The sequence below is a fragment of the Sminthopsis crassicaudata genome, chromosome 1, assembly GCF_048593235.1.
Source record: "Sminthopsis crassicaudata isolate SCR6 chromosome 1, ASM4859323v1, whole genome shotgun sequence".
NCBI lineage: Eukaryota > Metazoa > Chordata > Mammalia > Dasyuromorphia > Dasyuridae > Sminthopsis > Sminthopsis crassicaudata.
Genome location: NC_133617.1, coordinates 509,631,573 through 509,684,072, shown reverse-complemented (window position 1 = coordinate 509,684,072; position 52,500 = coordinate 509,631,573). Strand labels below are relative to the sequence as shown.

The 52,500-nt window shown below is 38.6% G+C and overlaps 1 protein-coding gene across 1 annotated transcript; it reads left to right on the top strand.

Annotated features, from left to right (window-relative positions):
• Positions 1–7,074: 7,074 nt before the first annotated feature.
• ALKBH5 (alkB homolog 5, RNA demethylase) lies at positions 7,075–37,007 on the top strand. Its single transcript, XM_074281554.1, has 5 exons — positions 7,075–7,279; positions 7,613–9,134; positions 17,282–17,362; positions 33,749–33,904; positions 35,019–37,007. Exons 2-5 carry the CDS (start codon positions 8,410–8,412, stop codon positions 35,194–35,196), a joined length of 1,140 nt encoding a protein of 379 aa, XP_074137655.1. The 5' UTR covers positions 7,075–7,279; positions 7,613–8,409; the 3' UTR covers positions 35,197–37,007.
• Positions 37,008–52,500: the final 15,493 nt, after the last annotated feature.

Below are 52,500 nucleotides of genomic sequence, written 5' to 3'. Positions count from 1 at the left end.
ATTGCCTCCTTCATGGACTGAGGGTTTCTTAAGCACCTAATGCTATTCTGAGGCAGGGAGAAGATTCCTTTGACTCTGTATTAACACAAATGTATGTGTCTATCCCTGTCCTGGTACCATCAGGCATTATAGACCCTTTTTTTTATACTGATATGTAATAATCAATATGAAATTATTACTATTTATTATGTGGCAGGCACTGGGCTAAATGCTGATATATTTTAAATCCTAAGGGAAAAACAGCATGTACATATATGAGTGTAACAACAAAGAGAACCATTCCTGGGCCTAAAGGCTCTAGGGCACTTGTATTTTCTCTCTCCCACCGATGCCCCTAGCTCTGGATTCATGGATGCAGACTAGGTTCAGAATTAGTAGAGCTGGACTCAAAAAAAATAAAAAGGGGGTTCAGTGCTTTCTCCCTACCCTCTGGCTCTTTATGTCCCCACCTCTATTCTGTCCATAAAGTTTAAGTCTGGTTCATGTCTGTGATCTCCCCCAAGGAGTATAAAACAATATTCAATATACTATGTCAATCAGGTATAGAGAGCTGTTATTTCCTCCTCTTAAAAACAATACTTTACACACAAAAGACTGGCAAGTGAACGTGGGCAAAGATTTAAACAAACATGGACATATAGGCACAAGGAGTTTCTGATCTCTTAAACTCACAAGGTTGTCTCCAAGGATAGTCCATCTCAGGATGGCCACTGGATCATCTACGCTCAAGGAGGGGAGTGTACGTCGCAAAATGAGCAGCAAGGTTGGGATAACTATAGTTCAGAAGTCCTGGGCTCCAGCCTCAGCCTCCCCACTCACAGGGATTACAGGTGTGCCTCACCTCGCTTCCCTAGGGACTTCCTGGAAACATCGATTCCTCATCATTCTCTCCACCCTTGCTGCCTCCCCAGGGGTTCTGCACCAGGCCAAAGGACCAAGTGCTTCAGCAGGCGAGATACCTCTGTGAGATCCAATCAATAGTCGGTGACTCAGAACAGGGAGACTGAGGCTGAATAGGTAGATCTTCAGATCTCTATGAGAGGGTCATCTACACAGAGATGATAGCTGATACTACGAGGCCTGATGAAAAAGGAGACAGAGGGCTCAGAACTTTGGAGGAGCCCCCCTAAGTTAGAAATGTCATGGGAGTGATGCATCAGCAAAATAAGCCTGGGGGACGTGGGGGGGTGAACAGAAAGAAAGAGAATCAGAGGAGAATAATGTCACAAAACCTCAAAAAGGAGAAGATATCCAGGAAGAAAAGGTCATTAACAGCGTCACATGCTGCAGAGAGGTCAAGGAGGAGGAGGATTTATTACGTGCCTGTATGTTCCAGACACTGTGCTAAGTACTTTACAAATATTATCTCATTTGATCTTCACAACCACCCTAAAAAGTAGTTGCTACTATCCTCCTTTTACAGAGAGGGAAACTGAGGCAGATAGCAGCTAAATGACTTCAGAAGCTGAGGTAGGACTTGAACTTGGGTTCTGTTAGATAAGGAAAGATTGGGAATTAGGGAGGGAGAGGATCAGGGGGACACCTAAATGGGTTTGTCTTTGTTAAGGATAGAAGTTATAAGACTTTTTTTTTTAAAAGGAAGAAAGTGGTAAGGGGTGGTATTAAGGAATTTTGACATGAGGAGGGGAAAGAAGGAAAAAGTAACAGGGTAGCCCATTGAGCACTTAACTGGAAGGGAGCTTCAATAACACTTTGTTCATCCTCTTCATCTTATAGATAAGGAGAGGTCCAGAAAAGGACTGTGTCCAAGGTCACGCAGTCAGCAGAGCCGATTCCCGGGTCATGGCTCTTTTCACCACACCAGGCTGACTCATTTTCTGCCATCTCCAGTTTTAAGGCTAATGGCTTAGCTCCCCAAAGGCTACCCTAGGAATAGGGCAGCAGCTAAATTTAATGCAGGGCCCTGGTGCCTGCTCCATTTTTCCACCCGCACCTGCTCCTGACACTTCCTTACAAATATGCCATCAGTGGGGGAGGGGATGGACTGTGGATCTCTCTCCCTGAGATATATTGGCTCTCTCCACTGTTTTGCTAACCTTATAGTAGGTCCTGGAATAAGAATGTGACCTCTGTCCAAAGCTAGCTCTTCTCAGGGTCTCTTTTTGCTGTCACCACTAAGTGCAAAGGGGGACACTATTTCGCCATCAAAAATAATTATAATAAAAAAAATTATAATATTCATGAGGCATGATGATTTGCATAGTGCTTTAAGGTTTGTAAAACACTTCACTAATATCCCGATCTTTCCTCTACTTTTTGACCTTTCTAAGCAGTACCAGAATAGAACTTGGCACACATTAATTACTAAATAATGTAATAATACCTCTTCAAAAAGAGAAACTTCCTCAGGGTTTAGAAAAATGGGGCACTCATTCCAGGTATTGGCATTCTGGGGGAGCCCCCCATGTTGTTGCAGAGAGAGCCAATCTAAAGGGGTTCAGGGAGGTGTCCATGTAATAACTTGGACAGTGCCTCAGGGAGATAACCACTGGGAAGAAGGAGTTCCTTTAGCTCATGTTTAAAAAAAAAAAAAACAAGAAAACTCTAAATAGATGCAGAACAATACAATCAAATAAGATAAAATAAAATGGTCTTGAGCAATTATACTTAAGCTCAAATCCTGGCCACCAGCACCTTCTTATTTCCTTCCACCCTCCTTCTTCCATCTACCTTCCCCCAATCTGTTTCCATCACCATAGAAGTAGTGGAAGGAGCCCTAGCTCTGTAGGCCACAATTCAAATCCCACCTTTGCCACTTTCTACTTTTATGATCTTAGGTAGTTAGTCAATAATCATCTATTAAGCTCCAGAGACTGGAGATAAATTTTTGTAGAATGAAACCATTCCTATTCTCAAGGAGTTTACATTCTTCTTTTTTTTCCCTGAGGCTGGGGTTAAGTGACTTGCCCAGGGTCACACAGCTAGGAAGTGTTAAGTGTCTGAGATCATATTTGAACTCGGGTCCTCGACTTCAGGGCTGGTGCTTTATCCACTGAGCCATCTAGCTGCTCCAGGAGTTTACATTCTAAAAGGATAGACCACAAATACATATATAAAAATACATAAAATAAAGTTAACAAATACTGAGGAAGGCAAGACTATTTGAGGAAGGGGCATTAGCAGCCAGGGAAAGCTCATGGAGAAAATGGTGCTTGAACTGGGCCTTGAGAGAAAAAAAAAAAGATTCTTGAGAGAAAAAAAAGAGGGGATTCATTCCAGGCTTGCCAGTGCAAAAGCATTGGGATGGGAAGTGGAATGTCTTGAGTAACACCTAGAGGTAGATAGGGCACCTAACCTGGAGTCAGTCATTCTGACCTCGGATACCTACTTTTCTAGTGACCTACCAGTGGCCCTGAAAAAGTCACTTAACCTTTTTTGCCTCAATTTCCTCATTTGAAAAAATGGGGATAATAATTGCACCTATCTCCCAGGGTTTTTGTAACAATCCAATGAGATAATAATAGCTAATATTTATATGGTAATTACCATATGCCAGACACTGGGCTGAGTCCTTTATAGAAATCTCATTTTTATAGCATTAATGCCTACTGCTGCTAGTCTAGACCAGAGGTTCTGAACTAAGGTGATAATTATATTAGTTGTTCTTTGTCCTTCATTCTCGAAGAGGACCAATGACATCATGAAGGTGATGTCTTGAGTTGCAAATGAACTGGATTTAAGTGAGGGAGGGCTGGGCAGAGTCATCAGCCTTATTCTCTCATCCAGTCTAGAGGCAAGACATAGATTAAGATGTTGGCAGAAAGAAGTGATTGCATGTGATAGATGTGGAGGTAGAAAAGGCAAATCATTTAATTTCTCTGAGCCTGTTTTTTCATTTGTAAAAATAGAAAGATTGGCTTCCAATTTCCCTTGTAATCCCAGATCTGTGATCTGAAAGGGATCGCAGAATGTGATACTTTGAACCCTAGATATACCAGCATATACCTCAATAAATGTCTTTCTCTTACATACACATATACATACCAAATAAACAGTAATTTGCATCAATACTTCAAAGCTTACAAAGTTCTTTATAGCATTTCTCTACACTCCCTCCTCAACGTGACATCTGCATTTGGGTCCTTTGAAGAGTGACTACCTCTATTTAAAGATTTAACAAGGTACATTTGCTTTGTGAGACTGTTTTTTAAATAGCTTTTTATTTTCAAAATACATGCAAAGGTAGTTTTCAACATTCATCTTTGCAAAACTTTCCAAATTTTTCTTTCTCCCTCACCTCCCCCTTCCCCTAGACAGCAAGTAATCCAATATATATTAAACATGTACAATTCTTTTTCTTTTTTAAATTTTTTTTTATCCAGGATGTATTTTTTTAAATTAATAGTTTTTACCAGATATACGCATGGGTAATTTTACAACATTGACAATTGTCAAACCTTTTGTTCTAATTTTTCCCCTCCTTCCTGCCCCCCCCATGGCAGGTTGACCATTACATGTTAAATATGTTAAAGTATAAATTAAATACAATATACGTATACACGTCCAAACAGTTGTTTTGCTATGTACAATTCTTCTAAACATATTTACACATTTATCATGTATATAAGAAAAATCAGATCAAAAAGGAAAAAATGAGAAAGAAAAAAAGAAAACAATAACAACAAGAAAGGTGAAAATACTAATTGTGATACACATTCTTCCTTCTGGCTGCAGATGTTTCTCTCCATCACAAGTCTATTGGAACTGGTATGCTTATCTTCTTAAAGGCCCCCAGGAATATGGACAGTTTTTGTTCAGCCAATGGCCAAACACCCTTCCAATTCACATTTTAATAGAAGGATAATAAAACACAAACATTTCTTTATATTTAATAGCATAGGAATATTTATCTCTGTTATTTTTTTAGTGAGTATATGTAGGGGAAAGGGAGAAGGGAGAGAAGGGAACCAAAACCTCCTTTCTCCCTTGGACATATATTAATTCATTTGATCTTAATAGCAGCCCTGTTTAGTAATATTATCATCTATTTTTACAGTTGAGAAAATTGATGCTCAGAAAAGTTAAATGACTTGTGAATTTGTAGTTGGATTTGAACCTAGATTGACCTGATTCCAAAGGGTCAGGATGCAGTGTTGTGCTAATATGAGAGATACAAGAATTGGCAATACACAATCCCTAACTCTAAAGAGTTCACAATCTATTTGGAAAGCTAAGATAAATAAATGAAAAAATAAATAAAGAATATACGAGGTTATCATAGTGTGAATAGAAAGTCTCTTAAGCAGATTGTGCTGTGATCACATTTCCTATTGTATCATCCCTCCCTTTACAATGACTATCCTAGGACTTAGTTTCCCAACTCCCTGATGCACTTTAACTTTTTTCTTTTTCTTTATTCTATTTAATCAATGGATTTTTCTTTGTGTTTTTTTTTTTAATTTTTAAGGTACATCTTTTAAAATTTTTAATTTCAAATTCTCTCCCTCATTTCCCACTTTTCTCTCAAACATTTCAAAGGCAAGCAATATAATCAATTTTATATGTGAAATCGTGTAAAACGTTTCCATATTGGCCATGTTTGGGAAAGAAAAGCAAGAAAAATATAGTGGAAAAACGTCTTCCACCTGCGCTCAGAGTTCTTCAGCTCTCTCTGGAGGCGGGTTGCATTTGTCTTAATGGCTCTTTCGGAATTATCTTGATTCGCTGTCTTGATCAGTGTAGTAGCTTAAGTTGGTTATGGATGCAGCGCTGCTCTCCCGTGTGCAGAGTTCTGGTTCTGTCTGCTTTGTCTGATGCATTTCTCACGGACAATTACAATGACCTATATTGGTATTGTACCTCCCTATTAGACTAACAGCTCTTCATGGAAAGGACAGCGCCTTAAACAAGCTGTAGTACCCATAGTGCTCTGTACAGCGGGCAGTGCCATTAAGTCCAGGAAGCTGGGTTGACAAAGTTAAGTAGAGGAAGATCTGAAAGACAGGTAGGATACAGACAGGTGACACCGCAGCATCCTGTCTCATCTCCAAGGCTGGCGGAATCTTAAACTGCTACAAACGTGTTCTTTTTTTTTTTTTTTTTTTTTCTGTGTTACAATCAGGCAGGCCTAGCCCAGAGATAGTCCAACGGGCTCCACACTATCAATTATCAATTAGGAGTGTTTGAAATAAGGAGACCGGAAACAACTCTAGAGTTCAGGGGTCAGTTATGGCCAAAAGACAACTAGTCACCCCCAAACCCTTTCCTTTGCAGAGATCCAGGAGTGAGACACGCGCTTATTATTTTCTGACTTTTCCATTGTATTGATCACTTTTGCTGGGCTTTTCTATTTTTTCTTTCAAAATTATCATTAGAATGTTATTTATATATTTTAATATACTTATGAAATCTTATATTTAAAAATGGTTTTGATTTGGATGGCTCTGGGAGAAACTAGGGACAGCAGCAAAAAATGTGAATATAAATTCAATTCTAAAAAACACAAAAATAAAAACCTGTGACTTTGGGGGGGAGGGGCGGGAAGGCAAAACCATGAACTACTTTTCAAAAGAAAAAAATGTTTCCGGTTATCCATTGTTTTGCATTATCCGTAACAAAAGCTCTCGTCCCCAAGGATTTAAGGCAGAGGGCGCCCTCATCTACTTAGAGGCGCATTAGGTTTAGGATTCCCGAGGCTAATTCTCTGAGGTACTTTCTCTCTGCCAGGCGCGCGCCAACGACACCTCCAGCTGCAGACGTTCCCTAAGTCACGTCCCGGAGGCTACGGCGCTAGCGAGAGGGGTGCCCTCGCTGGTGCCTACTCCCCGCTTCTGGAGCGAGTCATCGCTCGAACTCACGAGCCGAGGCCGTGGTGCACATACAGCCGTGGCTGAGCCTGAGTTTGGAACTTTCCGTCCCCGAGGCTTCCTCCGTAGCCATACAGTAACAGGCAATAATTTAACTACCCACTAACCCCTGAGGGGTCCTCGACGGGGACGCAATAACTAGGGCGACCCTTCTGATTGACTGGCTTCTCCATCAATCAGCCACCGGAAACCAAGTCTGGAACCGCCCCCTGAGTGGCTGACAGACCAATAAAAGAAGAGCAAGCGCGAAGGGGGCGGCAATACCACAGGGTAGGTTGTGGCGGTTCCCCTGGTTGTACGTGGAGGGGGTTGAGGAGTCTACGGGTGTCTCGACGATGTCCTGACAAGGCACGGGAACAGTAGTGACAACGTGCAGAACCCTCCCCACACCGGGAAGGAGGTGAAAGGAGCCGCTCAGCTCCCGAGGAAAGTCATCCCAGCGCTGTGTTGAGGCAGGTTGCTAGGGGGTTCGTAGCCCTGAGGGGTTGGGGGAGGGGAGCAAACGACGAGCGGTTTTCCATGCGCATGCGTTGAAGTTGCCGCTGCCCGGGACCATCTTGACGCGCATGACTGAAGCCGGAGGACCCGCTGTTGCCGGTGGAGTGGCGCCTGCGTGGTGAGGATCCCGCTTAGGACAGGACTAGCCCCAGGTCTATAGTATGCTGGGCTGGCGCCCTGTGACGTAGTGAGGAGTCCTTTAAAGTGCTCCTGAAAACCCTGCTCTGCAGAGCGGAACCTGATCCCACTTAATTGGAACCTGATTTTTTTCGATTTCTGCTCCCCAGACGGCTGCTGCCATTGGGACTGTGGGATGAGGCGGCGGGAGAGATCTGGGCGACCTGGTGATGTGTTCTTCCCGTCAGCTGGAGACCTTTGAAGAGATCCCGGGAGGAGGCCCTGCTGCTTCTGTATGACATAGTCAGGCTGCTGCGGCTGAGGCCTCCAGGTGGCCACGGAGCCCCTCGAAGAGCCAGGAATCCGCCTGCTCGCTTGCTAATTCCTACCTGTCCTTCAACCGAAGAAGGGAAAAAAGGGGAGCGCGCCCGGACGATTCGGGTTTACTTCTGGCAAACTGGGCTTCGATCCTCGGATCTTGTCCTACCCCCATTGCACAAGGAGAGCTTCCAGACCTCCCAGGAGGAAGGGGATCAGAGCTGGACTGCGCTGACCTTCCCCACAAAGGTTTGCGGGCTTTATCGCATCCAAGACTAGAACCTGAGAGAAGATATCTGCCCTGACCCATCGCCCTCCCCAAAGGGGAGGAAAAAAACCCCCGTGAAGCATTGAAGCCGCACCGTTCTCAAATGCTTTGAGAAGGGACCGACCTATGGAGGATTGAAGGACCATCTTTCCTCCCCTTTCAGCCTTCCCGGCTTCCATCTCCTAGAGGAAAGGGGGATCCTTGGGACCTTAAAATCTACCTTTGGAGGGCTGTAGGCAAACCGTCTTTTTCAGAAGGAACATTCGCATACAGCTGGTGCAGGCCATGAATAGCAGCAGCACTTCCCACTCTCCAGTTCCCAGAGTCGGGTATCTAGGAGATCAATAGAGGAAAGGTGGGGGTGGGGTAGGAAGCAGCACTATGGCTGCTGCCAGCGGCTACACCGACTTAAGGGAGAAACTCAAGTCCATGACATCGCGGGATAACTACAAGCCCGCCGTGGTGGCCGTTGCTGCTGCTGCTGCAGCTGCTGAGCCCTACACCATCCCGGCCAAACGTAAATACCATGAAGACTCAGATTCTGAGCGCAGTGACTACGAGGAGCAGAAGGAGGAGGAGGCCCGCAAAGTGAAGAGCGGCATCCGGCAAATCCGCCTCTTCAGCCAGGATGAGTGTGCCAAAATTGAGGCCCGCATCGACGAGGTGGTGTCCCGAGCAGAGAAAGGGTTGTATAACGAGCACACTGTGGATCGGGCTCCCCTCCGCAACAAGTACTTTTTTGGAGAGGGCTATACCTATGGATCCCAGTTGCAGAAGCGAGGTCCGGGTCAGGAGCGGCTCTACCCACCTGGAGACGTGGATGAAATTCCGGAGTGGGTGCACCAGCTGGTGATACAGAAGCTGGTGGAGCACCGAGTCATCCCTGAAGGCTTTGTCAACAGCGCAGTCATCAATGACTACCAGCCCGGAGGCTGCATTGTCTCACATGTGGATCCCATCCACATCTTTGAGAGACCCATAGTGTCAGTCTCTTTCTTCAGTGACTCCGCCCTCTGCTTTGGCTGCAAGTTTCAATTCAAGCCCATCAGGGTCTCTGAACCTGTGCTGTTCCTGCCTGTGAGGAGAGGAAGTGTGACTGTGCTCAGGTAATGAGGGAAGGGACGGTAGGGAATCTGCCATCATTCTTTAATCCATAACTCTCAGCTGACTTCCATTATTTAAGATAATAATTACTCGTTGTAAATTTTTTTCCTTTATGATGGTTGACTTATCCTATGGGTTGAACTAGTATTCAGACTTGATCTTAAAGTGGGAAATGTTACCAGGAAAGTTTGCTCCTCTTCCTCCAGAAATGATGAAGAAGAACATTGCTAAAACTTAGCCTTAAGGCATTCAACACAAATGATAGGTAAGATTTTTCCAAGCTGGTAAAGCCTTAAATCCTTATAAAATGCAGGTTTTGTTTTCTTGAGTGTGTAGTTATTTCTCATAGGATCATAGTTCTGGAGATGGAAAAAGAAGAGGCACCTTGAGACCCAAAGAGGTTAATGATCGCATAGCACACAGTAACTATCTAAGGAGATATTTGAACCCAGATCCCCTGATTCCAAGTATAGCACTTGATCTCAGTCTTTTGTAAGGAGGTATGTTAGAGTGTCCTTTCTGAATTTTAAGTTTAGTATTACATTCTTCTGACCTGTTCTTTACCCTTCAATTAGAATAGTAACATATTTGCCTTATCATCGGATTTTAATGAGAAAGTAAAATTTTACTTTAAACTGCTTCATTCTAGCTCAGAAATTTCAAGAATCAGAAAAGTAATCCCTTATTTCTTAAGTCATAAGATAACTTGAAATCCTCTTATTTCAAAAAGCACCATCACAAAAAAGTAATGTTGATCTTAATTTTCTATCCTGAAAATCTTAAGTTTTAGTAGTTTAATCTTTAAAGTGCAGCAATGTATAGAGAAATGTAGTTCCATGGATTCTTTTTAGAACAGCATTGGGGAAACACTGTTTCTATCATTTGGGTGTGGAAATGGTTGTTGCTTCACTGTTTGTAGATGAGGGAAGAATCCTATCAGGTTCCAAGAGCCAAAATAATGCTGCAATAGTAGGGAATTCCAAACAGAGTAGTTAACTGAAGGTTGTTTGTGTCTGGGAAATAAATAAACAGCAGCAGCAGCAGTAATACTTTGCTTCTTTGTTCATCTAAAACACCATAGAAACCAGGATTTTGGATTCCACACCACTGAAAATCCAAATATCTGAGACTTGTTTTGTTTTACAGAATCTGTTTGTTTATTCCAATATAGACTTATTATTTATAGTACCTTTTAGGCTAGAAATTTCCAGCAAGAACCTCTCTGAAATTATTGACCCCAAATAGTTCCACGTAGCATGAAATTACTGTAGTCCATCCCCAGGGAGACTTACCAAAGGGCTCTTTAAAGCCAGATCTGTACAGATTTGTGGCAAGAACATATACTGGAGTACCTGTAAATTATTAACTTTGATACTTCACTTAGGACTTAAAATGCTTTCTGCTGAAAGTAGAATTTGTCATGTTATCCTTTTAGTTAATATGGTTAAAATATATGTGTATATGTATAAAATCATATAGCCTTCCCCCCAGACACAACCTTGCTTGGGAAAAGTTTTTAAATCATCCTAGTTGACGAAAGAGTTCACTAACAGAATTATACTATCAGAAAAATTTTTTATTTCTTTGAAAACTTTAGCTCAAAACACCCAAGTTTCTAATTATTTATTTTTAGGATTTCTAAAGTAAGACTTTTTTATTAGGATAGATAGTCTATGTGATGATGGCATTTAAGAAGAAACACTTGGAAATCTTCATCAAAAATTTGGAACTTGAAAGGACTTTAGAGAAGGGCTTTTTAATCTTTGATCTGTGGATAGATTTCAGGGGGCTTAGTGAATTTGAACAAAAAAAAATCACATCTTTATTTTCACTAATCTCTAAATTTAACATTTCTTTCAATTATTAAATAATAATTATAATGATTCTGAGAAGAGATTCCTAAACTCTACTAAACTACCCGAGGGATCCTTGACCCAAAAAAAAAAAAAAGGTTAAGAACCCCTTCTTTAGAGGTTATCTAATATGTGCTAGGTAGCCCTTACTTTATGATGAAGATATTGAGGCCCAGAGAAATTTTAAGTTATTTGCCCAATATCACACAGTAGATTATTAAGTGTTTAATATGCCAAGCACTGTATGTAAATAGCAGAGCTAGGATTCAAACCCAGACTTTCTGCCTCCAAATCTAGTGCTCTTATCCACTGTACCCTGGTGCATACTGGAAGCAAAGGTCAGCTTGATTCGTCTCCCCCTTTTCCTTCTTTCCCCCAAACATCACCAAGCTTGAAAAAGCAATAATTAGGAAATTTTATTTTTCAGAATTCTTACCTGAATTTCCAAAATGGGTTCAGATGCTATTTCTGAACTTTATCAATTCCCTCTATAGACAGGCAGAATGCTCCTCTAAAGTCTCTGACCTCTTAACATCTTAGTTTTTCTCTAAATTCTTTTCAATTGTCATTTAACTTATGGAGGAATCCTTATTTTCTTATTCTTACTAAGAATAAGCCCAAATATTCTACTTTCAGCTGATAGGATTTAAAGCTTCAGGTTGGACAGAAAAGTGTGTAATGAGTAGAGAATTGTTATTAAAATTTGGAAGATCTGGGTTCTAGGCCTACCTCTGACTCATACTGACTCTGTAACCTCAGGCAAGTCACCTAATATCTATTCTAGGAACTCTTTAAAATTATAAATTTCAAAGCATACAGTTAATTTCCTCACTTGGGAAATATTCCCCATATGAATGAAACCAAGACCAATTCAAATCCTCCAGCCTGTCCATTTAAGAAAAAGTGTAATAGGGGTGGGTAGAAAGGCAGATTCTCAGAGTAAGAGTTACAAGGACCTTAGATTATCTAATCAGTCAATCTCTTCATTATCCAGAGAAGAAATCTGGGACCCAGAGTAGAAGTGACTTGCCCAAGGTGACATGCAGCAGGCCAGCAAACCCTTTTGACTTTAGTCCAATACTCTTTCTACTGCATCATGATTTCATTTAGTAATTTCATTTAGCTTCATCCACATTACTCTCTTTTTGAGAATTATAGTAGGGGGTTCAAAAAAATTTTTAATAGTTGTCAGTATGTAAAACAACTTTTGAAGATCATATAAAAATATTTGAAGTGACAATGGAAATCTGTTCTAAACAAAAGTTTTGTCCTGCCTTTTGCTAAATTCACTTGGAAACTGCTGCCTCAATGGTATTGCGGCTCACTCATTTAGTTCCATCAGTAATAGGCTCTATCCTCACTTATTCTTTAATACATATTTAAGTACTTGGGCAAAAGAACAAGATAGGCCCCTCAACTCTATTCCTCCAAGATATTTATTATCTTCTTACCTACTTAGCAAATTTCTCTTTCATGCTTTGAGATGGAATTTATCAGACCAAAATATAGAAATTACATTTTTAATTGAAATAATTTCCTGGAGAGTTCATATTTACTGTTATTCTAGAGAATAGTATAAATTATGTAATATGAGAATATATAACATATTAGATTATATAATAATGTATAGTATTTTATAATATAAAATGAATTATATAAATAAGGAATCCTTATTTACTGTTATCATTATTAATTGTGGGATAAGAGAAGATATCTACTTACTGAAAGCAAAATTCAGCATTTGACTTAAAATAGTTCAAAAAGTGGGACAGACAGCTCTTAAGGTACCTCACTAATCCAGTTCAAGAGAAAATCAAAACAAAAAATAGCAAAAAATATTCAAACCCTAACGATGTTTTATACAAATGGAGCAAACTCACAGATGGTCTTGGGCCAGAGTTCCATTCTGGATTGTTTTAGGAAGGAATACATAGAAGACAAAAGAAAAGAAGTCAAATGTACTGCTGCTATCTTTCAGAAACTTCTGTGCATTCTTTTAAGTGCCATGGAAAAATTTTAGGGCTGCACATTGCACAGTTGTGGTCACAGCTTAACTCTAGTTCTTCAGAGGGTCTAATTTTGTTTTCAGAACTTTTCTAACTTAGAACATGACTGAAAAGAACAGAATGTGTTACCCTAGCACATAGAAGGTATTTAGTGTTTATTGATTGATTGATTATCCCATTTAATTAAGATTTTATGTATGCTAAAGTATCCTATCAATCATTTAAGTGTATGCTATGTTATAGATACTGCTGGGCACTAGTGCTACAAATATAAAGAATGGAACAATCTCTATGCTTCAGGAAGGAGATAGAGAAGGGAGGAAAGAGAAGGAACATATATTCCAATCATAATGGGACAGACACAGAGACAAGATGATGAGGAACAGGAGCAAGGCCAGTTTGCTTAGTTTCAGAGTGAAGGAGGGGGAGTGATGCCCAGTGAGATTGGAAAAATTGTTTTGTATCATATTGTGTAGAACTTTAAAAGCTAAACACACAAACATGTTTCAACCTAGAGGCAATAGGAAGCTATTGAAGTTTATGAATAGTAAGTAGGTTTACATGGTCAGATCTGCTCTAGATATCTACACACCATCTCTCTAAATATAACTGTACTACAAGCTTCAAAAAATTCTTTAACAAGCCTTGTAGTTGCTAAGCATAAGGGTTGGTGGAAAGGGTGGGAATGTTACGGAAGAGAATATAAAAACAAAGGCAAATGATAGTCTGGATATGTGATTGAACAGTTTGAGAAAAGGTTGATCACAGGCTTCAGAATTTAATGTTTTATGTAGTCAGAATCAGGATTAGGGTAAGCCCGACACCTTTTTAGTTTGAAGCATCCTCCTCTTTCCCCAGTCTTCTAAACTTTTGGAGTCAAACAAGCATTAATTCCTTTTTTTGGATTTTCTTTGTATTTTATATTTATATATATTGGTTTGTATGTATTTTTATGGCGTTTGAGGAATGTATGAACAATTTCCACCTGAGATCACTACTATGCCTTGGTAGAAAATAACTTACTTTCAAAAAGAAAAGCAAATATATTACACACACGGTTTATATTACTGGGAGTTCTTACGTTATTTTCCAGTAGATTGTAGCACGGGGTTGTAGCATACTGAGGTACAAGATTTGGGTTTGAATCCTGAATCAGACAGTTACTAGCTCAGTGACAGTGAGCAAGAAGGTCATTTAACTTCCTTAAACCTCAGTTTCCTCACCTGTCAGAGTGGAAAAAATATATGCATTGCCTACCTTTTAGGTAAAGAAAAGCATATCAGTCCTAGTATTACATAAATGTGAATAGTTACTTCTATCATCCACTGCCCCTAAGAGAACTGAGGACCCTAGATAGATAGCCCAAACCTATATTTTCAAGATGTCCCTCTGATCCTCTTTGGACAAACTTGACAAATGATGTTTTTGTTGTTGTTTTTGTTTTTTGCTGAGGTAGTTGGGGTTAAGTGACTTGCCTAAGGTCACACAGCCAGGAAGTGTTAAGTGTCTGGGGCCAGATTTGAACCCAGGTGGTCTTGACTTCAGGGCTGGTGCTTTATTCACTATGCCACCTAGCTGCCCCCAATTAGTGTTTTTAAGGAGAAAGCAAATCTGTCTTGATCATGCATTTTTCAAATCTTTTTCCCTAGAGAAGAGACTTAGGATGTGATACAAGGAAACACTGAAAGTGGTCACTGCTTTCCTATTTGATCAGCATAATAATTATGTAGGCTGACAGATATATGTAAAAACTTTCTTTCCTTTGGAGATAAAATAATAAGCACTGACTCCTTTCCACAGGCCAAGAGTGCATTGGACTTTGGATGTATTGAATTTCAAACTGGCCTGCAGCTTCTCTTAAACAGGCTCTCTTGCAATAAATAGGCTCCTTAGTGGTAAATAACCCTAATGTACTCTCAGCTCAACACTTTCTGATGGAACAAAGCTTAACAACTTGTTTCTTCTATGATTCTCTTTTTCTTTGTATATTGAAACAAATTATGTTCATTAATGATTATGATCATGCTAAAAACAATTTATAAAAGAATAGTATAGGCTCCTTTTTTTTTCTTTTTTTACAGACAAGATATTCTTGGAGATTGCCAAAGACTTACATAATCATACTGTGATAGGAAAGCCAAAGGTATAGTGAAAGCCTAATGATGAGTTTTAATACATTTTAGTAGCAGATGCTTCAACCATATGCCAGAATTAAAGCAACCACAAGAGGGAGTAGGAGTAGCATCTGAGAGGATTAAGATTAAGCTGAGCTAAAGGGTCCTAGAAGTAGCTAAACTTTTATAATCTATGATACTGCACACTTACATATTGTAAAATGATTGGAACAGTTAATATTATCCTTTTTCAGTTCTTTTGACTCATTTTAGTAGGAGGATGACATGTAGTAGTTTGAATCCTGGGGTTTTTTCTTTCTTTCTTTTAAAAAAAGACTAAAGAAAAATTGTTAAGTGTCTGGATTTTTTCCAGAATTTGCATTTTGACAAGCTTTCCCATGATAGCAAATTTGAAGATAATGTATTTCAGCTCTGTTACTGGCTAACAGGTTAATAACACTTTCATATCTAAGTATCTGGGAGGGGTGTTTGTCTAAAGCTGGTATCAGAATTCGTAGTCATTTGGAGATTGACCTTGTCCACTTTTCATGACATTTTTTGCTCTGGTAGATAAATTGACAAAGAAGAAAATGCTATAAGATTTGTAATTGTTCTGCCTGTCTAAGCTAGCCCAAAGGATTTGACTGAGACCTTTTTTTAAAAAAATTCAAGAGATAGGAGCCCTAAGTTATTTGATCCAAAGGCACCTGGATATTTCCAGAGTTAAATCAAGAATTGTGGTTTGCTCTGTAGTTTTCAATGGCCTCTGGTTTAGTTCAAGACACTCTGAGAAAATCTTTTATTGTGGATGTGATCTCCTGAGGCTAGACAAGAACCATCCTGGTAACCTTGAAGGGACACAGGGCTTGGAACCAGGTCAGACTTTCTGAGACCTAAGCCAAAAGTAGCCTGGCTCTTAGACAGAACATGGGGTGAATAGCTGTTTGCCTCCTTCCAGTAGGGTATCAGGTACCTTTTCTCTTTTTCCTGTTCTTTTTCCCTACCCCCATCCAAATAGTACCAGCCATTTTATAATATCTTGTCAAGTATGTCCAGGTTGAGTTTAGAGTAGTAGAGGCCAAGTGGACTTGATGCTAATACTACTTTTGAAAAGGACTTTCATCAAAACCTGAACATAAAACAAAGAGACTTAAGCATAGAATGATCCTTTATCACATGTCTCAATTAGAGGTTATTTTGGTTAAGCAAGATATTTAAGAGACTTTTTCTTATGATCAGAATGATTTTTTCAGGGTTTTTTAATTGATTACTTTGGACATGACAACTGGGAAAGAATTCTGAAGAACAGTTTGCTATGAAAGTTCTTAGCTATCAAATAGTCCTGGTCTATAAGCAATTTTGAATTATTTATTATGTTACAATAAATATAAAAAATGATAGTAAATCCTAAAATATATCAAACAGCTGATTTGGAGACTTTGGAGATGCAAGTGGTAGCTTTAGGGAAAAATGCTGTTGAGTTTCTCTTGCATACCTTCTGCCCTGCTGACTCATCAGTTTGTCTACCTTAGCTTCTATATAAAGCCAAAGAGTTGAGAGATAGAGTAGATGGTCTGAATATCTTTCTCTCTTTTCCTGTCCCTTACAGTAGCCTTAATTAAGCTAATCTGACTATTCCCATCAGTTTCTGCATTTCTGATTCCCTCAACACTGAGGATTAACAAATATTGAGTCTGTTCAGGGGGAAAAAAAAATTCACTAATTGAGAATTTTTTTAAGTCTTGATAGTTTTTTAATAGCTGAAAGGATTTTGAAAATAATATGGTATCTTGTAAATTGCTCAGCTTTTCCTTCTTACCTTTCCATTAAAAGTATTTGTCATATGTCCATGTGTTCTAAAAGTAGTATCTATATTTAATCAAGCTTGTTTTTGATAAAAGGTAGAATCTCCACTGAGAAGAAACAATTTTAAGTAATAAACATAATTGCTATATCCAACTTTGGGGACAGGAGAGAAGTTCCTTTATTTTGAATCATAAATGGATTTGGAGAGGAAGAATATCTGTTCAGGTTGTTAGCTTCCTGGCAGTCAGAATGAGCGACAGTATCCCAAAGGAAATGAGAAGAATCCTGATCAAAGGAAGTGATAATCATTTACCTCCAATCTTTTTCTTAACCTCAGCCTACTCTTAGTACATGCTATATTCTTTTTCAGTGGATATGCTGCTGATGAAATCACCCACTGCATACGACCACAGGATATCAAGGAGCGTCGAGCTGTGATCATCCTTAGGAAGTAAGTGCCAGATCTCAGTTTTGGGGTTGTTTTTTTCCCATTAAATTGATTGTAATATAACTTTACATCTTTCTGGATCCTCTTTGTAAATAACAACTATGGTACAGTTTAAGTCTGGGGAATATCTATGCACCAAGGGGTGGGTATTTGGCAAGAGGGGCAGCTTTAGCTTTATTTTACCCTTTTTTTATTTTAATTCTGTGGATGTAAAGGTTTTTCATTTGGAAGTTAAATACTTCAATGCAGGGGTTCTCAAACTATGGCCCGTGGGCCAGATGCAGCCCTCTAAGGACTTTTATGTGGCCCACCGGTTATGGCAAATAGCTTGAGGGGCAGAGCTAGAGTGTGAGTTTTTGTTTTTACTATAGTCCAACAGTCTGAGGGACAGTGAACTGGCCCCATATATAAAGTTTGAGGACCACTGCTTCAATGAATAGATAGAAGTGTGTTATCAGTATTTAAAAATATACTAAGAACAAAAGATTTCAGAAAATAAGTTCATTTTCCTATTCCTAAAAAGTATCTCAAAGTTCTTATTGCAACTTGTAATATAATTTTTTTCTTCTTTAAAAGTTTAATTGATATATTTTAAAAGTATTTTAGATACTACTTTCTCAGCCTTTCAGTTATCACAGTTTTTACATATGGTAGGGCAAACAGTAAAGGAAACTAATCAGATGGCTAAGGATTTAATTCTGTCCCACATCATCACCATTTTTCATGTAGGGAATTCATGGCCAACTTGTGGTAAATTTAGGCTATAGAGGAAAAACCAGTAAGTGCTGGCATGTCGCCTGTGGCCGTGTAATTATCAAATAAGTAAACATAGAATCATAGAGCTGTAAATCAGAAGAAACTTTTAAAAAGCATCAAGTCCAGTCCCATCATTTTATAGATGAGGGAAACAGTCTCAGAGGTGAAAGAAAGTACTTGCCCAAGGTCACATCACTTGTTTAGTGGCAGAACCTGGACTGGAGCATAAGTCTTCTTATCCTCTATGCTGTGGTGTTCAGAAACCATAATTAGAATGCTCTTTTGTAACTTAGCCTATTTCTTTTCTTCTTACTAGGGCCTCCTGGGCTTCAATTCAGTTTGTAATAGTCAGTAAACATTTATTAAAAGCCTCTTTATATAGTAGGTACTGGAAATATGGTGATAAATGACAAGCCTAGCTTTTAGGAAATTTATATTCAATTATAGTAGTTCAGACCTTTTTGCTCACAACCATATTCTTTGCCATAAGTAATTGCAGTACATTGGAACATTCTAAGTTGGTAGTGCCAAAGTAGAATAGTTGTGTGACTTGAGAATGCACAGTTATCTTCAATAAGAATGCCCTTTTTTTGTTGACTTTGCTGCAAGTTCAAGGTCTGACAGTTTTAAAGTTAGAGTGCACATATAGACAAGTTTTGTTTTTGCACATGTTGTGTTTACCACATTAATATGCTTGGTAAGATGTATGTTAAAAAATTTTTTTGGGGGGAAATCTCTTATTTGCAGTAACATGACACCCAAAATGTCATGGCATAACTAATAACACTTGAGACACATACCCTTTTAGAATCACTTTTCCACTAAGGAATATAGATCTATGCAGATTAAAGGGTAATATAAGAAAGAGTGTTATGGAAGCAATAGAAAAATTCAGAGTATCTTAAAACTTTATAAGAGGCTACGGTTTTCCTAACTGCAGGAAATACTTTTATTCTCAGCATGTAGCACAGTTCCTGGTACATAGTAGGCATCTGATAAATGTTTGTTGATTGATTGATATGCCTTTTTACCTTCCTGTTCTACTTACTACTTTCCCTACACACTTCATTAAAGAAAAGGCTGATCACATGAAGGTTATCTGTCATGTTAACAGAGTGCTGCCTGATTGTGTCAGGCTTTTTTTTTTGACAGGTGGGGAGGTGAGGTGTCTCACTTGTACATTTCAAAATTCTCGGAGTATAATCTTCATTTCTGAAAGGTATTAAAAGATTTCCTCCAGTAAAATCTTTCTCTTTGCTTTCTCTGGGGTGCTGGACTCTTGACTACTAGGAAGCCTTGGAAAGTTGTACCAGAGGATTTCAGGTATAAACCTGGTGACAGATTATGAGTCTATCTGCCAAAGATCAACCTACCTAAATTTAGAGAAGCTTATAGCTTAAAAGGTTGATTATAAGGTAGTGAATCTTTTTGGCTATAGCAATTCATAATCATTGTGTACTAATGTGTCTCTTAATTACTCTCTGCAGTAATTGTAGTATATGATCAAATGAAAATGCAGATCCTTATTAACAGCAGCCTTTTTTTAGTACTTAAAAATTTATAAAACATGTCATATTATTTCATTTGTCTTAAAATACTAGGAGTTATTTAAAGTATAAGAAACAGGCTGTGGCTAGGGAGGTCAGTTGCTCAGAGTTTTACAGGAAATATGTAAACTTAAGAGGATCTGCCAGCACAGAATGGAGGTTCACTGCCAGTGAAGGCAAGCCAGGTGGCAAAGAAGAACCCTGGGCATTTGGCAAGGTATTGGCCCCTGACACAAAAGCCAAGGAAGTAGCAGGCCAGTGACAATAGCATCTCAATGAGATCCAAGAATTACTTATGATAACAGGAATTTGAAAGGGTAGGGCTACACCACTTCATATGTGCCAGTCAGGGAGAATCTCTGACGTCAGGTCTGTGTGCTGGTCTTAGAACCAGTAGTTAATTATGTTTTCTGTTGTACTAAAATAAGTATGTGGTTTTAGTGGTGGGAGCATTGTCCACAGAATTAGGAGACCAGAACACCAAAATCAGCCAACATATCAGCAGTGTCTGACCAGGGTATAATGTTCCACACTAGTGTCCCCTAATTCTTCAGAAAGAGAGGAAAGCTGGCCATGTAATCAGCTTGATTCAGGGTCAAATTCAATGATTCAATTTAATTTTTGTTCCTTCGTTTAGATTGTTTTTATTATTTCCCAGGTTCTGTTTGCTTTACTCTTCGTCAGTTCATATTCCTCCTTAGTTTTCTGAATTGAAAAAAACCCTTTCTAATGAATAATGCTGCACTTAATTAAATATACTACTATATCAAGAGATAACTTCATCCAATAAAAGTAAATCTTTTTAATTATTCAACAATTTAATTTATTTTATTTAAATTAATTTAATTTTCAAAAAAAATTATTTTAATCACCTACCTCTTGTGCAGAACACAGTGTGCTGGAGATATAGAAAATTTAGATAAGACATAATCCTTGCTGTCAGAGATTTAAGAAACTTAATCTAGGGGGCAGCTAGGTGGCTCAATGGATAGAGCATCAGCCTTGAATTCAGGAGAACCCGAGCTCAAATATGGTCTCAGACACTTAACACTTCCTAGCTGTGTGACCCTGAGCAAGTCACTTAACCCCAGCCTCAGAAAAAAAAAAAAAAAGAAAGAAAGAAAGAAAAGAAACTTAATCTAGTACCCCTGGATGACAATGTGTTAGGCCTTCTCTGTGTAGCATCTCTTTTTTGGATAAGTAGCTGAACTAGATAGTCTTTAAGATGATAATGTCAAACTCAAATAGAAGTAAAAGCTATAATCTATACATACACTGTGGCCTTCATATTGACTTAGCTTTAAAATGTAATATTATCCATGTTTTATTGTATTTTTATTTTGTTAACATATTTCCTAATTATACTTTCATTTGATTTGGGCTACACTTGGGAGTGTTGTGGACCATCCTTCTCTGCCTATTCCAGGTGTTGCAAGGTTAAAATAATAACATAGCAATATTTTTAGATACATAGAATAAATTGAAAATTCCTGCAAAAATCAAAAAAATAGAGTAGGTGGAAGATGGTCCAGGGTGACACATCAACTAGTGTCTTCACACATTCTTATTAACCTAATCCAGGTTTCTTAGACTATGCTAATTATTTTTATGAGCAATAAAATATGTTTAGAACATTAATATATTGGCATAGAGCATATCTTAATACGTTGAGCTTTCAAGAGGGATTCTGAAGACCCCTTAAAATTCTGTCTGGTTTTGCCTGTGGTAGTGATTGCATAATCTACTGTGTTGTGAGAGACTGTGACATGAGACCCAGCCACATCACTTGAAATAAGAGTCAGCAAATGCTTGCTGATCTTTTACATAATCCATGTCATGTAACCTCATTGAAAACATCTATTTCTTTCACATGCTATTGTATTGGTGAAGCTAGAATTTCTTTTGTATCCCATCATACATAGTAATGTCTTAAGATAAGGCAATAATAGCTAAAAAAGTTTTTCCTTCTGCTATATAATTGAAAAGTAGTTTTTTCCTTTGGAGTTGACATACTGACATATTTCTATGATTATTCCATGGAGACATGTGCAATGAAGCAAAAGGTGTTTCATTTGTTTATAATATTCATGGTACCTATTCATATTAAATATATTCAGGGGCTTAAGACAGTATGTGCCTATGTACATTATCTTCATCCTTTCCCATTTGATTTTCCCAACCCTCTACCCAGGATGTAGGAAATGGGATTTTATTTTAGGGTACAAAGTAGAGAGAATAACTGACATTTACACATACTTTTAAATTTATAAAACATTTCACATGTGTTCTCATTTCAGCAACCCTGTGCGGTATATAATCAGGTTTTTATACCCATTTTACAGATGAAGAAATTGAAGCTCAGGTGACTAATCCATAGTTACAACTATTCTGAGAGATGTGAAGTTTGAACTTTTCTATCTCTGGATTTCAAGTCCATTGTTGTGTGTCTTCCTGTAATCCAGGAGACTCCTTCAGGCATAGCTTGCCTCAGGGAACTACTTGAAAGGGGTGTTCATGCTGACCAATTTGGTCACTTGACTCTGTCAGTAAATTTTAGTGTCATGAAGTCTATTTGCATAATTGCAAATATGATGGATCATAAAGTTTTTAGTGCAAATATTAGGGATATACTAAAACAGAATACAAAATTTGACTTTTGTGCCCCTCAAACAGCTAGACTTTAAGAGGAATTTAAGTAGCTTGTCCTCTGGGGTTTAGTTTTATAGTATAAAAAATACTCTACACATAAAAGTATCAATACATAAATATCTTTCACTAGCTTCTGGTGGTATTTTTCTATTACTCCAGTTTTTCCAAAGCTCTTACAGCCAATATAGGGTTTCTGATTTGAGTTGAAAATTAACCTTCTTTTAAAGTGCTTCCGTATTCTAATTCACCAAAAATCCAACCAACTTGGTTTCTATTTTTATGGCACTCATTTTAAGTTCCTCAGTAAAATCTTCATGTTTTAGAGAAACAGTGTTGTTGCATAACATCAAAGACTTAAAAGAACTTAGATTCTGCTAGGGCCTAAGCTACCAATTATTATTTGGCATCTTCAGCAGCATACTGAGATTTGGCTTAGTTTGTTGGCAATTTTTCTACCACCCGAAGGTATTAATGGTTCCGGAAAAATGTGCTCATAACTGTATAAGTATAAGCAACCTGCCCCCAAACAGTCAGAAGCAGTGGCATAGTCACAATATTAGGAAGGATATCCCTGTGGCTTATATTGTGTGAGAAAACTAAGTAGAACAACTTTATAGGAATGAGTAGTTTTTTCTAAGTGGAACAGAACCTCTCTAGAGATTGGGAAATAAAGAATGCAAAGGACATGGCCAAGTTGAGAGACAGAAAAATCAGACTTTTATAAAAAGTAGATCACCAATATTCCTGGGCCCATGAAGGGATCACCATGAAGTGGTGAGCCAGCCTGCGTCCATCAATTCCCTAGAATCTGTTAAATGATTTGGAAAAGTATTAATAATCAAACTGATAGGGACCTGAGGTATTCAACTATTCGGATCATTTAAAAAATGAGAAAAAAGTGCTTAAGATTGATCTCTCTCCTAATTATCAATTGTTGCTGCTACTTTTTTTAAAGAAAGAAGGGGGCATTAAGTCCCAAGCTGATAACTCACTTGATGGGTTTAGTTAGAGCAGTAGCTACCACTCCCAAGAAAATCAGCTCACTTATCTAAGATTGCTGAATCCTTCCTTGCAAAGGATGACCCCTAGAGACAGAAAACTTAAATGTCTCCATCTCCTAGAGGTCCTCAGGAAGACCCATTTTATTCTGCTCTCCCTTCCCAAAATAATTGGGGGATATTATGTGGACAGATGTCTTCAATCTGTTTTGCTACAACTGAACTATCTGACCCAGCTTTTAACAACTATTTGCCGGGCAATATACTAGCATATTCATGAAATACATCACACTTATAATCTTTTCCTTTTTTCTTATTTCATGGTCTTTTTTAGCCCATACCTGGAATTTGTCTAGTTTTAAATGATGTCCATAGGTTCTAGAGACGTTTTAGTTTCAGTTTTAGAAAATTTCACATTGGGAGAAAGCATTAAAAGAACAAAATTTTGGATTCTCCAAATGATCTAAGTTTGAAACAAGTGAAGTAATTTAATTTCTATTCCTGTGCCTGCTGCCTCATCTGTATAAACTCTGTTCTTTTGTCTAAGATTCTCTGAACTTAATAGGATGCTGTTGTGTTCTCTCTGATATATTTTGACCTTAAAAACATGCCTATCGGTAGCAACTTGTCATGGAGAAAGTCTGGAAAGATGCTCTACTAGAAGAATGCTATACATTCTTTAGGCACCTAGCAAAATGAACAGATTGAAGGAATTGGTAACCTCACCTCATCTGAGCATTAGCACTCTGTACCAGCTTACTCCCAAATGAAGTAAAGGTACTGACCCATACTTTCCATCCCTAGAGCTTACAGAAAATACCTGTCAGCATAGTACAGGCATTTGGAGGGAGTAGGGCTATAAGAGCAAAAAGATCTTAATTAAAAGTGGCAACTCTAGTTTTGTCCTCTGTAGTCTCCAGAAGAGTAGAGAAGACAAATAGCTGGTCCTACTAATATGGAACAGGATGGGGCACCATCCCCTATTTGTACTATTATGAAACTGTTTATCAGTTGATATGCCATAATATAGAATCCCAGACTCAAAAGAATCTTGGAAGGAACCAATCTCCAATCCAAGATATAGATAGTTCCCTTTATCCTAGAGAAAAATTGTCTTTGCATGCTTTCAGTAATAGGAAGCTTATTATATAACAAACTTTTTTATTACCTGCTCTAGGTGGTCTTGTCAAACTGAGAATACTCTAGATCCAAGTTTCTTGTGTTACTAAGGGATGGTGAATTATTACCTGAAGAAAAAAAGAGTTTCAGAGAATTGAAGTGTACAAATATCTGTGTGCCATACCCACAGCAGGTCAATTATGAATGATTTGGGATATTCATGAAGCATTTACAACTAGAGAGGATGAGGAGCAGAGTGAGAGGCTTCTTGTAATGAGGATGTTGTTATCCTCTTGAATATCTGCAACTTTAGGATTAGCTTTGGCTCTCTTCACCTTGTTAGCTTGTTGTTTAGAGTTTTGGGAGTTGTCCAAAGTTTGATTCTTTGCCTCCTATCTATCCAGATTAACCCAATTTATGGTGCTTTTTAATTATTTTGAGATTCCACTGCTAGCATTATATCTTTGCTAATAGTGGGGACTACCTCCATCTTTAACATACTGTTGGGCCTTTCAGGAATTTTGGTTCCCCTACAAAGACCAGGGACTGGCTGCTGCTTTTTCTTCCTTTCCTCCAAATTGTTGAAAGCTAGAATAAAATCACCTTCTCATGAATTTCTCATTCTAATCTTAATTCAAATTTGCTGTATAGTCCAATGATAGGCTTAAGGAATTAAAGGATATTTTTTCACCATAAAATTGCCCCAGATATGATAAGGGGGCAGTCTATATTCTCATGGTTAGTATTTGAGTAGAGACAGTGATTTAGGGGAGAACTGAATTTACTTCTTGAGTGAACATGGAATTGCTCTAAATGGGATATTTAATGAAAAGACTTGTAATTTTAATTAGGGTCATAAAAATCAAAATAAATAAAGTTATAGCAATTCTTTGGATTTGCAAAAAGCTGTAATTCTTTTTTTCTTTTTTTTTTTTTTTAAATTTTTTTTTATTCATTTTTCCAAATTATCCCCTCCCTCCCTCCACTCCCTCCCCCCGATGACAGGCAATCCCATACATTTTACATGTGTTACAATATAACCTAGATACAATATATGTGTGTAAATACCATTTTCTTGTTGCACATTAATTATTAGCTTCCGAAGGTATAAGTAACCTGGGTAGATAGACAGTAGTGCTAACAATTTACATTCACTTCCCAGTGTTCCTTCTCTGGGTGTAGTTATTTCTGTCCATCATTGATCAACTGGAAGTGAGTTGGATCTTCTTTATGTTGAAGATTTCCACTTCCATCAGAATACATCCTCATACAGTATTGTTGTTGAAGTGTATAGTGATCTTCTGGTTCTTCTCATTTCACTCAGCAACAGTTGATTTAAGTCTCTCCAAGCCTCTCTGTATTCCTCCTGCTGGTCATTTCTTACAGAGCAATAATATTCCATAACCTTCATATACCACAATTTACCCAAAAAGCTGTAATTCTTTCAATACTACTTACCAAATGTGATTTAAGAAGGAAGACTTCTTATATTTTATACATTAGTTTTACTTGGATCTCAGCTTTTTAAGTGATCACTTGAAGGCTTTTCTGGAACATATAAATTAAAAAAAAAAACTTTGAGAAAACTGACTTTTAACACCACTTCATTTTCTTTCACATCAAGGATTCTGTCTAGTTCATTATACCAGGCTCAGTGGTTATAACTTTTATCTTTAGAATAATCCTATAACGTTCAATTTGCCATCTGGAAACCTAGCTTAAAGTCATCTTGACTCATCTAATAATACTGTGAACATGAGCAAGTCATTCCAACTTTTTGACTCTGAGTTGATTTATTTAAAATTCTTTCCAGTGTCCTAGCTCTGAAGTTCTATGAGAACATTTTTGAAATACTAGTTTTTCTGAAGTATTCTTCTTGTCTTAGAACAAACTAGAATTTAACTCTCTACCCATTCTCTACTGCAATTTCTGTAGTGGAGAATGGGTAGTTGTAATGACATTTAGCATAACAAATTTATCTGGGTTTGCTAGTGATTCCAAGAGCTCCAAGACCAAAACCAGGGTTGGGTTGTTGTTTTTGGTTTTTTTGTTTGTTTGTTTGCTTGCTTGTTTGTTGTTTAAGCTTTTTATTTACAAAGCATATGCATGGGTAATTTCCCCACATTAACCCTTGCAAAACCTTTTGTTCCAAATTTTCCCCTCTTTTCCCCTCTTTCTTCCCCCCTCCTCCCCTGGCTGGCTGGTAATCCAATACATGTTAAATATGTTAAAATACATGTTAAATCCAATATATTTATACAGTTATCTTGCTGCCCAAGAAAAATCAGATCAAGAAGGAAGAAAAAGAAAAACTGAGAAAGAAAATAAAATGCAAGCAAATAACAGAGAGAATAAGAATGCTATGCTGTGTTCCACACTCTGTTCCCATGATTCTCTCTCTGGGTGTAGATGGCTCTCTTCATTACTGCATAAGTGGAACTGGTTTGAATCATCTCAATATTGAAGAGAGCCACGTCCATTAGAATTGATCATTGTATAGTCTTCTTGTTGCCATGTATAATGATCTCCTGGTTCTGCTCATTTCACTTTGTATCAATCAGTTCATGTAGGTCTCTCCAGGCCTCTTTGAAATCATCCTGCTAATCGTTTCTTACAGAATAATAATAATCCAGAACATTCATATGCCATAATTTATTCAGCCATTCTCAATATGATGAGCATCCATTCAGTTTCCAATATCTTGCTACTACAAAAAGTGCTGCCACAAACATTTTTGCACATGTGGTCCCTTTCCCTCCTTTTAAGATCTCTTTAGGATATAATCCTAGTACAAACACTGCTGGATCAAAGGGTATGCACAGTTTGATTACATTTTGAACATAGTTCCAAACTGCTCTCCAGAATAGTTGCATCTGTTCATAGTTCCACTACCAATGTATCAGTATCCCAGTTTTCCCACATCCCCTCTAGCATTGTAAAACTAGGGTTTCGTGTATATCTTTCTTATTTCAATAGTAATCTTACTGACAGCACTGATTTCTTAAAGGAAAGGATATGTCGTCTTTTCTAGAACTTAAAAGAGAAGATCCATTTTTTGTCTTCACGTTTACCTAGCCTTAAATTATTGAATGGCTGTGACTGCAGACACACTGAGACCTGGGGAAGACCTTAATTTAGAAAGACCAAGGTCATCCTGGACTGTTGTCAATCGTCTTGACCTTTTTCTTGCCACTTGGTTTTGATGACTCCAGGGAAGAGACAATGACAACTTTGCACAGCTCTGCCTTACTTTCATCCAATTCATGAGCACGATGAGACATCGTCCGTCTGGTGTCTAGGTCCTCTTTGACAATGAAAGACGAACAACATAACAATGTAAAATCTAAAAATGTAATGGCTAGGAATCACGATTGTTAGAATGTTTGCCAAAGCTGTGTTACGTGATTATCTACCTTTGACTAGATTTAGTATATGGTTCATTATTAAATAGAATTATCAATTTGTATTGAAAGCCAAATGCTCTTGTGTCAGATAGCAGAATTGTGGTGCAGAATTATGGCTCTGCTTGGGAACATATCTGGAATACAAATTATAATGCTGGCTAAAGGTCTGCAGGTGATATCTTTCAGAATTAGCACAAAGCACATCACCACCATCAGACTTGCTTGCTTTTGCCAAAAGACTGCACTTTGATATTCTTTCAGGATATATTACCACTGCTTCTCTAGGGAAACAAGGACTGATTGAGACCTTCAACCTTCTAATTACCTGCCTTCCTCAGTGGAATGCTTCCCATTCTCTTGTACTCTTCCACATTGCTAATTCCATTGGTTAGCAGACTCTTAACTTTTCAATCTCCGTACATCTGTGATCCCAGATTCTGAGCTATCAAAGAGACTATCCTTGCCCCTTTCATTGTACACTATAGAATCCTAGCTGTGTGATTAACAAACTTCCATTTATCTCAGATGTATTCCTCTCATGCTTCTCCCATTTTCTGGCACTCACTGGCTCCCCATAAAGACACTTGTCTTTCTAGCTGTCTTTTCCAGGACTGATTGCATTCTTTCTCTCTCTAACTCATTGTGGGGAAGGGGAGGTGGAATCAGAATACTTTCTTCCCTGTTATCACTTCACTTAGCAGTTTCTCTTCCCTAAGGTTCATGTTTTCTACATTTATCATCCAATCCCAATCATGATGGTTATCTCCTGACCTTCACCTGGCAACCCTCTAGAATAATCACCTTTCTTTCTCAATTCAGTGCCAAGACTTCTGCTTTTATATTAGAAGATGTTCCCATACCCCATCCCATAACCCATTCCTCTGGTCTACTTTAGCTCTGCACAGGCACGGTGACAATCATTATCTATAAGTATTCTGTGCCCATGTTCAAGAACTCCAAAATTCCTATATCAGAACAGATTCTTTTATCTGATCCTAACTCATTCCATCTCTTCCTCTGCCTTCCTGCTCTTGAATCAATTTTTGGTCCTCACCATTGCCTCCAGCCCTCCTACCCTGATGCTTTTCTGAACTATCATAGCTACTTTGGTTTCACTCTTCCCTCCTGACCCCTAAATGAACCAGTTTAGCCCCATCCTTCCCTCTGCTCTTGAATCCTTGGCTTTCTTGTTCTGTTGCCACTCATGATTTGTCCAACTCCAGCCCTGGCTTACTCCCATCATCTGCTTCTATTTATGTGCTGCTAAATGGAACCACAGAAAAATCACACCAGTATTGACTGTCCTCCACTATAAATTTATGTTATCTAATCTCAAGTGGGCTGCAGTCTTCATCCCTAATTGACTCTTTTTTTTTTTTTTTTTTTTTTTTTTTTTTGAGGGTGGGGTTAAGTGACTTGCCCAGGATCACACAGCTAGGAAGTGTTAAGTGTCTGAGACCAAATTTGAACTCCTGAATTCAAGGCTGGTGCTCTATCCACTGCGCCACGTAGCTGGCCCTTCTAATTGACTCTTTAACTCACTTACCATAATGACTTACCTTCTCAGCTGAGGACCTCATTTAATACTCTACTAAAATAATCAAGGCCACTGACCACTAGCTCCTTCTCCTTTCCCACCTTACATCCTGACAAAATACCCTACTGTCTCATCCTTGTAGTCTTTCCTCTTCTTTGAAAATAAGAGATGACTTTACAAAAGCTAACATGTATATCCATTTCTGGCTTTTCCATCAGATTGCCTCTACTATCACCTCCGTTCAAACCTCTGCAAGATGACTTCCAACCCCATTTTCCAAATGGAACTGCTTTTTCCAAAGATACCAGTATCAATTCTGATGGCTTTTCATTTCCTATCTTACTGATCTTTCTGCAGCACTTGACACTGTTGATCATTTTCTCCTCCTGGTTAATCCTTCTATTTTTATTTTTTTTTAATACTGCTCTTTAGAATTCATTATACATTGTTCTTTAGTTTTCTTTACTGAATATTAGCCGGTGTCATGCCCAATAATTCTGAGTACACCCAAAGCCACTGTCCTGGGCACTCTTTCTCTTTTCTTACACTTTTTCACTTGGTGATCTCTTTGGTTTCTATGCATTTTCAGGTATCTTCTTTTCCTGATGTGTGTACATATACATATATACATATGTGTACATTGCATGTGTCTGTGTCCAGCTCTGGTCTCTCTAATTTTTCATGGGAATTCTAGAACTATAATCCTGGCATCTCTTCCCTACCTCTCCACCTTCCAAACAGCTCCCTTCTACAAGATCTTTCCTATAGGCCCCCTTTTGTCCATTCACACAACCTTTGCTCCAGTTCAGGTCCTTACTTGCTCGTCTAGACTATTGGAATAGCCTTTCTGGCTCAAAGTTTACCATATTATTTTTCCACAAACTTTGTAGACTAGCCTCAACATTAATCCTCACATTCAATATTCCATCTCCCATTTTTGCCTTTGCATTAACTATTCCTTATGCCTGCAAAGCTTACCTCTGCCTCTTGGAATCAGCCTCTGATTTCCTTCAAGACTTAGCTGAAGAATAATGTTCAAAAGGTCTTTGCTGGCATCTCCCAGAACTGAGTGCCTTTCCCACTTTCCCACAAAAGTTACCCTAGTGTCTGGTGTGTGTGTGTGTGTGTGTGTGTGTGTGTGTGTGTGTGTGTGTGTGTGTGTGTGTGTTTGCGCTCACATGTATGCTTGTATATTATTTTAAAATAGTATTTGTACTGTCTGATTGCAGTTATGAGTTCCATTGTATTATATTGGGAGTATAAATGTCTGGATTCTTCTCAGATTAATTTCAGACTTCAAGGATGTTGACAGTGAATACTAAATTTACCTTAAGATTTGCAGTTGTGTGAACCTAGATTCATTCAGAATTGAGTACTGTAATTCTGCATATAGATATCAAAATGAAAACTAAATGGAATTGTATCAGATATAGATCTTAGTGCATTTAGGTGCATTAATAACAATTTTTTATACCTAGATGACTGATCATTTAAATTTATCTTTCAATAAGTAAGGTTTAAAAAATTATAAAATATATATGTAGTGTTATATGATATTGCCTATATTCCATATTACTGGGTTATTTTATATAAAATATATATTACATAATTATAAAAGAATATTATATAATAGTAGATATATTTTTAATTTTTTTTTGCTTTAACTTTATATTTGTGTCTATATATCTAGTGTTAGAATGTAAGTTCCTTAAGGGCAGAAATTATTTCCTCTTACCTTTTTTATCTAGCACCTGGTACAAAGTTAGCATGTACTAGCTTCTTAATAAAAGCTTATGATTTGACTGCAGTTGCTGTGTTAAATTATTGGAATAAAGATAAATATCCTTCTTTCAGGAGACTTTTAATTTGACCTTATTTGGACACTTCAAGAAGTCCTCCTGAAGTTGTTAAATTTTCTTATGTCTTTTCATCTATTATTGCATAGATTTGGTTCATTGTCTTCTGTTAGCAATAACTTAACTAACAGTGGGTTATTTGGGGCTGTGTCCAACATATCTAGGCTTCTAAAAGCAAATACTTGAATGTTTATTGTGGATGTAGGATCATTGTGAGGAGTAACCAAAGTTTTCAATGTTAGAGAAGGAAGGGATGAAGGATTCAATTCAGCAAACGTTAAGTTCCTACTTCAATGAGCAAGGCACTGGCTGTGGATGCTAGGGGATGCAAGGACAGGCATGGAACAGACATTCTGTTGAAAGAGACATGGCATACGGTACTTACCTTTCTACAAGGTAATTGAAGAAGGAGGAAAGCACTGATCAAAGCTGGCAAAGCAAATTGTCTGGTTTTTTAGATGAGCCTTAAAGGGAAGAAAGGGTCACAGGAGAAGATTTGCATCCTTGGGTACCCTAGGTCTGAGAGTGGGAAACATGTCAAGTAAAATCCTAAAGCAGGAGACAATTTCAGGTTCAGCAGTGGCTAGTAGACAGGTTTGGCTGGCTGGAACTTGGAAGAATATGAATATGAAGAAAAACGATGATGAAATAAACCCACAAAGGCAAGTTCTGGAGGTCTTTCAGTGCTAAGTTGAGGATTTTGTATTTTATCCTTGAGGTAGTTGTACAGTATCCACTGTAAAACTAGTTGTATTTCCTCTTTTTACAAAGAAACAGAAGAAACTTGCCAAGTCATCCAGCTAGTTAAAGGCCAAGTAACAAAGCTCTTTAACAAACATAGCAAAACTTATCAATTCAAACTTATATTCTTTCAAAACAACTCAGAATTTTGGTTTACTTTTTCTAGAACAGCTATTTCTGGGAGTAGTTTTCAGAATCTATAGTAAAAGCTTAGAAATAGTATCTCTGGAGAATTAAAAAAAAAATTAGTATGGATTTGATTTTTGCAACAACCAGGTATTAGAATAAAATATTTTAGTGGTACTATAAAGTGATGGGATAGATACAAGTCATCCACATCCACCAGAGGAGACACTTTCTGAAATGTCCCAAAGGAAATTTGCACCATCATTGGAAGAAGTATATAGGAATTACTGTGAAAAGGACACCTCTGATCTTGATCAATTGGCTTCATAGCCATGATTTTACAATGTGAGGGAATAGGAAATGGACCTTTGATCTTGTTGATGTAGGGAACTTTTCCTGGTGATGAACTTCTACCAACATAGGCTGACATTTTCTCTGCAACATGCCTCGAGTCCTGACAGACAAAATGGCAAATCTCAGATGATAAGTCAGTGTTGAAAGTCAACTTTATCCATACACTAATAACAAATGTAACTAGTAAATAAAATGTTTCTCATTTGAAATACTGCAGGCATTTTCTAAATTTCTAAGTGACTTTGCTTATCCCTGAACTGTGAAAACTGTAATTAGCAGATCAGTATCTGAGCTGTTCTTCTAGGTCATTCCACAGCATTTTCTCCATCCTGATCTTCCTGAACTTATTTGAAACATTTTCATACCATATTCTCAGTTTTTGCTTTGGAGGATATTCCATTTTTCCCATTTCTCAGATTGCTTCTTTGGGAGCTCCTGCTGATTTTGCTCCCTTTCACGTGTTGTTCTTGCATTTGCCTTGAAGCAGCAAGAAAAATAAAGTTGAAAAAGTATGCTTCGATCTGCATTTAGATTCCATTAGTTCTCTCTGGGGTGGATAACATTTTTCATCATAAGTCTTTTGGAACCATCTCAAATCATTGTATTGATCAGAATAGAAAAATTCACAGTTGATCAGCATACTATATTGCAGATATTGCATACAACATTTTCCTGGTTCTGCTTGTTTCATTTTGCATCAGTTCATGTAAGTCTTGAATATTTTTTTTTTGGGCAGTTCCACTTTGGGTTTTTTCCCCCCCATGTGTATTTTATTTTATTTTTTCTACATGTATATTAACTTCTTTAATACACATTTCTTTATGAATCATATTAGGAGAGAAAAATCAGAACAAAAGAGGGAAAACCATGACAGAAGGAAAAAAAAAAACTGAAAAAAAGAAATGAACAAAACATGTGTTGATTTACATTCAGTCTCCATCGTTCTCTCTCTGGATGCAGATGGTTTTTTCTATCCAGAGTTTATTGGGATTGCCTTGGATCACTGAACCTCTGGGAAGAAGAACCGGGTCTTTCATGGTTGATCATGGCACAATTTTGCTGTTACCATGAACAGTGTATTCCTGGTTCTGCTTGTTTCATTCAGTATCAGTTCATGTAAATTTTTCCAGGACTTTTCTAAAATTAATACTATTCCATAAGTTTTCATATATCATAACTTATTTAGCCATTCCCCTATTGATGAGCATCTACTCATTTTCCAATTCTTTGTCACCACAACAAGAGCCTGGCAACTCTTCTTTCAAAGAATCCTGCTGGTAACTCTTTGTATTGCATTTATAGGACAAGACTTGATGCTCCACGATTGGAAACGAAGTCCCTAGGTAACTCTGTGTTACCTCCTGGTTATACTTCTGATCGTCTATCAGGAAGCAACAGGGACCAGATCCTAAAACCAAAGCGGTCCCACCGAAAAGCAGATCCAGATGCTGCTCATAGGTATGGATTACATTGGGCTTTACCACGGCTTACCTTAATAGCATGAGTTTTGAAATAAAGGGAACTAAAGAAATCACAAATTTTAGAATGCTTTGGTAATTTAGTTCATATTTTCTTTCCAGGAGATTTTATAATAATAGTAAGAATGATGGCTAGCATTTACATATGTTATCTCTTTCAGTCCTTATAGCAATACTGGGAGGTAGGTAAATGAGGAAACTGAGACTGAGAGACTGTTAACTATCTCAGGGACACATAGCTAGTAGAGAGTCAAGTTTTGAACTTAGGCATCTTGACTCCAGAGAAGCACTTAAGTGGCTTACTGGATAGTGTTTATAAATCCAGCCTCAGACACTCATTACCTATATGCCTCTGGCCAGATCACTTAACCTCTTTTTCTCTTAATCCACAAAGAAAAAAAAGGTAAGCCACCTAACTCTTATAGTAAGGTACTACAACAGAACATATCCTAATGTTCCTGATTTTACCATTTCCATTTGGTTTAAAACAAAGAAATATAGTGTTCTTAAATAGTTTGGTATTCAGCTCTTTGCCGTATGTATAACTTCTTTAGAAGATGTAATTAAGATAGCTTTTATTGTTTGTTAAGAAAACTGTCTCTCTGCTTACATTTACATAGAATTCCTATAAAATTTATATTTCAGTTTATATAGTGCTTTTTTTTATGGCAGGTGACACAGCCAGTCTTGATTCCAATTTGATTCTGATTTTTGCACAGTAATTCTTCCTACCAACAGAATCACATCACATTCCTAAACTTTGACATTTTACAAAACATTAGAGTTTTTGGTTGGGGGGCCATTCATCAGCTGTGATCTAACCCATATTTCTCAAATGGAAAAACTTAGGCCTAGAGAAGGAAAAGGATCACAGATTTGGAACTGGGCAGGGCCTTGGATCATCTAATTCAACTCCTACATTTTAGAAATGAAAAACCAAAACTCAGAGGGTAAGTGACTTTCCCAAAGTAATGCTGCTAGTTTGAAGGCCAGACCTTACTCCTATTCAGTGTCTTTTCTGTATATGATACCAACTCCCAAAATAGTTTTCTTGCCCCCTACCTGTAATTATTCCTTTGTCTCTACCCTAATAGGCCACGAATTTTAGAAATGGACAAGGAAGAGAACCGGCGTTCTGTCCTCTTACCAAAACACAGGAGAAGGAGCAGCTTCAGCTCTGAGAACTATTGGCGAAAGTCTTATGAGTACACAGAGGACTGTGGAGAGGATGATGGGAGCCCAGCCCGAAAAGTGAAGATGAGGAGACACTGAGAAATGAGCAAAAAGACTCAAGCTGCAGAAACCAGCCTCCCTTCTGTGAAAACTTTCTTTGGCTGTTTCTCATAGCTTTTTTTTTTTTTTTTTTTTTTTTAAAGAGTTTTTTTCTTCATTTTAGGGCTGAAGAAAGGAACTGGGACAGGATCTGTATTTTTTTTTTTTTTTTTTTTTTGTTCACTTATTTTCCTGAATGGAAATGATATTGAGGCATCTTTGTTGCTGGGGAGCATTGGTTACCACCTAGTCAGATAGATGGGCACTTTGCCCTCATCAGGCAGATAAAGTTCAAGCTGTGCTAGGCTGTGTTTATTTAAAACACCAAAAATGTTTCACTGTTTCACTGCTGAAGATTCAAGAAATTAGTCCTTTTGCTTTAATTGTAAATTTTTTAAAATGTTCTAAATATATTGTTTGACCCCCAGAGTTTGAAACTTGGTCATGGCCTCTTCATGCTTTACCAACCTAGAATAGGGCTTGCTAAGCCCTAAGTCTCCTGTTGATTTCTTTTCTCTTAACCTGCCATTTGGTAACTGGAATCTTGAAGTTTGCAAATTGCTCTTCCTGCAACAGATTTCCAAGTTGCTTAGGACATCTAGCTAATAGCTTATATGGCCACTGCACCAAGCTCTGTTTTCTCCCAGATGTGCAGTTGTCATACTTCTCAACCAGTTCTTAACCATTCCCAGCAGCCCAGGAGAAAGGGAGTGGGAGGAAACGTGGTACTGGAACAGAGCCTTTTGCTTAAAATAGCATGATTTTGTTCATAGGTATCTCCTTTCATGCAATTGGACATATGTGTGAATATTTGGATAAGTTAGAGTCTTCTCATGTTTTGGTCGGTTTTAGAAATTTTTCTAGCAAGGAGGACTGATGTCCTTCCATTCTAGGGTTTGGAATATGGAAAAGTGTCATGGCGTGTGGTGGGTTTTTGTCTAATCTTTTTTGTCTTCGCTTTTTCCCTTCTTTCTTGATGAGGACCTAGCCTGGGAGAGGTCTCCATGTTACATGTTCAGCATTTGGCAGTCTATTTTCTAGGTCCCTTTTAAGAGAAGGCTCCTCCTTCTCTTACTTCCCTTCTCCCCCCACTTCCCCCTCCCCAAGGCAAGGTCTTCAGATGATATCAACTTTTGAAAATTCTCTTTTTCTCTCTTCTTTTAGCCTTTTAATTCTTACAGAAAGGGGGATTTCTACAGGTTTTCATGGCTTAGTGTTGGCCATGAGGAAAGATATGAGTTAGCTGATGGAAATTGTACTTCACCTGAGATTTTTTTCTTCATCAGCTTCTTGGGAGAGTTGTGAGAGTTACAAGTAATGGAAAGAGCCTTTTTAATACATTTTTAAAAATAAAAAAAAAATAAAAAAAACCTTTAGCAACTTTCAATGAGTCAGGCCTATTAAAACTGAAGTCTTAATCATTTTGAACTGCTAGGAATTCTTAGTAGAAACAGGGCTCCATTGGCCATAAAGATGACTCAGGAGAAACCTGACTCCTGCTGCTAAGACCTTAACTTTCTTTTCCCACCTAATCCTTCTCTGTTCTGTCCTGTTGACTTAACTTGTCTGAGGCCTTGAAGGCTCTGGAGGTTTGGGGTCTAGTGATAAATTTAGAACCCTCTTTTGAAATACAAATTTAAAAAAAAAAAACTTCTCAGATTTTGATTCCTTGAATCTGGATTTAAGTACTAAAGCAGTTGCAGCTTTATTTTTTTTACAGCTTTTTTCCCCAAAAAAATTATTTGTAGTTTTGTGTGTTTGGCACTTTGCTATGATCTGTGTGCTCTACAATAAAAACAAAATCTAATATATTTTGAAACATATTGTCTGATGCTGTCCTAAAGAGTGACTTTATTTTGTTAAGTTCCCTTTCTCTACCTTACCCCTTTTTGAAAAAGGGATCGGTTCCCTGTCAGTTTGTGAGGGTGAAACCATACTGCCTGCATGTAGCCGAAGAGGATCCTGGCACCCAGGACAAGTTAATTGGTAGTGTCTAAGTAGTCTGCTTCACTGAAGGAAAGAAAAGATATTGTTTAGATAGTTTGAATCCTGACTGAGGATGGAGCACTTTGTCTCTTAAAAGGCTTACAAAATCCAGGCAGGTTTAGGGTATATAGTGAGCCATCTCTGTAAATCCATTGCCCCATGACATAAACACCACTCTCAGAAAATAGCATCTTTCTCCTGTATCCATCATGGCCCCAGGTGACCCTTACTGGTGGCTTGCCAACTACAGATTATATCATAGTGATGTTTATCCGTTCTCTAATTACCTAGGTCTGGGGTCCTGACCTACGTGGCAGGTGGTTATCATTTTCTCACCCTCCTTTGATAGAAGAAGTAAGGAAATAAAACAGTGATTGTTCTAGGAATCTTCCTCTTTCAAGTGGGAGTGCTGGATATCACCAAACTCCAAACTATTCCATAGAGCTACCTGACACACAGATAATAGTTTGGCTAGAGAAGAAGGCCTTTCCAAATAGACCAGGACTTGGAGTTTTTCTAGATAATTTGAGAGCCGATTTGGTAGTGTCCAGATGGTTCTCAATCATTTGATTTGTATTTGGGTCTAATGAAATGTCCCATTCTTCATCTCCCATCTTTTATTTAGTGGACCTAAAGTTCTAGAGATGGGGAGACTCAGTGTCTCTTGGATAAACCAAACTCAGCCATGTTGTTTGGCTGTGCAATGTTGACAGGTATGAAATCTGAACCAGCAGGTACCCTAGTACCTTCTCTTCTTTGCGGACTCTTTAAGAAACATTAGGAGGATTGGAATCAAAGGGGAAAGGGGGCAGCAATGGGTTGACAGCACTGAGAGTTTGAATTTTAGAATTCAGTCAGACTCTTACAAGCTTAGAATTAAACTTTTGTGTTTCTGCTCACAAGGCCACCTACTTCTCAATCTTCCCCTAGCTTCTAGGGCATGAATAAGACAGTTCACTTAAAAGTTACCAAGAACTAACTGGAGGCAGGGCGGGAGAGCAGCAGGTAGGACAGTATGCCCACAACTTCCCCTGGTCTCTGTGTGCAAGTAGCAGGGGAGTGATGGCACAGGCCCCAGTTTACCAATATATCGACTTCAGCAGCAAAGGGAACCCTGCAGAATGAAAAAGACTCAAAACAAGTGAGTCCATTTGTCTGGTCTCTTCACAGCAAAACTGTCTTGGAGAGCAAAGGAAAGATTTTCCTAAGCAACCTTGACCCACTAATAACAAGAGCCTTAGCAGTGAACATTCGGACTGAATTAGATCAGATCTGGGCTTTTACCAGATCCATAAAGAAGAAAAGGGAGAATTAAAGGCTCTGACTAGAAATGTCTCTGATTCCATTTGTGTGGGGGATTTAACAGAACCATTAAGAACCTTGGCTTCTGTCAGCTCTAGAGAACACAGTGGTACTGAGGTAGACAATGCTCTTCTCTCTTTTTGATCTCTTGACCTTCCCCTTCCCCAGCTCAAAAATCTGGTAAAAGCTAAGTATTTCTAATTCCAACTGGGGAAACAAACCTCTGTAAAAATCCAGACTTGAGGGTTTGACTGTAGGATAGGAGCCCACAATTGGGTAAGAGGGTTATGTCTGGCACTAGCCTGAAGCTAGGTGGCTTCTTAGGCCCTGGAAGACAGCCTGACCAGCCAGTTTTCCTTAGGCCTTGTGCCCTGGGTGGAGAAAATGTCAACTTTCAGGTTGGATTGTGAAGAACTCAAACTTGCTGTCATCTTGGCCTTCTTTAAAATATCAAATGCTACTTTCCCCTCCTGCCTTGCAAACTTCCTTTTGATGAGCCCTTTTCTTACAGCTGGACACTTGCTGAGAGGAGCAAGGGAGGGATGGGTACAGTCCTTTAAAAAGAACTTTGTTACAAAAGTGGCAATATTTATTTTCTTTAATATTTCATAGAAGTATAGTTTGTTACAGAGCTATACAGTGCAAGACCCAGACGCACTGCAATTGAGGGGATGCCTGTTGGGTATGGGGCAGCTTGTTATTCTAGATAATTCTGAAAATTAGCTGGGCCCCCCACCGTTTGTATAAAATGTTACATTTAATGTAATAAAAGCAGGAAACACTGACCTGTTGTATGTGTGATTTTTTTTTTTTTCTGAACAGAGGCATCTGTCTCATAATTCTTTGAGGTCTCAACTCTTGATATCCTCTTTAGTTGGAAGCCAAGGAAAGTCAAAAGATAAGGTGGCTTTTCCAAAGGTAGGGATCTATCCATAATATTTAAACACTACAGGGCAGCCCCAATATAAATTAACACTGAAGCTGGCAAACTGTGGTTTGGGGCCTTCCATCACATGCAGGTTTTAGAGACAGATCCTCTAGTCCTGAGTTTTTAACCTTTTCTGTGTGGGACTCCTGGTGATGCCCCTTCTCATATTGATGTTTTTAAATGCATAAAGCAAAATGGAATTACAAAGGAAACCAATTATATGTTAAAATTTGTGGGGGGAAAAATTTTAAGTTCCCACATTCCAGGTTAAGAACCTCTGCTAGTCCACCCCCTTGTTCCAAGGAGATGGAAACGGTTCGGAGTAGGGCCGGAAGAAGGGACAGACTTGGACGGACAGAAAAAAGGTCAAACAGGAAAATGTAGACACCACGAGGGTCCAAAGTGGGCGCCACGGAGAAGAGCACGCCCAGCGAGAGCTGAGGGGAGATGTGGGCGGTGCTTGGAGGAAGGGGAGCACACAGAGGGAGGAGCCAAAGCCCGCACCGGGCGCCGAGGCGCTGGGAGGCGGAGTGCGGGCCCGGGGGAGGGGCTGGAGGAGGAGAAGGCGCGGCCCTCGCTGGGCGCCTTTGGACGCGCTGCCTCCTCCTCGCTGGCTCCTCCGCGGGCCCTCCCACTGATCGGGGCCTCTCCTCCGGGAAGTCAGGAGACCAGGCTCACAGGCACAAGTGGGAGGGCGCTCCAGAGGGGAGCTCGTCAGATCGCATAGAGTTAGGGCTTGAAACCCGGGCATTTTTGCCTCTGCCAGAATGAGGCAGGTTTTGTATTCTCGGAGGCCCTGGACTTTTCTTCCCCCCCCCCCGCATGCGCGTGCCCGCGGGGACAATCGGGAGGAGAGGCTGGGGACTGCAGAGGTGTAGCCCCACCCTCGCTTCCCCGGGCTCAGACTGCGAGGGAGCGGCGGCCTGCCCACCCCGAACTTCCCCTTCTCACGCACGCACGCACGCACACAGGCGCTGGCGCTTGCGTGCAGCTACGGCGCGCTGCACCTTCTGCGGCTCGCGGAACCCCTCCGCAGCTGTCACTCCCTTGTTCGGCGCGCTTGGTGGGGGAGGAAATGGGGGGCTGGCCCCGATCACGCTGCTCAGCCCCAGAGCGCTGTTCCCCATCCCGCCGGCGGTCCCTCAGGGATACGCGGGCAGGCGCTACCGCCGAACCTGGTGGGGAGTCGGGGCGCAGGGAGGACAAGCCACAAACACCCTGGCTTCAAGAGGTCAGATAGTCCAGAAGAACTAAATCGCCAAGAAATTCAGGGCATTGGTGGGCGAGGGCCCCGTCTGCCGCGGTCACGCCCGGCCCCGGGTCCGCGCGGCCGCGGGAGCTGGGAGCCGGAGCCCTGCCGCGCTTGGCAGGAGCAGAGCGGGGCCCGCGCCCTCAGTGCCTCAGGAGACCGGAGAGACGCTAAGGGAGACACGGGGGGGTCAAAAGCACCCGAGTTCTGATCCGACCCAGACACCAGCACTGGAGCGAACCGCTCCACACTTCTCAGCCTCAGTTTATGCATTCACCTGTAAAGTCGGGATAATGGGGCCTACCACAGGTGGCTTTGAGGGTCGGACTAGATAACGTATTAAACATGGTTTAAAACATCATATTTGTGCTGGTTCTAAAGCCACCATTTCTTCACTTATTTTCGTGTCCACCGCTCTTCACTCTTTGTGAAGTGACGCTGCTCTTAGCGCCCGCCTCCTTTCTCCACAGGTGTGTGTACCCGAGCTTATCTTCCAAGGCCACGGGGTCCTTAGGTCTCCGTACTTGGTAAGGAAGTCACCTGTGCGAGTGAGCCTCGGGATTGTGTCACGGGTTTTCTCCAGTTCTTGTTTTCCCACACCCAAGGGACGTCTTGGCGTCTTCGCTTGAAGCTCTTAGAACTGCACAGCATTCCCCTCTACTCTTTATCCAATGTTGTGTTAATGTCCCCACCACACACTGATTCTGAAGTGAGTTCCCTTCCAGATTGTTTCATCTCTGTTGATAGAATCATTCTCCTTCCCTTCTTTCTCTTTTACTTCCTTTTTCTCCTTTTTTTTTTTCTTTTTTTAGCTCAATAATAATCATAGCTTTTTAGATAATCCGTTTTGGTCCTGCCACGGTTCTAGAACTCCAAACACCAACCCCAGTCACTTTCCCTCCCCTCCCCAGCAGGGATTACAGCCACCATACCGGCCCCAGTTTCATTTTTGCGATAACATAATTATTCAAAAAAAGCCCTTTTTATTTGGTGTTTAAATTCAGAATTTTTTAGAAAGGATATATTCATATCATATAAGCATGAGGCATATTATTCCTCTGTAATGTTCTTCAGGGCATTTGTTGCCATCTTCCATGCACAATTTTGCATTGAAGTTATTAAGTCCATCTATCCATCCATCAGTCTATTTATATCTATCTATCATTTATCACTGGGCAGCTAGGAAGAACAGTGACAGAGCATGCAGCCTGGTAACAGTTAGGAAGACCTGAGTTCAAACCCCAGACACTTACTAGCTGTGTATCCTCAAGCAAATCATTTAATCCCATTTGCTTCCATTTTCTCATCTGTAAAATGAGCTGGAGAAGGAAATGACAGACCACCCTGATATCTTTGCCAAGAAAACCTCAAATGGGGTCAGGAAGAGTCAGATGTGATTGAAAAACAACATAGTCATCCATGTATGTTGACCGACTTGGAAGAATTCACAAAATCTCAGTTGTCAGAACAGAAGAAGAATGCCCTCTGCAGCGCCCCCAAGAGTTCATCTAGTTTCCATCTCGTGACTTTTAGCAAAGGCAGCCCATTTTACTTTTAGATGGCCTAATTGTTAGAAATGTCTTCCTTAGATAGAGCCTGAATCTGTCTTTAAGAAAATATCGGATCTTAGGTTCTTTGGAGAATTCCTGTACTTCATCCTCTGCAGCAGACAAGGACAAGTATGCTCTGGCCCCTAGTGTCTCAGGGCCAGGCCAGCGCTATTATTCTGATAATAGAAATTCCATATTTCTCATATGAGTTAAACTCAACATCAATACTATTCAAGAGTCCATTAAATGGCAAGCCATAGAACTAAATATTCAACAAATCAATAAATGCAACAGTTCGCAAAATCAACTCAATGACATTACTTTGTAAGAGAATGCAAACTGGAAAACCATATGATAATAATTATAATAATAGTATATATATGTATGTGTGTGTATATATGCACATATGCATATACACACACACTCAGGTGGTACAGTAGATAAAGTGGTGTCTGGAAGACTCATCTTCCTGAGTTCAAATTAGTCTCAGATACTTACCAGCTGGGTAACTCTAGACATTTAATCCTGTTTGCCTCAGTTTCCTCATCGGTAAAATGACCTAGAGAAGAAAATAGCAACCACTCCAATATCTTTGCCAAGAAAAACCCAAATGAGATTTCATACACAACTGAAAATGACTAAAGAGCAATAATATCATCTATTTGCCAGTTTCCCCAAGATACGACAAACTAGGATATCCAAAATTGTAAGCCCTGGTAGAGAATCTCTCCAGGTGCTTCTACAAATATTTGGGGCCCAATTTTAGACCAGAAAAAGGCCTTACGTGTAACAAACACCCTCCAGTTCCACTTTCTCAGACCCGGCTTGTTACATCTACCCTCAGGATTCAAGGGGGTGTCCCTGAAAGTTTGCGGAGTCTCATCACATCCCTGCCATTGTTAGAGACACTTAACTAATTCTCCAGTAACTTTCAATCACTCATTGGATAGCTTTCACAAAAGGCTATTTATTTTAAAAATACAGTAAAAGCAAAAGCACAACCTTTCCCTCTAATACCTTGGGTCACTCTCTCCTATACTCCTGCAGTCTCAGTGAGGAGAAATCTCATAACCCAGTTCCTGCATGCCCTCCTTCCCACCATGGCCATGTCCAGAAGCAGCCAGAGTCCAAAACTTGTTCCTTGTTCTTTGGGACATGAATGTGTATTTCCCTGCTCCCAAGCCCCGAGTTTGAGATGGCTTGTGTGCCCTCCTAACAGCCTTTTGAATTCAATAGGACGTGAGACTCCATTGTATGTGCAAGAATGTTTGTGGCAGCCCTCTTTGTAGTGGCTAGAAACTGGAAATTCAATGGATGCCCATAAGATGGAGAATGGCTGAATAAGTTGTGGTATATTAATGTTATGGAATATTGTTGTTCTATAAGAAACGATCAGCAGGATGATTTTATAGACGTCTGGGGAGACTTACGTAAATTGACGCTGAGTGAAGTGAACCAAGAGAACACTGCACACAGCAACAAGAAGGTTATATGATGATGATGGATGTGGCTCTTTTCAACAGCGAGGTGATTCTGTTTCCAATGGTCTTGTGATGGAGAGAGCCATCTGCACCCAGAGAGAGGACTATAGGAACTGACTGTGGATCACAACATAGCATCTTCACTCTTTTTATTCCTGTTTGCTTACATTTTTTTCTTATTTTTTCCTTTTTGATCTAATTTTTCTTGTGTAGCATGATAATTATGAAAATATATAGAAGAATTGCACATGTTTAACATATATTAGATTACTTACTGGAGGTGGGGGGAAGGGAGGGAAAAAATTTGGAACATAAGGTTTGCAAGGGTGAATGCTGAAAATTTTGCATATGTTTTGAAAATAAAAAGTTTTAATAATAATAATTTAAAAAACAAATTTATAAGTAAGAATACATGTCATTCTCCAATTGATAAATGGCCAAAGGATATGAACAAACAATTTTCAGGTGATGAAATTAGGCCATCTATAATCATGAAAAAATGCTCTTAATCACTATTGATTAGAAAAATGCAAATTAAAACAACTTTGAGGTACCATCCCACATCTCTCAGATTGACTAAGATGACAGGAAAAAATAATGATAAATAATGGAGGGGATGTGGGAGAAATGGGACACTAATGCAGTCTTAATGGAATTGTGAAATAATCCAACCATTCTGGAGATCAATTTGGAACTATGCCCAAAGGACTACAAAACTGAGTCTACCCTTCAACATTGTCTCTACTGTGTCTGTATCTCAAGGAAATCATAAAGGAGGGAACAAGACTCACATGTGCAAAAATGTTTGTAGTAGCTCTTTTGGTGTTAGCAAAGAATTGGAAAATGAATGGATGCTCATCATTTGGAGAATGGCTGAATGAGCTATAGTATATGAAGATAATGGAAAATTATTGTTCTATAAAAAATGATGGAAAGCCTGGAAATATTTACATGAATTGCAAAACAATCAGAACCAGGAATACATTGTACACAGTAATGCAAGAATGAGTGATGATCAACTATGAAAGACTTGGTTCTTCTCAGTAGTTCAGTGATCCAAAGCAATCCCAATAGACTTTGGACAGAAAAAGCCATCTACATCTAAAAAAAAGAACCAGGGAGATTGAATGTAAATGAGCACATGCTATGTTCACTTCTTTTTTCTGTTGTTTTTTTTTTTTTCCTCTCTCTTTCATGGTTTTTTGTTCTGATTTTTCTCTCCCAACATGATTCATAAAACAATATGTATTAATAAATAAATAATTTGCAAAATTACATTTGTTATTTTGTTGGTGTTAGGGAACTCCTGTGAGATGACTCTTCAAGTACTTACTCTACAACTTAAGCGTTTAAGAGACTTTACAAGGACAGTGGTCTCCAAAGTATGATGTAGAAACCCTAAGGGATATCTAAGATCATTCACTACAGTGACAGAAGTTCTTCTATTTATATTTTTCCCTAAAAAAGAAAAGATTCATAATGAAATTAAACTATGAATGGCTCATGAGATATTTTGAGGAAAATGTCGAAGTCCCATGAGAGAGGAGAATTGATTATGTTTTCACTTGTTTGTTCACTTTAAACATATCTGGAGAAATGGATTTACAGATTGTATTATCTATTTTTAACTAAAGTTACCCACACAAAATGGACAAGAGTCTGGAAAAGATTCCTGTGAAGAAATTGTATATAGAATAATATACTAATAATGCAAAAGAAGTGAACAAGAAAATAGTTGCACTTTCTCTTCTACTCCTGGAAAGAGGTCTTCATCAGAAACATTATGAAGCAAAAAAACAATAACCGTCTAATCAGATCTGATGAGAAGTCAGCCAAGAAAATTCAAAATTACCAAGGTGGTTACTCAAAATATAAATTTATATCCACTATGGTTAATGCTGGTGCTCCCCCTAAGTATGTATTGCACCTTGAGATATTGATTAGCTTGTGGTACTATGAAACTATTACAATTACCAGGACATTTTAGAGCTAAGTTTTTGTTGTCAAACATGATGTGTCACCAACAAAGACTCTTTAGCAGCTATATACTTCAAAAATTTGTAAACAGGATTTTCTAACCTACTTTAAAATCTTTCCCTAAAAAAAAAGTGAAGTTTTGTTTTTAATTTTTTGTTATTTTGAACTTGACAATCATAAAAGCAGTTCCATAAATAAATAACAGAGAGCGTAGTGTGTCTGAAAAGATGAATCTCTTTCATAAAGCTTGTTAGTTTTAAGTATATATAATAAATTCAATACATTAATTTCAAAACTGTCCAGCTTAGATCTTCCTTTGAACGTTTCTATTCTCCGATGTGGCCACTAGGTGACGCTCTGTGCCAGGAAAAAAAATCTTCGTTCATCTGGCATCAGATGCTGCCCTGTTTGTTACCTTATGCAAGTCATTTAGTCTGTCTGCCTCCGTTTTATTCCTCTGTAAAATGGGGCTAGCAGTAATACTTAACTCTCAAGGTTGTGAGGATCAAGTAAGATAATAGTTAAAAAGTGCTTAGCACTGTGTGTGTACTCAGTAAGCACTATGTAAATGTTTGCTATAATGATGGTTTGTAAAGCAATTAGCATAGTGTCTGCCTGGTACTTAATAAATGTTTATTTCCTTCCTCCTTTTCTGGGCATTTTTAAATGTTTCAATGACATTCTTTTCTGTTTTTCTTTTTGGGGGGAGGGGCATCTATTAATATCATTATTGTCCTTTCTTTCCCCCCTCCTCCATTAGAAGAAATAAACAATGAAGCAAGAGAAATCCATGCATTGACTATATCTAAAAAATATATATCTCATTCTGCACTTCTTGTCCATTATCTCTGTCAGAACTGAGGAACCAACTTTCCAGGGATATTGGTTATCTAGAGTTAATTAGCCTTTTTAAGTCTTTCATAATTGTTTTTTTTTTCCTGATCATATATGTATATTAACTTTTTAAATACACATTTCTTTTTTCATTTTGTTAAAGCTTTTTATTTTCAAACATATGCATAAATAATATTCAACACTCACCCCTGAAAAACCTTGTGTTCCAAATTTTTTCTCATTTTGTTCCCTTCCCCCTTCCCCTAGTCAGCAAGTAATCCAATATGTATTAAACATGTACAATTCTTCTATACATATTTCCATAGTTATCTTGCTGCACAAGAAAAATCAGATCAAAAAGGGAAAGAATGAGAAAGAAAACAAATGCAAGCACACAGCAACAAAAAAAAAGTTAAAATACTATGTTATGATCCACACTAGGTTCCCACAGTTTTCTCTCTGGATGCAGATGGCTCTCCATCACAAGGCCATTGCAACTGGCCTGAATCACTTCATTGTTGAAAAGAGCCACATCAGAATTGATCATCATATAATGTTGCTGTTACTGGTTACACATCTCTTTATGAATCATATTGGGAGAGAAAAATCAGGACAAAGGGGAAAAACTATGAGAGAAAAAAAAACAAACAAAAAAGAAGTGAACATACCAGATATTGCTTTACATTCAATCTCCATAGTTCTTGTTTGGCATGCAGGTGGCATTTTCTATCCAAAGTTTATTGGGATTGCCTTGGAGCATTGAACCACTGAGAAGAACCAAATCTTCACACAATTTTGCTATTACTGTGTACAATGTATTCTTTTTTCAAATTTTATTTTTTATTATAGCTTTTTATATACAAAACATATGCATAAGTAATTTTTCAACATTGATCCTTGCAAAACATTCTGTTCCAACTTTTCCTCTGCTTCCCCCCCACCCCCTGCCCTAGATGGCAGGTAGTCACATATATGTTAAATATGTTAAAGTATATGTTAAATACAATATATGTATACCTATTTATACAGTTATCTTGTACAGGAAAGATTGGAGTTAAAAAGAAGGTAAAAATAACCTGAGGGAAAAAAATGCAAACAAACATTAACAGAAAGAGTGGAAATGTTATGTTGTGGTCCATACTCATTTCCCAGTGTTCTTTCTCTGGGTATAGCCGGTTCTGTTCGTCACAGATCAATTGGAACTGATTTGGATCCTCTCATTGCCAAAGAGAGCCACCTCCATCAGAATTGATCATCATATAGTATTGTTGTTGAAGTATATAATGATTTCCTGCTCCTGCTGATTTCACTCAGCATCAGTTCATTTAAGTCTCTCCAGGCCTTTCTGAAATCATCCTGCTGGTCATATCTTACAGAACAATAATATTCCATAATATTCATATAACAATTTATTCAGCCATTCTCCAATTGATGGACATCCACATAGTTTCCAGTTTCTGGCCACTACAAAGAGGGCTGCCACAAACATTCTTGCACATACAAGTCACTTTCCCTTCTTTAATATTTCTTTGGAATACAAACCTAGTAGTAGCACTGCTGGATCAAAGAGTATGCACAGTTTGATAACTTTTTGAGCATAGTTCCAAATTGCTCTCCAGAATGGCTGGATGTATTCACAATTCCACCAACAATGTATCAGTGTCCCTGTTTTCCCACATCCCCTCCAACATTGTGCATTACCTTTCCCTGTCATTCTAGCCAATCTGACAGGTATGTAGTGGTATCTCAGAGTTGTCTTAATTTGCATTTCTCTGATCAATAGGGATTTGAAACATCTTTTTATATGACTAGAAATAGTTTTAATTCCTTCATCTGAAAATTGTCTGTTCATAGCCTTTGACCATTTATCAATTGGAGAATAGCTTGATTTCTTATAAATTAGAGTTAATTCTCTATATATTTTGGAGATGAGGCCTTTATCAGAACCTTTAGCTGTGTACTATGTATTCTTAACTCTGTTTCACTTAGCATCAGTTCAAGTAAATCTTTCCATCCTTTCTAAGATCAGTTTGTTCACCATTTTTTATAGAACAATAATATTCCATTACTTTCATATACCATAACTTATTCAGCCATTCCCCCAATTGATAAGCATCTTCTCATTTTAGAATTGGTTTTCTTTATATGGCACTGAGTAGAGAGGCAAGGTAGGGCACAACCTATGTAGATTATGTGTATCTATATGGATCTCTCTAAATATAACTGGAAGGAAAGTATAAATAGATATCTCTAGACTGTCCTCTACTCATTCTTTTTTCAAGTGACACTTTAATTCCTTTCTTGAAGGGAAGTAGAAAGTTGGGAACAAAGGCTGGTAATTATATCTATTTTGCCCCTAAATATTGTTAGTCTGGAGGAAATAATGTTTTTCATTTTAAATTCAATTTTATTTTCAATTCCAAATTACCTCCCTTTCTTCATCTCTCCATTACTCATTAAGAAGGCAAGAAAAACAATACTTCTTATACATGCTTCTGGCTTCCAGCTTTGAGAGAAAAGACATGTGGCTCAAGAGTCTCTTCAGCCACATCTAGGCATACTCATGTGGACACACATAATCTAGCCTACATGGGCACAGCCCACCCCACCCTTTCCTGCCCCATATAAAGAAAACCAATTTTGAAAGTCTTTGGGAGTCTGAGTGATACAATGACCAACCTTGACTCCAAAGGACCAGTATCACTGGAAAGGGTGCTTTCCCAACTTCTGAGAGAAAGACATTAGACAAGAAGAACAGAATGAGACATACGCAAATGACATTATAGCATACAAGCTAGTGAATGAACTCTCTCCTGGAATTGAGATATCCCAGCTCATCTGAGAGTCCCAAACTTTTATGGAAAAGTCTTTTCTCTTCCCAGAACTTTTCTCTCACTTCAGAGACCTCTCCATGAAGAAAATCTTGAACCACATTTTTTTTCTCTCAAAAATTAAAGTAGGTGCTATTTATCCCTATTTTACAGATGAAGAAACTGAGGCAGGCAGAGGCTACAAAGTCACACAGCTAGTAACTATTTGAAGGAGGCACTGAACCCTGAAAAGGTCTTCTTTACTTCAAGATTAAAGTTTCATTTATTGCACTACATAGCAGCTTATATTCCAAGTGACTAAAGGCTAACTTTGAGTATAAGCACTTTTGATTACAAACATTATGAAAGCAGAGTCTACTTCATGGTTTTGTTTGATTTTTAAAATTTTTAGCACCTGGAACAAGGTCTTCCAGATAACAGGTAATTTGAAAATGGTTTCTTGATTTGTTGAATGGTTAAAAGGCTAAGGCTAACACTCTTTATCAGAACCATGAATGCCTTGACCCAAGCCCACATTTCAGGTCAAATAGTTTTAAGAATGGCTTAAGTGCTTAGGGAGATAGTTCAAAGCCAGACTCAGAAGCTTCCTACTTGTGATCCTGGGTAATCATTAATTTCTGTCTGCCTCAGTTTCCTCAGTTGTAAAATGTGGATAATAATCATACCTGTCTTGTGTAGGGTTATTGTGAGGGATCAAATGAGATATTTGTAAAGTGCTTGGCACTTAGTGGGTGCTTAATCAATGCTTCTTCCCTTCCTTTTGTGTTTGAGTGAAAAATTCAGAAACCATTCTGCTTTTGACCCAGGAATTCACCTCTGAAACACTGTGCAATGGTAGAGAAATCATTCACCCTCTCAGAGTTTTAGGCAACCAAGCAGTAAACTTAGAATCAACCACTGAATTTTGCATCCAATCCGATACTCTTTTTGGTCAGGAGAAACTTGAACTGAACACTCATACCCAAATCCCAGTCTAAGTCACTTTGTACATCAGTATTAGTCACACCTTACCCATTTCGTTGCTTCTGAAAGGTAGTGCATGTCCAGACCTAACAAATCACTCCTTTCTGTGCCCCAAGACAAGCATGGGGTGGCTCAGGAACTATACCACGCCTAACCCCTCTGGGAAAACCAGGGATGGCTACTCACAGTCAACAGAAAAGATCCATCAGTGAACAATTGAAAGAAATAATCAGTTGCTCTGGCTGCTCTGGGAATCCCATGAGAATCACAAGAGCAGAAATTTGGAGCCTTAAGGAGTCTTAGAAGTCATCTAGTTTAACAATGAGAATGTTAATATGAGGCAACCTGCCCTCCAAGTCACTGGAAGAGCCAGGATCCGTTTATATAGTGGTTTAAGTCTTGCAAAATTATTTACACGTATTATTTTATTTGATCCTCACAACAAGTCTATGAAGTAGCTGCTGTTAATATCATGATTTTATATATAGGATCCTGAAGTTACTCAAGGTTAAGTGACTTATACAGTGCCATACAGGTGGGAAGGTCTAAATCTGGCTCGCCCCAATTCCAAATCTAGCATTCTCTTCAAAACTCTACTTGGCTGCTGCAAGGATTACATCTAAGTGTTTTGCTTGTGAATCCAATGCTCTTTTGCAGCACTATGATACCTTAAAGAGATCATTGCGGTCTTCATGGAAGAGGCAATCCTCTTTGAAGGGTGAGGAAAGAGATTTATCAGTGGCTAGCCTGGAGAGTGAGTCAGGAGGTACAGTGGATGAGGTTGAAAAGGCGAGGAAGAGCCAGACCAGGGAGCAGCTCTGGATGCGTCCGTGGTCCCCGGCATTCCTAATTCATAGCTTCGGTCGTTTGGGACATTAGAGTCTGTTCTCACAAGTTTCCTGCTTGTGGTGCTCTTGCCAACGCCAATTCAGTGAAGAGCAACTCCTTAAGGTCACAGATAAGAAAGAGACAATATGATGGCCATTTTATTGGCCTCAGGCTAAAAACAAGAAAATTATTGTAAGAAGATACTGCTGACTAAATGTCTAGAGAAAAGGCCTGTAGGGAAGAGAGTTACACTTATGTAATATACTTGTGCTTCAACATATCCATGATTTTGTTAGTATGTCTAAACCTTCCACACCTTAGTGGAAAGTCTTCATTAGTCAAAAATTCTTTGCATTGTCAATAGCAGGCTGAGAAAATTGGAATAGTGACAGAAGAGGATTAAAAAGAGAAGTTATATCCAAAGCCCCGAATTGCCTATTCATTGGGATATGGAATTCCCAGATGAGCAAACTCCTTTTATCAATACAGATCAGTCTATTCTAGACACCTTTTGGTTTTAAAGAGTTGTCTGCAGTTCCAATGGACTTGTGATAGAGAGCCATCTCTATCCAGAGAGAGTTCTGTGGGGAATGAGTGCATGGATCACAAGATAGTGTTGTTTTATTGTTGTTGTTAATGTTGCTGGCTTGCTTTTTCCCCCCTTTTTGATCTGATAATTGTGAAAAATTATAGAAGAATTGCACATGTTTAACATATATTGGATTACTTGATGTCTAGGGAAGGGGGTGAGGAAAAGGGAAGGAAAAAATTTTGGAATACAAGGTTTTGTAAGGATGAATGTTGAAAATTATCTTATGCATATGTTTTGAAAATAAGCTTTTTTAAAAAATAAAATAATGATTGCTTTATAAAAAAGAGTTGCCTAAAACTCTGAGAGGGTGAATGATTTCTCTACCTTCACACAGTGTTTCAGAGGCAAATTCTGGGTCAAAAGCAGGTCTTTCCACTATGCCATACTGTCTTTCAGGTCTAAGGGCATGAGGTATGAATTATGTCTCTAATAATGAAGCTTTCTTCTTTATGGAAATTTGTACTTGTCTAGATATAATATTAAAGCAGATAGATGGTACAAGGGATAGAGCACCAGGCCTGCAGTCAGGAAATAGTCTTAGACATTTACCAGCTATGTAACCCTGGGCAAGATATTTATCTCTGTTTGCCTCAGTTTCTTCATCTGTCAAATGAACTAGAGAAGGAAAAAGTAAACCACTCCAGTATTTTTGCCAAGAAAACGGGATCACAAAGAGTCAAATACAATTGAAAATGACTTAAAAAAAAAGACATGTTATTAGTACAATTCTTTTTTTCTCCCTGAGACTTCCAAATACAATATCTACTACTTCCATCTGAGCTT

Bases quoted from the DNA above. Each gene is read 5' to 3' on its own strand.
- ALKBH5 (XM_074281554.1), top strand. From the start codon at position 8,410: ATGGCTGCTGCCAGCGGCTACACCGACTTAAGGGAGAAACTCAAGTCC. The intron at 9,135-17,281 runs GTAATGAGGGAA...ATTCTTTTTCAG, and splicing joins GGAAGTGTGACTGTGCTCAG to TGGATATGCTGCTGATGAAA. The intron at 33,905-35,018 runs GTATGGATTACA...CTACCCTAATAG, and splicing joins GATCCAGATGCTGCTCATAG to GCCACGAATTTTAGAAATGG.